Genomic DNA, 66,385 nt, shown 5'->3' with positions numbered 1-66,385 from the left:
ACTAGTTAGTTTAGTGTTTTGTGGACACTTTCAAAACCCAATTCCAAAACAAGAAAAGTAAGGACAGAACAACACTTATGAGAAGAGTAGTAGGGTAAGTAGAATCCGAGGTGAGATCTCAAATCATTGCTCACTCCAAAAGAATAATCTTTGAGTTGTTTATGTGAAGTTGCAGAATTTTAGGTCTACAGCTTGAAACAACACCAAAATACTGTTAGCCAGTGAATCCGACTGGAGATTATGCTTTAAAAGTTGTATGAACCAATGAGTAAGCTAAAGGACGCATTTGAGGTAAATTTTCAAGAGTTTGCAAAAACTCAGATTATTTACTTTTTCTTGACATTTTAGACCAAATTAAGTTTTGACTTGACTCAGAGGCTCAAAACATGTCATAAAAAGATTGAACTCTAAAAAAAGTGCAAAAAATATTCATTTTAGGTCAAAAGTAAAAATATCGTATTTTTGCATTTGGCTCAAAATGGATCAAGGTTGATACCACAGACTCTATGCATGATTACAAACATCTTTTGTAAAGGTTCATAGAGTTAGAAACACAAAACAAACCAAAAACTTGGCAAAAACTGAAATCCGTACTCATCGTCATGAAATTGTGTCTGACTTTATGAATCTTGTTTAAATTAAGTTTTCACTTTGACTCAAAGGCTTAAAACATGTCATAAAAAGACTATCCAGTGAAAAAATTACAAAAAGTGTTCATTTTAGGTCAAAAGTAAATAATCACATTTTTTGCATTTGGCTCAAAATGGATCAAGGTTGATACCAAAGACTCTATGCATGATTACAAACATCTTTTGTGAAGGGTCATAGAGTTTCGATCATAAAACAGACCAAAATCTTAAAAAAAACTGAAATTTGTACTGATTGTTGAGAAATTGATTTTGACGTGGTAAATCTTGTCCAAATTCAGTGAAACTTGACTCAGAGGCTTAGATTGAAGGTTAAACAAGTGTATATGCTCAGATGACCAAAAATATGCAAAAAATTACCAAAAGTAAATAATCGTGATTATTTACTTTTGTCCTATTTTTCAACTTTTTTGACCAACTAAGCATACCACAAGTTTTATCATGCTATATTGAGCACACATATCAAATTTGGTAAGATTTGGATCTCTTAAGTGAAAATTATGGCCAAATTTGTAAAGTCAGTGTGCAAACAAAAAAACTATTGACAAAATTGAGTAGTAATTATTTAAACTTGGTGAAACTTGGCTAGGGAGCTTAAGTTTAGTTGCTTAACCAGTTGGTATCAACATTCTAGCAAAAAGTCAAGATAAACAAAAACTCCGTAGTCAATAATCGCGATTATTTACATTTGCTCTAGAATTGAGAAATTTTGCACAACTGAGTATACCACAGGGTCAAGCATATCAAGTAGATTCCACAAATCAAATTTGGTGAAATTTGGATTAAAAAATTGAGACTTAAACCAGATTCTGTGGACACTAAACAGTTGATAACTTGGACAAATCTTATTGAAACTCAACCAAACTTGTCCAGAGACCACAACAAGGTGATTACTTGGAAAAACAAAAAGTATAGAAACTGAGAAAAGTAAATAATCACGATTATTTACTATTGGGGCCCAGAGACAAAATTTTGGACTTTTGACCTTGTACAGTGTTAGAAAACATAATACAAGGCCATCGGTCAAGTTTGGGTTCTATCGGGTCCAAATTGGTACCTGTTTACTCAGTTTCTAGATTGCACATTAGGTTATTCAAAGCCCAAATTTTCATTAATTTTGACACTTTTGAGCTAGAGTCTAAGAGTAATCAACGGCCAAAAGTACTTTGGCAAAAGCAGTCTTATCAAACCAAGCAGAATTTTTTTTGCTAATCAATACCAAAATCTGCTAGAAGATAGTTTTTAGAGAACCAGTCGACATAGACTCATCTCAACCTGAGAGTTCAAGTACAGCAAAGCAAGCTAGTAGTAGTGGTAACACAAGTACAAGTGCAACATACCAGATTTTACAACTATATGGCTACGATGGAGATAAAGTCTTATATGCAGATTCATAAGGCCATAGATATTTAATGAGCAGCAAAAGTAGCACAGGAGCCAAGATCCTATTGATCAGAGTAAAGGCAGATTTACAGAACTCCCAGATATTCACAGACTTCAGTGGAGCCGAGTATTACAAGCCCAAAGATGAAGTGCAGATAGAATTTCAAAAAGTCAATCCAAGTGTTTACCCAGAAACCTGAACAAGCCAACAAAACATACAGTTGGTGTATATGCAATCAGGATCATTGTACATGGACTACAGTGGTCAAATCTATAGTCGAGAGCTAGAATTGCAAGATCCAATAGATCAACCAATAGAAGCAAGTCTAATTGGAGAACCGAGCCAAAGACGGTACAAAGGTCAAGACGGAGCAATCTATAACTTGATGCTCAGTGTTCTGAAAGAAGATGCCGACAACTTGGCAAGCACAGAAACAGGAGCTCCTCTTCAAGATCTTGACATGATAGAGCCAGTTGAAATACGACCAGTCATGGTGTACTGCTTAGACTGTGGACGAAAAGATGAACATTTTTCAGAATATTGTCCAAGAAATCCAGACAACAAGGACACGTCAACTGTCAAGCAAGGTACATAAAAAGTTGGAAATGAGAATCTTGATGTAAGTGCATTTAACTCGTCACTTTTAATGCAATCAGATGATTTTGCATTACCGTTAGAAGCACCAGTAAAAGCATTGCAAGTTCAAAATCAGCATAAAGATGCACAGGTACCTGAAAAGCTTAAAATTGATTCTTTGAACAACAAATTCCTGCATGACTTTGGTCAAGATGTCCAGATATCATCGAATGTTGAAAAGACTGTCAGGTTTGCAAATGATTCTACATCCACTGCCACAAGTGTGCAATCATTCACGAGTCTAAGGGACGCATCAAACAGAATGTTGTTAGCTTTGTATGGCACCCATAATTCATATGCACACTATGTAGACCAAAAAAGGGCAATTGTACAAAAAGAATCAACCATTGTTTGAACAACCCACATACTAGCTCATAGAAGTGCGTCCAGTGATAGATCAGAAAGGATGGTTCATTTCAGAGGAAAGAATCTATTATAGCCCATCCTCTCTAGATGCTGAAGTATATTACTCGAGTAAACCCAAAAATCTGTTCAGAGCCAAACTCTCCTCCATCAGAAATCAGACTTTGATGTTGTGACCAAACGAGCGTATACTTTGACCAAAACAGTCGTAGATATAGACGAGAGTCTAGCATCTATGATGCCTTGGGTCCTGAAACCATAGAAGCTCATATCATAGGAGACCCATGGGATAGACAATATCATGGCAAGGATAATGCTATCTATAGCTTGACTCGGGGAATAATTTGTCATGTTTCACGGAGATACATAGGAAACTATACAGAAGGTTTACAAATGCCAAACATCAACAATGCTACCCAAAGTGTGCCTGCACAATCCCAAAAGGTGAGACTCAACTAGAGCCAAACAATTTTGAGCTCTCACAATGAAGCAGGCTATAGTGACCACCCTAGGAAGGGGGGAGCTGCAAATTCATCAAGATGAGCTCTAGTACTAGGAAATGCTACACCAGATAGAAGCCCAAGAACTTCTAGCTAGTAGACCCCTTCAAAGCAAAAACCATTGGAAGATCATATGGTTGTTGGAACTTTTCCACTGACCCAAAAACCATCAAAATCTGCAAAAAAAATCTTCTATGAAGATCATAAAGGGACAAAAGTTTCAGTTGATCTCCACGAGTCAAAGTCAAAAGCCAACAAATCCCATAGTGTTCAAATAGTTGCATGAGACCAAGCTCGCATATGCATATCTCGAGATGCAAATGGCAATGATTCTCAGTAGGTTCATGACCTTGTACAAGCCCTAGGGATGCTAAACTTGAAGTCAAGGACTATCTGAAGATGATGCAAAGCCTCAAGCTGCCAAAACAAGTGGCAAAAAAGTCAAAGTCAATGAAAGCTAAAGTCTAGAAGGCTACATAATGTTCACCACCAAAATCTCCTTCAAAGAGACAGATTCTACCAGAAAGTACAGTGGATCTTCTAAGATCAAAAGTTACTCAAATGCTGGCACACAATGCTCAACAATTGCAAGCAAGAAAAAGGTGCAGTAGTACAACAAAATGAGCCAACACCAACGGAAGCAGGTGATCAAGACAAAGCCAATGTAGAAAAAGTTCAACCCACGGACACTGCCACCACAAAATTACTCAATACAAAAAGAAATCTTGAGAAGATCAACTGCAACATTGTTTGTGTGAAATCAAAGAAAATCTGCTGGGAGAAGTAAAGCTAGATTTTCAACTAGACAAAAATCTCAAGTCCTTTCGCACTTGGAAAAGATGTGGCCAACCACAACTAGAAGATGCTCCTGAATTTGTGAGCATATCTAGAGACAAACGAAGAGTAGAATGCTGGGGAATCATCTCCACCACCATTGAAGTAAGTTCACAGATCATCATAGCTCAATTCCACATGATCACAACAAAAGATATGCCAGAAGACATCCTAATGGGAATGCCAATGGCTCAGAAGATGTTAAAGATACACAATTCAAACATGACGGAGTCATCACAGACAAAAAATAATGGAGACCAAGACTGGTCACCCACGGACGACAGCACAAAGTCCTCAAGCACAATTCAAATGGAAGATCTTATGGAAGATGATTCATCTCCATCGCACAAAACTTCAAAAGAGCTAGAAGCAGATCAGGCAACAACAAGTGCATATCAAACAAAGCAAAGAATGCCACCAAAGTCAGAGGTTAAGAAGACTAGGGTTGCAGTCAACCAGGAAACAATAAGCGATCAAAAGATCTAAACATTTCTAGCTGAATCAACTCATGTCTCATGTCAGTCAGATTGGAAAACAAAGTCTCAAGCCACCCTCCATAGAGACATAATTAGATCAAGATGAGACCATGGCAAGAGCAAGACAAAGATCTTCAATGGACCTCCAATGAGAAAGGCTGTAGTTGTCAGCAGTACAAAAGGAGCAAGTGCCAGATGCAATGCACTACTGGATAAAAGAAGCAAAGTACAATATGGGTTGCAGACAATATCCAGAGCATTCTAGAGATTACTCAAGGCAAGCCAGGTAACAGGGAAATCATGTGTAAGGTTACAAGTCAAGAAGAAATGGTTGCTATCCTTAGCATCCAAAATCATGAAGAGCAAGTAAAGTTTCAGGTGAAGCCTTTAATGGAAATGCTTGCAGATGTAATCCTTGGACATCAGTGGTCAGATCAACACACAAGGCCTACAAAGAAGATACAATGCTAATACTTTCTTTTCCAAGAGGAAGCAAGCAACAGTTACAGACACCATTAATGATAAATTTAGAGTTGCATAAGTCACAAGTATCAAAAATTAAGTTATAGACAAGAACAAATCTTAAATAAAATAAAGTGTGGACCCTCCACCAATTAGTACAAAAGAAGGCGTAACGTAACTTCATATGCCTCTACATCAAAGAATCCTCATGGATCAGCTTCTTCAAGCAAGTCAGGCTTTCACAATTTCAAGTCAATTGCTGACCCAACTGAGACACCCAGAAAAGAAAAAAGATATATCAGCCAAAGTACTCAAGAAATCAAAGGAAAGTCAAGAAAGTGTTTGTTTCGAGCAGTTTAGTCAAAGTCAATGATCCGGTTTGGATTAAGGAAGGGAAATCAACACAAAAAGACAAACACATGGGATGAATAGCATCACAATGGAGCTTAAAACAATAGGAGTACTATAGCGGTAACAGACGGCCAAAACCGCAAGTTAGAGCATATGAAGTAATGTCAAGTCCCTCCCAAGAAAGAAGGCCCATTAGGTATCAACCTTGACAATATCCTAGGATACCTAAGAAGCAGGTATACAACAAAAACAACATTGAAAGATGCTAAAGTCAACCACAACTCTCAAGAGGATACAGAAAAAAGATAGATCTCAAAGAATCTTACTCTTGGACAAGGATTCTACAAAGGATATACAAAGATTTGGCTACCAGTCAATCGCAAACCAACTGCAACTACACCAGACCTACATGAAGATCTTAAAAACTCAACAAGACCTAGAGCTCAACAAAGTCAACAATGGAGATACAAAGGTCATCAAGAGATTTGGATTCCTAAATCTTCCAATGCTCCTAGTAAAAAGCCAGATGCGGATAGTGAACAGAGACCTACAACAACATCAAAGACTCCTATCAACAGGCCTAATTGGAGAATCAAACAAATAATGGAGTCTTCACAGTCAAAGAAGGACAACCCAACTAATGCGAATGCAGATTCAAAGATGATAAAACAGGTATGGCAAAAGAAACCTTCAATGCTGATGGGGGCTTTTCACAAGCCAAGCTTCCATACCCCTCTTCTCTCGTCTCCACCCCATGGAAACCTCCTCTTAGGGAGGGAGTGATAAAAGGCATTAGAAAAGTAAGAAAAAAAAAGTATGATTATGTAAATATATGAGAAAGGTAAAATAGGCCACCTCATGCCTGCGGGGCAGCCCATCCCCACCTTGCCTCCTTTTTCTTCACTGATGCCCCGCCGTGTGTCCCTTTTCCTCTCCTCCACTCAAAAGGTCAACCCCCTCTCTCTTCCCCTTGTCCTTTCTCCTTTCTCTCTCCCCTCAAGCTACCCCACCTCTCACCAATAATGCATTCTAACTCACGAATAATGCACCCTAACTCACATGCAACTTATCCTATCTTCCAAAATAGTATACCCCACCCCCCCTTTCTCTCTCCTATCATATCCCATGACCCAAATACCCCCCTCTCTCTCTAAAGGGCGCCATGTCTCTTGTCTTGTAGCTAAATAACCTCCCCCACACTCACACACACTCACTTTCACTGAAAAAGGTGCCCAAAGACCCATCCCCACCCGGTGGTTACCTGATTTTTCTTGTGTTCACACACATCTGCACACAGATTCACCTCTGAACACACTCCCTCTCTCCCTTTTGTAATTACTTTATTCTCCATGTCACCTCTCACTTTTTTTCATCAACCCATCTCTCTCTCTTAGTCTCTCTCTCATGAGACTGCTGTTCTGGCACATATACACACAGCCAGACAAGTGGGGCCCACAGTCACATGGCCTATGTAGATAATGATTTCTTCATTTCTAAATTCTAGAATTTCTCCCCCCTCCTCCCCTATATAAAGAGGGGTCACCATCACACTAAACACACACACAACATCACCAAAGAATACACTATGCACTGTGTGTGCCTAGTGAACACACACACACACACACACCTACACCATCGCCATCGCCGCAATCACCATGCTCGTCTTGAGCATGACCTCTACACCCTTGGGCTATGGAAGATGAAGGGCAGCTAAATGAAGGATGATGGCCATAACCATCGTGCGAGTCTTCGCCATCAACTCCCACCTATCCGCCATGTGCTCTACCACTCTCTCCCTTCTCATTCCCCTACCTTATGCTCCCCATTTCATCACCTTATTCTCTAAATAAAGCTTGAGGTTTTGTGAGTATGTTTTCTTGCAATGTTTTGCCCATGTGAGGTGTGCGGAATCGCCACCTAGTCTTGTGTTTGGAGTGAGCTTGTGTATGTGTGAAGGGTGTGCGGATTCGCCATCCTTCTGTGGTGCCTAAGTACTAAGCCGCTATACCCCCTCCCTCACTCTCTCTCTCTCTCTCTCTCTCTCTCTCTCTCTCTCTCTCTCTCTCTCTCTCTCTCTCACTTGATCTGATTTCCCTTCCTCTTCATCATTACTCCCAAGCATCCATCTCTCTTGGATGAAAACTTTGTTATGGTGGTGTGTTTTTTGCGTCCTAGCCGCTGAAGCTAGGTGGTGCCCCCTGTTTGCTTTACCATGACAGGCTCGAGGCGTGCCATTCGGTCCCCGGTGTTTTAGAGGCCATCGGGGGTTCGGGGTTCCCTTTGCGCCCGTCATTTGGTGCCGCCACGGAGGATATTTTCATGAAACCCTTCAGTTTACAAGACTGAAACCTTAAACTATTGTGAATGGATGAATGGCTAGCAGGATTTGCTAATTGGACGACAAAAGAAGAAGAGCTCCAAGCACAACTAGACGAACTCCGCATCTCCATCGAAGCTCGAGTGCTAGGCGTAACGGTAATCGATTTGCAGTGGGAGAGTCAACCAACACGCCAAACCCAGTGGATATACATAGGCCAAGTGCCAAGAAGAAGAAGGAGAAGGTCGAAACCATGTCCGCAACCTACAACCAACCCACAACAACAAAATGGAAGGAGCTCTACACAATAGAGAATCAACACTATTCTACTTTGAGAATCGGGTAACTCAAGTCACCGAGGTAATTATCACAGTCAGTTTTCAAGTTGCACCTGATGCTGCAGCATAGATAACGGAAGCATTGGCTCACACTCTCACTAGAGAAACTAGGGATCTACTGAGTTTGTTTCAGGAAAGAACACCACCCTCTCCCACAAGCTTGGACAGTGACTAAGCACCGCTAAGCTTCACATGAATCAGTACAACCTACCTCAAGACAGATCACACATACCAACACGTGTACGCTCAATCAAGGTAATACTGGATTTGAAGGCTCACTACGAGCACGTCATTAACACCATGCCGGGTGGGGAGCGGTTTGTGGAGGTTCTGGCATCAGATCAACCATTTGTCTTACCTTTGGTACAAGGCAATGTACCGTTTGATGTTTTAATCTATGTCCTAGTATAAGAGGGTATACATGCCTCCTTGTAAAGAAGAAAAAAACTTTTTCAAGTTAAGCAGTGTGTCTTTCTAGCTCTCTCTCACTAATCATGGGCAAGTGTAGCATTTCCAACATTTAAAGGAAAGGAGGGGGAGGATTTGGTAACAAACTTCCTAGATGACTTTGAAGTAGCATTTGTAGTGAGCAACAAAGATACGGATGAATCCCGGGTTAGAATCTTTAGGCATCTCATGAAGCTAGAAGCTAGATCATGGTACAATGCACTTCCACAAGCAACCAAGGATGACTGGGAACCCTTAAAAACCGCTTTTAAGAGGCGCTTTGGGGGAGGTACCACTTCAGAAAAGTTGTGGGACAAGTTGAGAGACTTGAAGCAAGAGGGTCTTTTAGAATATGCCACCTATGAGTCCAAATTTGTGGATTTGTGGGAACGGTGGGTTGAGTCACTGGCTAGGGGGGAAGCTGCACCCGATTTCCTAAAAAAGAAAAACGGTTCACGCATGGCTTATGGCCGCTTCTCAAGGAGAAGGTGAAAGGTAGATTCCCGGCTACGTACGAGTTAGCCGTTGAGATTGCTCGCCTTAAAGACAAGAAGCTGCGAATGAAAGCCAAAGAAACCGAGTGAACAGAATCAGAAACATCGCGTCGACCAGCAACTACGACAACCACCATTCCACCACCACCACCGGATCTTGGGGTAAGAGATGACCAACAAGATATGTTGGCCCATATTACTGACCAACTGCAGAATTTGTCTGTCCACTTAATACAGCAAGGGAGGAGTCAAGAAAGAGATCAAGACCCTGGAAGAGCACGATGACAAAACAGGGAGTATCACTGCTAAAACTACGGAGAAGATGGTCAAGGTATGTACTACTGTTCCAAACCACAACAAAACTATAATAGAGAAGGTAGGAGGAACCAATTGTCACCCCCTAGAGAAAGAACACCCCCACCCCGAGCACCAGCCCCACCAACACAAATTCTACGTCCGCCACAATCACCACTTACAATCATCCTACGCCCACCACCAATTGGTAACCGCACACCAAGTATCATTGGTCTTGCAGAAGAGGTCAAAATGAGTGTAACAGAAGAAGGATCAAGTAAGAAGACTATTCAAAGAACTCAAGCAGTGGAACAAGAGGTTAAAGAATCAAAAGATGCTACCCAGGTGGGGGAGGTAAGTCAAGAAAATTGTGTTACAAATGTGAGTACATCTTTAACCTTGAATGAAATAGGCACCAAAGCGATCAATCAACAGCATTGGGCAGTAAGGATAAGAAGGTGTAAAGTGTTGATTAGGCCTCGTCAGAGTAAGAGGAATGCAAAGGTCATGAAAGATACAAGAGAAGAGGAAAACCAGCTTGTTAGCAAGGCTTTGCAGAAGATGGACAACATATCAAGCAAAAAGGAGGGCTTTGAAAACGGAAGCCTATGCACCAGCATGGACCCAGGACAGTGTAGCAAGCTAAAGAAATCTTGCATCAAGGCAATTTCACTTGAGGACCATAACGAAGAGGTAAGTATGACTGAAGGTATGGAGTTGGCTATTGCTCCAGAGGCTTGGCAGCTGAGCAAGACTTTATTGTGTAGTGTTATAGATTTGGAGATGGGTAATGCCTCTAGTCTACTGAAGGGTGTTATAAACTTGGATATGGATAATGCCTCCAGTTTATGTGAGGGTGTTCAGAGTAATTTTGATGATCAATATGTTGCCAACCTTTTAAGGATGTTCCAAACTCCTCCACAACACAGCATTGTGTTTGCATGGGATGCATCAGACCTATGGCTATGGCTAGCTGCTCTAACATATAGAGAGAAGATCAGCATGGAGATAAGAGCAAAGGAGCCATGGATAGACAAAAGCCTGATAGAATGCAAGAATAAAGACCTCATTCGCAATTTGGTACAATTTTTTACAAATAGTGCATCCTCTCTTTGGAGAAAGGTAAGTGGATTACGCTTGTATTTAAGCCGCAAGGTAGGTGGCTTGCTATTAGCATCAGTAAAGGAAGCTGACATGTTTGAGCACACCCAAAAGAAGCATGATATGCTTGCAGTTTTTTCTAATGGCAGTAAGCAAGACTTTGAAGACAACTTGAGCTCACCACACCAACAAGGCGGCCATATATGGTGGATTCTTGGTACACTCTTGGGAATCATAATTTTCAGTTCTGTCTTTGCAGGAGCCAAGATGCTCATTTTCCCTCTCGCTACTGGTGGTTACAAATTTGATCCAATTTGGCATGCAAATTTTATTGTTCGGACACTACAAACAATGATCTTATTTTTCACTTGGGATCCAGGAGGACATTGGCACAAAGTTCTGGAAGCCTGGGCTTCCCATTTAATCAACCGACACTATTCCAAGGAACAAGTTATCACTCAAACCTGTTACAGATTCATGAATATCCCAGAAATCTCACCAATGGCCAAATGGAATGGCTAGTTCCGAAGGCAACTCGATATCGGATCCTACAGCTAAGCGGAAGAAGAAACAGAGCTAGAGACATGAATGCCTCTAGCCAAAAGGGGAGGGTTAATGATGGGGGCTTTTCACAATCCAAGCTCCCATACCCCTCTTCTCTCGTCCCCACCCCATGTAAACCTCCTCTTAGGGAGGGAGTGATAAAAGGCATTATAAAAGTAAGAAAAAAAAAGTATGATTATGTAAATATATGAGAAAGGTAAAATAGGCCACCTCATGCCTGCGGGGCAGCCCATCCCCAACTTGCCTCCTTTTTCTTCACTGATGCCCCACCGTGTGTCCCTTTTCCTCTCCTCCACTCAAAAGGTCAACCCCCTCTCTCTTCCCCTTGTCCTTTCTCCTTTCTCTCTCCCCTCAAGCTACCCCACCTCTCACCAATAATGCATTCTAACTCACCAATAATGCACCCTAACTCACATGCAACTTATCCTATCTTCCAAAATTGTATAACCCACCCCCCCTTTCTCTCTCCTATCATATCCCATGACCCAAATACCCCCCTCTCTCTCTAAAGGGCGCCATGTCTCTTGTCTTGTAGCTAAATAACCTCCCCCACACTCACACACACTCACTTTCACTGAAAAAGGTACCCACAGACCCATCCCCACCCGGTGGTTACCTGATTTTCTTGTGTTCACACACATCTGCACACAGATTCACCTCTGAACACACTCCCCTCTCTCCCCTCTTGTAATTACTTTATTCTCCATGTCACCTCTCACTTTTTTTCATCAACCCATCTCTCTCTCTCTCTTAGTCTCTCTCTCATGAGACTGCTGTTCTGGCACATATACACACAGCCAGACAAGTGGGGCCCACAGTCACATGGCCTATGTAGATAATGATTTCTTCATTTCTAAATTCTAGAATTTCTCCCCCCTCCTCCCCTATATAAAGAGGGGTCACCATCACACTAAACACACACACAACATCACCAAAGAATACACTATGCACTGTGTGTGCCTAGTGCACACACACACACCCACACCCACACCATCACCATCGCCGCAATCACCATGCTCGCCTTGAGCATGACCTCTACACCCTTGGGCTATGGAAGATGAAGGGCAGATAAATGAAGGATGATGGCCATAACCCTCGTGCGAGTCTTCGCCATCAACTCCCACCTATCCGCCATGTGCTCTACCACTCTCTCCCTTCTCATTCCCCTACCTTATGCTCCCCATTTCATCACTTTATTCTCTAAATAAAGCTTGAGGTTTTGTGAGTATGTTTTCTTGCAATGTTTTGCCCATGTGAGGTGTGCGGAATCGCCACCTATTCTTGTGTTTGGAGTGAGCTTGTGTATGTGTGAAGGGTGTGCGGATTCGCCATCCTTCTGTGGTGCCTAAGTACTAGGCCGCTATACCCCCTCCCTCACTCTCTCTCTCTCTCTCTCTCGATCTCATTTCCCTTCCTCTTCATCATTACTCCCAAGCATCCATCTCTCTTGGATGAAAACTTTGTTATGGTGGTGTGTTGTTTGCGTCCTAGCCGCTGAAGCTAGGTGGTGCCCCGTGTTTGCTTTACCATGACAGGCTCGAGGCATGCCATTCGGTCCCCGGTATTTTAGAGGCCGTCGGGGGTTCGGGGTTCCCTTTGCTCCCGTCAATGCCAACTTGGTCCTTCACTAATCCTCTTTTTGAGGATTCAACCTTACTTTTACCTGAAGAAATGTTTGTAGTAAGCACAAGAATGTAAAAAGTCGTCACCAAGGTGCAAAAAACACTCTTTGGCATAGTCAGAGTCGCAGGCTTCTCAGCCATAAAATGAGCAAAGCATTAGTCCCAAAGCTTCAAGTCGTAATAAACTTCGTGCTAAGAGTCGTAGTTATTAGGCTTACGCTCAAGATGGAAGAGTTGAGCATATCCAAAATCATGTCGCTCATGCTGCATGAGATGAGCGTAAGAGTCAAAGTCTGTTAACTTAGAATTGGTGGAGTGTCGTAGAGTCCAACACTCAACACACAGTGCACAGTAAGATGAGAGCACTTATCCTCATCAATGAAAACCATCTATAAAGGGGTGCGAGCTTGCAAATCCATGTCATATGCTTTTATAGCTACACCATCTTTCTGAAGAACCCCTCAAAATATTTCTTGCACAACATATTGTTTTCCATGCATTTGTGTGTATGCATATATATGATGTCCCACCATTGGACATATGCATTAGATACTCTTTTCTTGCTTCCACCTATGCACCTTGAGTGGACTGCATCAGGCAAACCAATGTTCTATCATGCTACCCTCTCATATTTGCTACCTTTTTAATTCCATATCTATCAACAAATAATCCCTTGAGTACTTTATTAATATTTCCCATGCTAATAAGTACTCCAATCATGCGCATATGCCAAAGGTACTTTTTTTCCACTGGGTTTTTTTCCTTTGTTCATCCAGGTATTAGACCCTATTTTAGAACCTCATCATTCTACTTCCCTTGTACATACTTTTCTTAAATAAAAAGAAGCCTCATCATTATGCTATTACAATGGACAAATGCAACATCATTTCTGACATTAGACTATTCAGACCAATGAAGATGCTGCAGCAAATTGAACCTCACCAAAAAATTCAACGACAAATGCAACATCATTTCTCACATTAGACTATTCAGACTAATGAAGATGCTGCAGCAAATTGAACCTCACCAAAAAATTCAACGACAAATGAAGACGATCAGCCCATCAACAACCAATCAAAAACCTTCCATAGCCTCCATGGACACACTGTTCAACTGTGCCCGAGGACGGGCACTAAAATCGGAAGGGGGAATGTTAATTGAGTCAACGTCAGTTAATAGAAGCTTCTAAAGACCAAAAACATACGAACGCACATCGAGGATAAATACAAAGAAGCAGTGAAGATTGGAGTTACACACTTTTCACATTTTCCAAAATGAAAATGTATTGTAATCTCCCAATTTATTTAGCCATTGTGATAATTGTAACATGTTACGGGTTCAATAAGAGTTCCAAGATGTAAAGCATAGCACAGTTAGTGTACCTAGGTTGCAGATACAATAAGTGTGGAGCCTTAAAGGTCTTGGGCACCGGACATTACACATTTTAGACCTTGGCTAAGGTATAAAAGCCAACTTTGTAAAGTTTTAATTAAGTTTTGGATAATGTAATACACAGTGTGAGCTAACGGCGCTCACTTCTCTCCTTCTCACGCTTCCTACTCCCTCTCCGATTGTCACATTGCAGTCGTGTCTGTTGCATTGCAATTGTAGGTAAGAGCTCTACGCATTGACGTAAGCATTTCACAGTATTTCGTAGCTTTTGGGGCCATCAACCCGCGGCCTAATTTCATCATAAGTAGGAATTTACACTTCAAAATAAAAAACTAAGTATAGGCGGGGTATTGGGGCATCATTGCTAACCATTTAGATGCACTCTGGGTTGAAAACGACTAGGTCAAAAATCCACTGCTCTTAATAATCGCGATTTTTTGCCCTTGACCTAAAGTGGGATTTGAGACCTTAAGCATGTGTGCTTAGGTCTTATAAACTTGTCCTAGAAGTTTCATTACGTTTGGATGCCATTTGATGCTGTAACGGATGTGTTTTGTTTGTCGATGAGCGATTGCTTTTAGTGATTTCAGTCACTTGAGTGTAGCTTGAGTTTGATGCGAGTTTTTTGTTGTTTTCTGAGAGATTGACAACCTCTTGTAGACTCTATGCACTAGTCGAGTCAGCTTTGTCCCATGGATTGACAATTTAATCGTGGTCCTCGCTAAATCTGCAAACAGATAGGAATGAGGTTAGACACCCGTCCCACACAGAGGGTCGATCCAGAAATTGTCTTAGGTGAACAGGAAGCAGAAGGGAGACCACCTCAGTTGTTGAAAGGCTCTTTAAAGAGAGATGTGGACTTTGCTCATGCCAAAGATATATTTCTTGGAGATGATGTTATGGGGACAGAGGAACCCCTCAATGACTCAGAAGCATCAGAACAGGAAGTTCCTGTAAGCCAGAAGCTTCAAGTGATTAGCACCAAAAAGAAAAACATTGATTTTTCTTCTGCCTATGAGCCGACCACAAAATGTAGGGAGGGGGTGGATGGGGTTAAAAATCCTTCATGTGTGGATGAAAGACTCTCTGATTTTGCAGTATCTGAAGGAGATGCTGAAATGTTCGACAAGGTCTCTTCTATCTTCAATGCCCCATTCATTTTGGATGACCTTATAGCTCAGCATAACGATTTCCTCAAGTCTGAAAGAGACAAGCTTGAGGTCCACAGAGGCAGGGTGGTTCTTGCTAACATGGTGGTGGTGCACTTAAAAGATTGTTCCACAAGATGGTCGTACAAGAAGTACCATCAGCTTCCTATCATCTATAGACCCTCATGGTGTCCTATGCACAAACGACATTGCAAGCTAATCAAAGAATCCTTTGGGTTCCTTCTATTCTTACATTCTGTATTTGCTAGTCTATTGAAAGATCCTTCAGAGGTAATGGATGAGGAGGATCTACCACACGATGAACAAGATGATGAGGACATGGAGTCCAATGAGGTTCCAGAGATTGAGGAGGATTTTAAACTTGAGGTAGAGGCTAAAGAGGTGCAACGAAGAAAAATACTTACAATTAAAACATCTGACATCAAACTACCTTTAGATGTGTCTGACTTTAATGAGAAGCAAGCCACATTGATGCTTCCTGGACTGTCAGGGAGGACTTTGCACTTGCCACTATCTCCAAATTTCAAGAGGGCAGGAGTGGATTTGTATCTAATGATAGCCGTCAATGAGGCGATGGAAACCTCCAGTAACCCAATAAGGTGCTTCAAACTTTGCTTTGAAAAGGTAGAAAAGTATAGAGACACAATCCCAGATGAGGCTACCTTCCAAGCTATCATAAACAACCTCAGGCCATCAACCAGTACTCAGGAAGTAGAGAACTCGTTTACACGTCCCGCATAAGGGTCCAAAAGGTGAGTGTACCTATGGAAGCAAGACGAGAGCTACATGGTAGCCCCCCCCCCCCCCTTAACCCAAAAATTCTAGCCGTCACTTTCTTTATCTAACTCATCCTTTTGTGTACAGTCATGGATTATTGAAAAGGATGACTTCCTTTGCCGTCAGATAAGAGAGTTCATGGAAGGGATGAAGCACTTGGACAATACCTTGTCAGACTCTGTGAGGAACCCATACTAGTCTTTCGCAATGGAATGTCCCAAGAGGGAAGTACTGCAACATTCACCCTCAAGATGCTCTCACGCTTCCTAGGTGGACCAATGATACCACAAAATGCAGAGAAAGTTATCCTCGTCGAAAAAGTTTTTCTATAGAATGTTTTGGATACTATCCAAGGTACACTGGTGGTTGTGCAGTTTATTATTACACATAAACAGCAATGGCACTCACTTTGGGAAACAAAACCCAAATGAACTCTTAGATTATGACAAACATTTAATGATCCGATACAAGGGTAATGTGCCAAAAGATATCCACTATCTGTCATCAAGTTGAGAGACTTGTGACTTGTAATGTATCTATTATATCATTAGGCATCTCTTGTACATGTTGTGACCTAGAATCAAAATCTCTTGATCCACCTATGGTTAACATATTGCATTGTATCTCTCCATTTTCTCTGGTCTTCACGAGCAATGGAGTTGTTGAATGCTTGTACTCGTTTCATTTTCCTTTGTTGCAGATGCCTAATTGCTTGTGTTGTTGCTGAACAATCCAATACATGTTTTTTTTGCAGCTGGTAAAGGATTCTGCAATAAAACCACTTCAACAACTCTTTCAAATTGTTTGCCTTGTCTCGAGAGCCACCATGTTGTGTGTGTCTAAAATATGCATTCCTGGCCATGTAATGAGACTTTTCCAAGTCTTGGGTGTTGCATGTGACTATGTTTCCATACTTTTGAATGAAGTATGGTAAGTGATTGAAAATGATGTGCTACAAATAAAACAATTTGTCAAGAATTTCAAACAACCTTTTAGCCCTTATCATTTAAAAGGGTGTTTTAACATGAAATGAGTAATCTGAGTTTCAGTCCGTGATATCCTAAATGCTTTCTTTAGTAGCTACAGGTTCTTCTTAAATTCTTTTATATCATTTTGTGTCCACTCATCTTTGTCATACATCTGAAATAGCACATCGATTGAACGCCACACTTCACCCTTGGCATTGTGAGTTGTGGGTTCATGGCCCTTCACTGCCATATGGAGATTTTTCCTTTGCTGAAACTCAATTTTGCTGACATAAGTGGATTGATGTATCCTTCTATAGCAGGCTACAATGTCACTTTCACAGGACACACAATTAGTACAGTTGGTCTGGTCTGGTCCACACTGGACAGACTCTCTAGGCTGGGCACTGACAAGTGGCAGGGATATGGATGTTGGTCTAGTGGACATCGTGGCCAAGTCACCACCACCACTCAGTTTGGGGATAGACTTAGATGACTGACATTTATGAGTCGTTGGTGGCTCTTTGTGGTGGTACATGTGAGTAGTAGCGGTTGGGTCATCAGGATTATCATCTTGTTCATATACGGTCCAACGTTGTCGTCTAGAGTAGCGAGTCTATACACACAGCACATCTACACTATCCCTACACATCTGAGCCTCAACACCCCCATTGTACCTGTGAGTTCTGGGCTAGAGCTGAGTGTGCTGCCATGTTAGAGTCTGTATCGGTTCTTTCAGATAGTCGATTCCATATGTTTTGGTCTATTGCTGTGTCTCTGTGTTGATCAGTTGTTATCTATTGTTTCCTTTGTTTTAATTCTGTTTTGAGTGAGATGTCACGCACATTGCATTGAGGAGAACCCATTGTAGAGAGCACGACACACTATCTATGCTACACCTTCCACGCTTGGTTAGCTTCTTATCTTTCACGCATGTTGGTTTTGATAAAAAAAAGATGTGTCTTGACTCCACCAATAGATGGTTTTCAAGGTACATCTTTATCATCGGTTGACCTTTTCTTGTCCCGCTGGAATTTCACGTTGCCCCCATGGAGACCCATCTCTGACAAAACCAGTTCAAGCGCCTCTGCCGCAACCTTCTGTTCTTTTGAGTTCTTAATTTTTCAAGAAAACTGAATGTACAGATACACCAACTTCTCCACAATTCTGCAAAGATCATGAATTGTATAAATGTGAACATTGACAAGTGGAATATCTAGAACTAGGTGGAAATTAGGATCCTCATTTTGGCGAGTAGGAGCCTTTCTCCACCATTTTGGGTCCATCGTCTTTGCAGGCTCCATGCAATACAAGTATGGAGCCTTTACCATAGCACCCATTCCACAATTATACATACACTTTAGTGTTTTAAGGTCACCTGCAAGATGCCATTAGACTTGAAAGTCTCCCCTCCCATTGACAACCATCACCTTTCCTTGATTCATTCTTTTATCAATGATATCAAGGATAGGGGTTTGATGGAGCACCCAATATAAAATGTCGTGGTCTTCTTTCTTTACTTTTAAGATTAAATCCGCATGAGACGTGAAACTAAATCTAAAAATAAATCTCAAGAGGGCTCACCAAAGCTGAAGAGGATGGAAATGGAATACCTGAAAAGAACCAAGCTACCATATGTTTGTCTTTTATTGGACATTGAAGTATGAAGGATCATCAGTGGCCCATGGGGCATTTTGAAAGATCCCTATTCATCAATGTTATTGTCACTTGTTCTAAATTCTTGTCTTTGAGAATCTCACACTCATCTAGCTTCAAAACAAAATGCAGAATGCCATCTATCTCTTCAAACGTTACATTGTAGAAATCAACCATTCTAGTTTGCAACAAAGTGAAATCCATGAAGATATTGTTGTACTCTTCGTCATAGTTGTTCCTTGAGATCTATAAATACCATCAATATAAAATGGACATCCAATGAAATCTGTCTGTGCATGGTTGAGTTGAACTCTCTCTTTCCAAACACTTATTGCTATTGGTAGAAGTTTAGACTTTATTCCATTCTTCACAAAAATGGAGGAGATAGACTGCTGAATAGGTGAGTACCCTCTCTTACTCATGCCAAGGGAGTCAAGTGTGCCTTGTATCTCACTGGCAGGCACTGTACTCTTTGTAATAAAACGGTCAACAACATCCCGTTGCAAAACTTTATACTTTTTGTCATGCATTATATCCTTGCGAGACCACTTGTTATCAAAGGCTTCAACTGCTTTCCTACATTTGCCTTTGGATCTATGTTTTCTTTGTCTGGATATATAGCGTGTCTACATAGAAAATAAAACAGACATAAGAAAAAACAATGTATAGGTGAAATAAACTAAAAGGCTCACAATCCTAACCTCAATTAATTGGATTCTTTTCTTGAGACCTCCAGAGCCATCAAGATTCCGTAGTCTCTTCTTTTTCACACGAGCACCTAACCTTGTATCTTTCCTTTGTAAGTTCTGCACTTTTTCTTGCAATACCTGTATTTCTTGTGTGCACTGCAAAAGGGTTTTTTGGTCCTCACAATGCAAATTAGAAAGTCTTATAATCTCATTTGCTTGATGGTGAACCATGCTTTTTTGAATTTTTGATTTCCCAGTTAGAGCTTTGCAGTAGCCAAGTAAACCATTCTGTCTGTCACCTGCAAAGGTCAATAAAGTAGTGGGATTTGCAAATACAGGGGAGGCATTGGTCATAGGATTCAAAGGATAGAGTGAGCCATTTGCCCATAAATCTATGTATTTTGCTCCCTCTACTCTGAGTCTTTCTTTCTCCATGGGTGTTACTATTGTATTTGTTTTACTTCGCTTGCATAAAGGCTCATATTCAGGATTAAAATCAACGTGTAAATGATATTTATGTTGTTTACTGAGAAGGTTTGAGGGGGTGGATGAAGAAGCCATGAATACACCGTCAAGAAAATCAAGAAACAAAAGAGTATAGCACCATTACTCCCTACTGCATACATCGTATGGAAAAGAAATTCCCTCCTATATGACGATGTGCATTCAATATAACTGAAAAGGGACATTCCATCAATCATTACGGCTATTATGACTTTGTCGAAAGAATCCACTTCAAAGTACACTTTTTGAACGGTTGATGAGGACACCTTTTCTTTTACCACACCAATTTTCTAGAGAGAGAAGGAAAAAAATTGTATTTTCTTAGAAGGCTCTCCAAATGACCTCCCAAATTCCCTAATGATCAACCTTAACACACAAACAACATAAGAGTCAAAACTCAAGATGTAATTTTTCAATGTTTCAAGTTTTCTACAAAGATAAGAGTATAATATTCACCATTATGGATCCTTCACCAACCACTACATCTTGTGGATACTTCTCTTTCCATGCCACATCCTTAAAAGTACTTGCTAAGAAAACTTCTTTATATGTACGTTATCATTGTCACTCTCTTTTTAAAGTATTGTACACAGTAGAACTCATGCATGTATACCAAAGGCACCTCTTTTCACTGGGTTTTTTTTCCTTTATATTTTTGTTAATAATTGGATACTCTTTCATTGTTTTAAAATGTGTTGTTTGTGAGTTTTTGATGTGCATGCATATACATAATACACAACATAGGCTCATTTAAGGCAACTAACTGCACTCATGGATTCATCTTGTTAATTTGACTCATAATGACTACTTATAATGTTCCTTTGATACATGATGACACTCTAATCTATTAAAAATGACACTTACTCATCATTTTGGGTGATAAAATGATTGCTAATAATATTCCTTTAATACATGATGACATTCTAGTCTATTAAAAAATGATAGCCTTTGGAAGAACACACTTGAATTGATGTCCTCACTCATATAAGGCATTTTAAGATCACATGCAAACCTTGGAGTTTTGGTTTTAAGTAAGCTATAAATGAATCGGTCTATAGTGTCCATTCTAAGAACTTTAGCTCACATTAAAAGCACACTTATTTCAATAGTTAACACGTAATTCTCAATCTTGGTCAAACTAACCACATGAAAAATCACCACATATTGCAGGCACAAGACCAATAGGGTGCATGTTTTTTCCTATTCAATGATAGAAGGTCTCTTGCCCTTCGTCCCCTAGCAACAACTATTGACACACTTTTTTGAAGTTTTGTATAACCTCTTTATTAGAATCTTGCTCATGCAACTAAAACTTTGGATCCAAAACAAATGTTGCACCATGCAAAGATGTATGCATCTACTCCCAATATTTTTGAGTTGCATCCACTAGCAATGGGCCTTCTCTCTTGCCCTATTATGATTAAAATTTTTAGTTTACTTTATCGCCTCTAACATGAGCTACAACCCGTAGCTCATGACAACAACCCGTAGAAGATTCCTTTAGGGCTTTCTAATCATGACATCTTTGTCCATACCACATCACAGAGCTAGAGACTGCACCTATGATACATATTTTTGAGTAGATCCTTGATAGCTTGAATATTTGGTGATACATGCCTCCCATTGTTGGTATGCAATTGCCAATATCAAAGCCATGTGCATCATGTGAAAATTAGGCACAACATAATAGGTTTGTAGTAAATTGTGCTGCACAAAATATTTGGGGAACTTGGACCAAAACATGCCTTATGAAAACTAGTGCTCTCTTATACACTTTACTATGTGATTGGCATCTAAGAGCACATGCTTAATAAATGACATTTTCTAATGTTCAACAATAGGAAGTTTAATGTGTATGATGCACAAAGTACCCATGTAATATCATGGCACTTCTTTTGGATAGATAAGCCTTCACCCTTGTAATTGGAGACGTTATCTATCACAATTGTTGTCACATTTTTGTCCCAACCAAGGCGGTTGATGGCATGCTCATACACCTTTGTGAAGTAGTTGGAATTATGTTATTTGAGAGAGGTGTCAATGGACTTCAACTTGAACCTTTGGGACAAATTACAATGGTGTTGATCAAGTGATTTTTCTTGTAGCTTGTGCACCCATTGACCACTATGGTACAAACTTTGTTCACATATTTAGTCCATATTTTATTGTAATCGAGCAAGATGGACCCTTTTAAGGCATATTTGAAAATGGGATTCCTTATGACATTTGAAGGAATGCCACAATCCGTGAAGTCTTGTATTCTCTATAGATGTACATTTAACATATCCTACTTGTCAAATGATGCAGGCAAACTGTGTGGGGTAGAGGCCCAGCTAAACAGACAAGGGCTCCCTTCCACTTCTCCACAATAACTATTTGCAAAATAATAAAAACCATGCAAAGGTTGGGGAGATGCTATTTTCTTCATTATGTGTCTATGCATGATGTTCATAAGGTATCTCATAACAACCAATAGACTTTATGTCAATGTCTTATATGTCTACATGGCAGTAAGAACCTTGTATGAACAACTGCTCATAGCAGTTAAGATGCCCTATGCGTACATTGCATTATGATTCTAAGCCTACTTAGAAGTAAGAGCATATGCTCAAAAAACCAAATAGAACTACATTATAAATGTTTTATTATCTTTTTTCTAAGGCCTACCATTTAAATGTCAACATGTATGCACTACCTATGTATCTAAGTACATTGTAATAGGCTATACACTTTGTTTCAAAACACTACACAAAAAATAGAGATAGACAATGGTTTCACCACAATATATCACTATTTTTTAATATATATTAAAAGTAGAACGCGCTCAAGCTCTTTTTTATTTTTAATATGTGTATTCTAGAGCCAAACAATAGACTAAGATTCTTGGTACCTTCAAAGCATCAAGATGAAGATATATTTCTCAAAAAATAAAAAAATGATTTTATGAGATTTTTGCTCTACCTTTGCACTGCTCGAGGGTATCCTTGCCGTTTGTGTGTAGGTGAGTTGTACTCTTGAGGTAAAAGCTACCACTTCTTATAGTATGACATTATCAATTGATTCCATTTATGCATCAATTGATACACTATTGATTAATAAATTTATCGATTGATATATAAGCACATATGCAAGGATTTTGAAACAGGTGTTGTATCTATGAATAATACAACCGAATAAAAGAACCACATCTATAAAACAACCATTATTCACGTATAAAACATATATTGAATAAGGTTTAATGCAAGTTGCAAAAGAAAAAGAGGAGATAATCGTGGATGATGCCTTACTAATAAATAGCCTCTCTAGTTATGCATATATATAGAAAACAATTGCAAAATACATTTGAAAACTTAAAATTGAAAAAGATTAAACTCGTCATTTTTGTCTTTTCTTACTTATATGCATATGTGCAAGAGAAATGCTGCAAGTACCAAAACATGCATGATATAAAGAACGCTATGTGGTTCTAGTGTGGATGGTGTACAATCTTTGTCGTCGTATCAAATAACATCAAAGTCTTCTATTAATCTTGGGCCATTCAAGCTATAAAAAGATCGCCTTTTTCCAAAGTTTAGATAAATGCATAGGTTTATATTTTTTGTATAACTGTTCAAATGATTCTACAGGTGTACAGAGTGAAGATGTATGAGTGTTGGACGTTGATGAGGCATCAAGTTATGAGATGAATTTGAAACTTCTCAATGTTTTAACAGATAGGGAGAAGGTTCCATTGGATAGAAAATATGGAAAGGTATTTCTAAAAGGATAGAATGTTCCTACCATTTTAGTGGGTCATTATATTACTTGGAACTATTCCATTCATGCATTTAGAAGGTGTGTGTTCAAAATAATGAGAGCAACAATTTTTATCCCATATCATCTACCCAATTGTCTAAGCCCTTTATTGCTTGGTTTTCCTTTTGTATTTTTGTGGCTTGACTAGCCCTGTAACCGTGCTTTGCTATTTTGGCTTTCAAAGTAGAAGAGCAATCAATATAAACAAAACATTAAGCGCACACAAAGAACAATTGGTATTTATAATAAAATGAGTCCAACCCCTTAACTTTGGAGGATATGCAGTTAGGTATATTCTATAGTGTCCACTGAAGGACACTAGGTTACCACAACCACACTTATTTTGATATGGCTCGCATATCTTCCATGAAAGATTTGACAAATAACTGAGGTTACTATCCCCACTTATACTCAGGAGGTTCTTATTGAGAAGTATGCTTTTGTTTTGTTTTTATTTGGCATACAATCTAAACAAGGGGGGTGTAGAGGCTTGACGATGCGATTGAGATAGTGCTAGTGACACTGTGTGACTCCAACTCACACAATGATAAGTAAGATATTGAAAACTATGATATCTCCCACATGATATATATTTTCTCCACGTAGTAAGCCACTAACGTAGACCCATATATGTGTGGAGGGTGATAGACTAGGTAGGTGCTAGGCCATCTCAATGACCTGGTTATCAGTCATTCCTCCCCACCAAGGTGCTTCTCCATGAAACTAGCTCAACATAGACAATCGCCTATGCTAGTGCTAACTTTGGATGCCACCACCAAGGAGGGCTCTACCACTGCCACCATACTGCCGAAGGTTCCCTGCTCACCGACCATATCACCGACGAGCTCTATTGCGGCAACACTTCACATCACCATAAAGCCACCGAGATGCAGATGAACGAGCTATGGGGGAGCCAAGCAACTTCAGAAGGAAGCCCTTGAAGTCGTCGATGAAACTATCCTTGCCACTGACAACCCTGCCTTCGAGAACCGTCGAAACGAACCTGACCACCATTGTACCTCTAGATAGAGGAGAGGGAAGCGGCGACCCTCTCTGCCAAAAATGAAGGCGGAAGACAAGGCAATGCAAAGCTACCGTAGTCGGAGCTGTTAGGTCCTCTACCCCGAGGAACACCCAACTCCACAAGCAAGCTCACCACAAGACTCCACAAAGCCAACACCCCAAGCCACAACACCGCATTGCCACAGGCCATCCCCGTCCCATGCGCCTCGTAGGCTATAGAACATGCGACTATGGCGCTCCATCCCGAACCCTAATCTATAAGATCTACAATCTTACATTTACTTCACTTTAAACAAAGAGAATTATTTACATGGTACTTAATGCTTGGTATGCAAATGGAAACTAAGGGCAAGGCAAACTACTTTGATAGAAAAATGGTGGTTTTTTGTTTAGCAAATCATACTTTCCCGTGCGAGGCAATACAAACGTCCATGAGAGCTATCAGAGTCACATTAGAACCCGTGACCCGGGTCACGGAGGTCAAATGCTCAACCAACCAAGCTAGCTCCTTTGGACAAAAATGGTTGTTTACTTAAATTCCTTTAGTTGTCTTAAGCACTATATCAAGGTTGTTATGTGCATTTTGGTGGGCAAGTTTTCAAACATGGTTTTTGTTTTTTCTTCCCCTTATTGTAATGTATTGTGCAATCAATATCTTGTAATGATTTGGTAGCATTGGAAGGTCCATTTTATTCAACATAAATCATAGAAAGCCATAAACTTAGGTAAGCAAAAAGCACATGGTCATCAGGTTTTCATTGTGGGCACTTCATGATCTATCAAAAAGGCTTTTGATGGTCATGATGAGTTGTGCTTGGGAAATTCCCTATTTATGTATGTCTTAGAAACAAAGATTATCAAAGCATATTCTTGCAAAAATAAATCCCTAACCTAACACATACCATTCATAAAATAGTAGGAAGAAAAAGTAGACCTAAAGTATGTTAAGTCTCCTTTATTTTCATGTTTCCATTGTTCGATGTAGCTTTGTGCCCAAATGTCAGATAACTACAGAACATGTCCATACAAAAGTGAATATGCAAGGGTGAATATGCCAGAGTGCAGATTGCCTTCACTCTTTGACTAAGATACTTGGTTCAATGCCTCCTTGGACCATTTGGTAGTGCAAAAGACGTTATATTTTCACAGCTTGCCTCCACCTATTTCTATGCTTTTCCTCACTTTATGGATATCAAAGAATGTTCGGGCCTGAAGAATGCTAGCTTGAAACCTTTTACCACTGTTTCTACTATTCTAAGCAAGGATGATTCACAATGCTTTCTTTCTACTATTGTCGATGTAACATGGTCTTCTCCATATGTTGCTTTGAAGTTCTCCACTTCACAATGAGTTTTTGAATTTCCTAGTGTTTCTGTGTTGAGTTGTGTGCACATGTGTTATGAGTGTAAGTCGAAGCATACACAATTATGGTTTGACACAAGATCTTGAAGAAACTTCTATTGTGGCGTTTCATAAACTAGTGAAACCATTTTAAAAATTTTGAAACTGGTTTTGTATCTTGCTTCACATGCAATGTTTCAAAACTTCTTGGCTACTATTGAGAGAGGTTTTGGGGGGGGGGGGGAGGGAGATCACATCAAAAGGAAATGCCATAAATGCAATGGCTTATATAAAGTGCTGCATTTGAATATGGACATCACATTTATTTTCATGCAATCTCACAGGTACAAATTCAGATTTTTGTTGATTGGATAAGCTCCAATGGTGTCCATTCACTCATGAAAACCTACACCACTTCACATGTCTTTAAGCTATGGCAGGTATTTTCCTTCACATTCATACTTAGCCATTGCGTGACATCCTTTTATCTGAAGCTCAGCAAAAATGTCCTTATCTCCATTGGAGCCAATTCGACAATGAGGTCCTTTTGATCAATGGGGCCTCCTCTTTGAGCTGCCTGTTGCATTTCACCAGTTCCTTCCACTTTCCACTTTAATGGGGCTTTCATTTCTGACTTCTTCTGATTTGCTGAAAGACTCGTCTCTTCAATGCTTTGCACCTGAAAAAAAATCATTTTCGAAAGATGAGTTGTGGCATCATTACCCTGGGTGGTCACTTTTCAAAGTGTATTATAGCAAGAGATTTAACTGGCGAGGATTACTAATACTCCAAAATGTATACATTAGAGAAGGATGGGGGTTTTCTAAATAGGCACACGACTTAAATACAACTTACATATAGGGGTATTATTAATAATCTCTTGAATGCACGCGATATAGGGAGCTTTTGACGAGTGACCGCCTCGGGCAAATTTTTACCATCTCTCCATCTACGACGTGAAAACTGTTCTTCTTCTTCTTCTACTTGATCAATGCATATAGTTGATGAAAATAGAGGATTACAACATACCATGATTGTGGTGGCCTACATTCTTGTTCAATGATGCATAATACAAAACCACCTTGCAATATTACCTGTCTGTTAGGAAAAACTTTCTTCAAATCAACGTACGCTTTTGATGACAGCTCCTCATCTTCATTCAGCTGAGATAGAAAAAATCGGTCAGATTGATAGAATTAATGCTCGCATAAAACATAAAAATGCCAATTGTTCACATTGCTTTTCTGACCATGGCTACTTTTATTTGACTATGTTTTGTTTAGGGTCCTAACAAAATGACAACATTGATCTGACACAATAATGAAGCCATATTATTGAATGATTGTTGCATATACAAGAAAAGGCATAGCTCAAAGTACAGACTTTGCCAAACAAGAAGTTGCTTACAATACAGTTCTACAGCTTTGCCAAAGACAGGGCAAAAGGAGGGGTCACTTTCCTGGCTGTTGTGAATCATTTGAGCACCACACATCAAACTAATTACAACAAGAATGAGACTGTAAATACGCATGCATGTACATGTTTTGCTGAAATGATGGTGAATGCTGCGTTTGAGGATAAGCATAAGATACATTTTGTTCCTTCTCTATGAATATATTGAGAAACAGATTAGGAATGCACCTCGTAAAGGTGCGCAAGACGAAGGAGGGTGTGACCATCATCGAGCTCCTGCTTTTAGTGACATGCAATTAGCTTTGCTCGAGCATACTTAGCAAATCAAAGAACTTCAGACCAAATATACCTGCAGGGTGATAAGTGCCACATTCTCAGGCAAGTTGTAATTATTGCTCATTCCTGAGAAAGAAGGAAAGCCTGTTTTGAGCCAGCTTTCATTATGTCCCTGCAATTAAAAAAAAACAGAAAGTAGTCACTAGATTATTGATTACCCCGATTTTCTGTTAGAATGTCAGCAGCTAAATTCTATTACCAGAGTTGTGAAAGCAAGCTGTAAAGGAGAATAGACTTGTTGCCCCACAGAGCGGCGCCACCTTGAACCTTTGCCCGAAGGGTTGACATGTAGGAACAACTTCCCTTGAACCTTCATTTGATAAAGAATTTCAGAAAGAAAGATGAAGGTGAAGGTGAATTTGAGAAATGCTCTTGAAACCAAAGTCCAAGTAATAATCAAGTCAAGAATCCCAATGGTACTGTTAGATTGTAAAGGTGTGGAAAGTCATGAATTCAAAACTATAATGGCAAAAGCAATGCCAAAATCATTTGTGCATCCAGCTATTTGACAGCGTATAGTGATGAAGAATATGAAGGACAAGAATCAGCTACTGGATGGTTTTTCCAAGTGGGGATAGTGTATTGTGCTCCTCAGTGCAATGTGTGTGAGATCTCACTCCAACAGAATGAAAACACAGAAGACAATGAATAACAGAGCAGCAATCGCCATGACTCAACAGTGGGAACCTAAACAGCATGAACATCGTCTAACTCAAAGAAGCCAGTACAGACTTTGGCATGGCAGCACACTCAGCTCCAGCCCAGAGCTTATGGGTACAATGGGGTGCTCAACTGTACAGGGATGGTGCAGACATGCATGTGCATGAACTCAAGATGCTAGAATTAAGACGAATGACCATACAAAGTAGATGACGATAATGATAATGTATACTAGGACCGGCACCAGCCACAAATATGTATCTCCTAAAGAGCCACCAACGGCTAGCCGATATCCCAATCCAGCTAAGCCTATCTCCAAACTAAGGTGGTAGTGATCTGGCCACGGTGTCCACTGGACCACCATCCGTAACACTTGCCACGTGTCACAGCCCAGACGAGAGTCCATCCAGTGTGAACTCCTGACCAACTATAACTAACTGTCGTCCTATGCTAGTGACGCTGTAGCCCTGCTACAGGTTGCCCACCACAAAACCACTCACTGTCTCGGTGAGAGAAGACACTGAAAACTGCTGGGAACCTTCTTTTCATGGACAAACTTGAAGATACGTCGATGAAAAACTACAGTCTGATACATGCCACTGAAGAAGGTGAGAGGATCAACTAGGTTCAGCTGCTCAGACTCGCGATGTCAGATGTTCTGCTACAACTTCCCTTATACAAAATTTCAACAAGGATCCAGCACAAGGAAACCATTGCTCAGGCATGTCATACGTAAGCCTGAAACTTGGAGAACTAGGAGAGGAACCACAGCGAGACTTGCAAGAAGAGGTGTAGGGGCTCAAGCAAGCCGAGCAGGGGGTGGGTAGGGGCTAGGAGGGTGAGAGGGGGTAGGTAGGAGCAAGGGAGAGAGGGGGTGGGTAGGTTGGGTAGGGGCGAGGGTAGGGTAGGTAGGGGCGAGGGCTCGGGGGTGTAGGAGGTGGGTAGGGGCGAGAGAAGATAGGGGTGTGTAGGGTCGAGGGGGTGGGGTGGTTAGGGATGAGAGAGAGAGGGGTGGGTAGGGGGTGAAGAGGGGCGAAGGAAGGCCACAAAGAAATATACTGTCAGAAAGCAGAAACAGCAAAAACTGAAGAAGGTCCAAATATAATCTTGTGCTTGGAACCTGCTTTGCGGAATCTCGTTGAAGGGTAGTTCATCAGACATTGTGACCTCCACACTTGCTACAAGCTCAGGTGGCTCGTTGGGTTCAGGTATTGTAGAAAATTTGGAAGAGGGTGTATCCTTAGGCAAAGATTGAATGTCGACCCCATAACAAGGCATAGGCTTGGTAGCTTCCAACCAATTCAACAAATCTTCTTTTGACTCGTAAGGTGGAGTAGGCTGATTTAGTTCAGGATTGGATTCCATTGACAAAGAAGTATGCTCCACCACTGTATCCACACCTCCTTAAAGTTGAATGGGTTTCATTGGGGAGCCAGGAGTATGTATCCACATTGAGTCATTTCCCCAATCATGTAGTGCTTTAGCCGCAACCATGGTCTACCGATGAGCAGGGGAAATCCTCCCTCAACTTGTGGAAGACGAGCCACAACAAAATCCAAACTATAGGTGAAATCTTGTACCTGCAAAGGCACCTTGTCCACTATGCCCATAGGGTAGACTGTCCTCTGGTCGGCCAATGTTACTGTGAAGGGAGCAGGACGAGTAGGTTGCAAGCCTAAAGCCAACATTGTGAACTTAGGCATCATGTTGATGCCAGATCCACCATCCACAATTACTCCTGAGAATTGCTGCCCCAAGATGGATGCAGTGAGACGAGGACTTTGATAATCAGTGAGGGGAGCAACGGGATAGGATACCATATAGGACGCTAATGGTTGCACTCGGAGGTGCTAGCCACTAGGACCTGCTCTGGGGTAAAGCGACTGAATAACTGCAAGGGTGTCACTTCGAAAACTCGCACCTAGCCGCAACATGTCAGAGTGACAGTTGTTGGTTCAAGATTGTCTCTGCTGTAAGCTTTTCTTTTTCTACAAGTGGTTTCTCACGCACCTTAATCTGCTGTAGGTTGGCTACTGCTTCTAAGAAAGCTTCATCAATATCTGAGAACAGCGATGAGGATCCTTGCTTGGCACGAGGGGATGGCTTGTGGACAGCTGGAAGAAGGGTATCCATTGGTGGGATCGTGGGTGGAAGAGGGGAATTGGTTGGAAGGCTGAGACCCAAGGATGCCCTATGGGCCCGAGTGAGAATGCCAGTGGGCTCGTGTACTTGCTTGAACTTGTCATTAGGGGCCACCACATGAGTAGAAGGTGATGGTTGAGAGATGGTGCTAACTGCTATCAAATTGATTTTGGGAAAGGTGAATTCAAGTTGGCTCGAAGATGTGGATGCCCTTTGCTTGGAACAATCCTTATTGTAGTGGTCCTTAGTCTCCGCCGGGAAATGACGGCAAGGAGGAGACCCTTCAGGTAAAGGAAATTTGCTTTGGTAATGCCCATATTCTCCGTATCTATAGCATAGAATGGGCCGATTGGATAGACAAAACGGGGGACGAGGCTCCTGCTGCATGGAGTTGGAGGTTGAAGTGTAGAAGCTCTCAGGGGCTGAGGGACAGTGCCATGAAAAAAATTTAAGATGGAAAAGTGCTTGGCATACCTTGTAGAGGAGGGGTATTCAACAAAGGCGGCATGTAGTTTGAATGGCCATAGGGGGAAACCATGTTGGATATAATGCTACCCCAATGTGCAATACGAATTTCCCACCAACTAAGCCATGAATCCATGTATGGAATGTTATGGTCTATGCAATGACCGTTACGCCACCATTGGTATATCAGACGAGCCTCTGCTACTGCAGCCTCTTTTGTTGGTGTTTGCCTCCATTTCTCACACATTTCTTTGTGTATGTGTTGAGAAGCTTGCGCCACATACTTTGTTGTGTGTTGATTCAAGCTTTGTTTCCAATGGAAAAGACAAGAACGCTCTCGACCGCTCGTTGTATTAGTCTTGTCGCCACCATTGAAAACAATTTGAATTGCATTCACTTGAGGTCCTACCACAAGTGCCAAAAATGAGAGCACTTGTAGCGGGGATAATGTGTCGTGCTCTCTATAGTGGGTGCTCCTCAGTGCAATGTGTGTGAGATCTCACTCCAACACAATGAAAAAATAGAAGACAATGAATAACAAAGCAGTAATCACCACAACTCAACAGTGGAACCTGAACAACATGAACATTGACTAACTCAAAGAAACCAGTGCAGACTTTGGCATGGTAGCACACTCAGCTCCAGCCCAGAACTTACGGGTACAATGGGGTGTCGAGGCTCAACTGTGCAGGGATGGTGCAGACATGCATGTGCATGAACTCAAGATGCTAGAATCAAGACGAATGACCATACAAAGTAGATGACGATAATGATAATGTATACTAGGACCGGAACCAACCACAAATATGTATCTCCTAAAGAGCCACCAACGGCTAGCCGATATCCCAATCCAGCTAAGCCTATCTCCAAACTAAGGTGGTGGTGATCTGGCCACGGTGTCCACTAGACCACCATTCGTAACACTTGCCACGTGTCCCAGCCCAGAGGAGAGTCCGTTTAGTGTGAACTCCTGACCAACTGTAACTAATTGTCGTCCTATGCTAGTGACACTGTAGCCCTACTACAAGCTTGGCAATCAACTAGTGAGGGTAATTGATGGGCCTACTTGTCCTGTTTCCAAAACGAAGAGATTGAAAGCAATGGACATCACTGTGCTAAAATGTCTTCGAGATGATGGATTGGTCTTGAATGAGCCACTAGATGGATTTTCCAAATTGGGCTTGGCAAGGCCTACTCATCGTGTTTCCAATGGACATTATTGTGCTAAAATCTCCTATAGAGGATGGGTTTATCTTGAATTAGTTGCTAGATGGCATTTCCAGCTTGCCCTTGGCAATAAATTAGAGAGGCTAATAGATGGGGGCCTACTCACCCTGTTTTCAAAAGGAAGAGATATATCGAAAGCATTGAACATCACTGTGCTAAAATCTCTTTTAGAAGATACTAGCAAAGGCAAGTACTTACGTGGCTTGCACGCACCTCTCACTGACAATTTGTTTGATGCGATCATTTTTAGACATATTTTGCAAAATCTTAAAAATCTACAAAAAACCAAGCCCCCTTCGCAAAATCGCACATCACAAATTGTACATTATGAAACTGCAACACTCATCTCCCTTTGTAGGACCATGCAACTTCCTAAAGTGGAGATTCATACTTTTCTTGGCATAAAGAAGATTACAAGGGTCTCAGGACCGAGACCGGTTGGGATTGCAGTGGATCATGCTCTCTTGACCTTATCAATCTCCTTCCAATGCAATGCCTCTCAAGTACAAAGGAAGAAGACACACACAAGATATACTTTCACGCCAGAGACTGATTCAGTCTATGTGGAAAAGATCTATAATAGGATGTGGACAGCCGAGCCAGTATATACTGTAGAGGAGATTACTTCTCAGCTAACAAAGATACTACATGGAGCAGCACAAGAGGCATACCCACATACTCAGCCTGATCAGAAGAGAGGATCTGGGAACATACCTCAAAACAGTTGGTACGACGAGGAATGCAGAGAGACGAGAACCCAGGTCCAGAAAGAGCTTACACTTGGGATCATCACATATAAGCAGTCTCGGATTGCTCTTCGGCGTATAGTACGTCGCAAGAAAAGGGCATTTTTAGCCAAAATGGAGAAGGATTTATATCAGCTCTTCTTGAGTCAAGACTCACATGAGGCCTAGCGTTTATTTCACGAGCACTCATCGCCTCCGACAATTACCTCTCCTGAGATTTGGGGTCAATATGTAACATCATTATATACGGTATCTGGACAGCCTCCATTACCAGATCCGCCAGAGCCATGCCCTACTACTAGTACTTTCTTTACTACGGAAATGGGCCATTGATAAGATGAAGACAAGAAGAGCATATGATCATGAGGGTTTAGTAGCAGAACATCTGATCCATGCAAGGGATCTACTTTCAGAAGTCCTTGCTCGTCTGTTTAATCGGGTCATGTGTGAAGGATTACCTGAATCTGGGAAATTATCTACTATCGTACCTATTTTCAAGTCAGGGGATCCTATGATACCCGGGAATTATGGTGGGTCACACATTGACTCGACTGTACGCATCCATTCTGGAACAAAAATTGAGTAGATGGGCAGAGAATGAGGGCATAAGGGCAACAGGACAAGCTGGATTCAGGAGGGGTTATTCCACTTTAGATCATATTCTAACGCTCAGAGCCATTACTGAGGAAGGAAGAGCAAGTGGGAGAAGGATGTATTGTTGCTTTGTGGATTTTCGGAAAGCTTTTGATACAGTACCAAGGGCCAGATTGATGCGCAGAATGCAAGAGTTAGGGGTCCCCAAAGAGATTATCTGGGGGATCATGGCCTTATATGGGTCAGTAACTGGTTATGTACATACTCCAGAAGGGGATTCCGACATTGTTCATTCCACCGTTGGAGTAAAGCAGGGATGCCCATTGTCCCCTACTTTATTTGGTATGTATATAGATGAGGTATCAGATTACATTGATAGAGAGGGTGACAAAGGTGCTCAACTTGCAGGGTCATGGATCCCTTTGTTGTTATATGCAGATGATATTGTATTCATAGCAGAATCACCAGATGGAATGCAAAGGCAGTTAGATGCATTACATAAATTCGCGGAGGACAGCGGACTGTCGGTAAATTTGGGTAAAACCAAAGTTATGGTGTTTAACACCACACCGCAGTGGGTTAGGAGATCGGCACCTACATTTGCATATGGCTAGGATACAGTAGAGTACACAGATGCATACACATACCTTGGTGTGGTATTTACAGGACCGATGTTTACTCTTAAGAAAGCAGCGGATGCTAGATTGTCCAGAGCCTCTGCGGCCTTGGGAGGGTTGGAGAGGATGTGTTCACAAGTGCAGTTTCAGGAACCACGAACAAAACTCTGGCTCTTTGATACTGTGGTGGCTTCGGCTATGCTTTATGGGGTCCAGATTTGGGGACCATCTGTGGATCAGGATAATTGGAAGTCAATGGAGAGACCTTTGGTATCTATGATTTCCCGAATGATTAGAGCCAAGGCCTCCGTACCACACGCGATTACCCGAGCGGAACTAGCTGCCCCTCCGATAGAAATTGAAGCTCTTACCAGATCAGTTTCCTTTATACATGGTTTATGGGATACAAATAATTGCCGATATACTAGATTGGCCCTCGAATCCTCTCGACAATTAGCAATGAAAGGAGATACATCATGCTGGTATGCGCAACTGTCCTCGTGGTTTCAGAGACACGGGTTCAGTATGGAAAGATTACCCCCCTTCCAATACTCTCTTGAGGCTCCATCACTGGCAATCACACGAACGGAGATTAATAAAATCATCCGCCAAGATCTTATACAATTAGACACTAAGAGGACATGGGTAGACCCTACACAAGAATTGGGCACAAAGATGGCCGACTACAAAGAAAACTTCCTACAGCTATCTGAAGATGGTTTTGTGATTCACCCGAGCTACATGGATACCCACCTGTCTCATGGTTTGAGATGTGCTATTGGTCAGATTCGTACATCCTCACACCAGCTAGAAATTGAATTTGGCAGATTTAGGGGAATCCCACGTGAGAGCAGAATTTGCAAGTTATGCGGAATGGAGCCGGAGACAGAATTACACTACATATGCCATTGCACCGTATACTATGAGATACGTGGGCGTTTCCATTTCCTATTCAAAGAAGGCTTTGGACCTCTAAATAGAGTCATGCAATACCAAGATCAAAGGTGCTTAGGCCTGTATCTACTGGAACTACATCGGCACAGGGATAATCTAATGAGAAGACAAAGAGCACTACAGCCTCAGAGGCAGATCACAGATTTCTTCGGATCGAGAGAAGCAGGAATGGAAGGAGAAGCAAGAGGCCAGCAGCGAGCACAAAGGAGTACCAACATTCATACCAAAGGCACCCTCATTGACAAGGCAATTGAGCTTAGGAAATCGAGACGACAACATCCGAGATGCAGAAGCACACTTCACCGGAGGAGACTACAACAAAGGATTAGAAGCATTCTAGCCAGACACCCAGAATGCTCCTAAGAAGTCTATCTAATACTTTGTATTTGGTTTTTCACATTTATTTTCACACTTTCACACTTTTCAGACATTGTAACAGATTCACCACTTTTGTATCAGTTTGGGCTCATAGGTCACTCTGGCCTTTTTGAAGACGTTAATATAACATTTCATTTCATTTTCATTTCTGCCCAGGGTAAAGGAGATGTCTCTGAGGTAAGCTAATTATGAATGCCAGGTGGACAGCACATCAGCAGCCCTTCAAGAAACATCAAGCATGCATGCTCCATGCATGAGAAGGATCCCAGAAATGAAACGTTATATTAAGGTCTTTGAAAGGCCAAAATGACCTACAAGACCAAAAGTCACAACCGTATCAGATGTGATACAATCATCTGAGATAAAGCTTAAAAGGAAACATCCTAGATACAATATGTGATGTAATGAAGCTGGTAGGCAAGTAGGATACAATCTCCATGTTACAAAATGGGGGCATGGCAATGAGAAGGACACACTAATAGGAGGGGCAAAAATGATGAGTCATTCCATGAACTCTTCAAAAATATGGGTGTGTGTGTGTATAAAAATGATGAGTTGGAGAAATCTGCTCTTGAAATCCCCAAGCCAACAGAATGAGTGATAGAATTTACAACATGGAATTCAAAATTCTTACAGAACTATGCCATTCAATATGTGGGGCTAAACAATACAGACAAAAAAAATTGTGTTGCAAGGCTAGTTGCTTACAGTCAAGCCCTCACAAGAGGATCCTACGCAAACCATCTCATTCAAAGGTTCACCAACTCCTCTGTTGTCATCATAAACTAATCGTCTGCTTTACAGAGAGGAAGGAAAAATTTGTTACTTTCACACTGTAATTAGCCGGCGGAAATAATTGATGCTTCCAACTACTAGTGCAGAAAATGTGACATTACCTGTGAAGCATAAGTTCAAGTTCTCCATTTTTGAGACTTGCCCCACCAACTGCTCGATCCACGAGCAATGAAAACTCATTCTTAGAGTCCGTCAAATACATTCCAAGGTTCACCTGCACAAAGGCAAAAACCCACAAAAACCAGCTTGAGAAACTTGGAATATTTTTAATCTTTCATGAACACTACATGATGCTTACAGGATAGTAGTTTCCAGCCACTGGTTCGTTGACTTCCAACTTCCAGTCTGTTCTGTAGTCTCTAATCTAAACATAAAACCAAAATGTAAATAATTTTTCTTGAAACTTAAAACATGTTCTTCCAGGTTTTATGGTGTCACTCACTCTTTTAATAAAATCTCGACCATTGGAATCTGTATAAAATGAAGTGTCGCTACCAACACTAGATGTAAAGCGAATTATTACATCCTTTCCGACATCATCCTCAATAGGAATGGCACCTATCTGTAGGGAAACATCAATCCAATAGGAAGTTTAATACTTTCTATAGTCCTGCAGCTTATGTAAGAAAAAGGTCTAAGAAGCAAGAAGTCCCTACCACATACTCAAGTTCAGCATAATCTTTTCCCTTATAGAGCCTGTTCACCTGAATAACAAGATAGAATAAGTTCACTAGGGAAGGGGAAGAAGATCAGACCCAGAATTTTGGCTTTCATGTCAAACATAAAATTTAGACAATAAGACCCACTGTTTATGATTCTTAATTTCCCAGCATACACACACACACACACACTCTCTCAGCTTACCCAATTAAGGAAATTATCCCCTTTGGAGAAACTGGGTAGTGTGCAGGTGGCTTTTGCTGTGTGCTTCTTTTATTTTGAAACAATGGCACTTACCCAAACAATCCTTTCTTGTTTTGAGAGTTCTGGAGAATCTTCCAGTTTTGGCAATTCAATCTAAATGGGTTGGATGCAAGTGTTCAACCAAGTTAGCATATCTACAAGATCATGTATCTGGAATAGTTAAGAAGGCCAATTTACTTCAAAATTTCTTAGACTTGTTTCCCTTCGTCAAGGGTAAGAGGCCTCATATGTGAATCACGATTCTAATGTTTGCAAGCAGCTAAAACTTTTTGAAGTTACAAACGAAATTCTTCAACTTGCACAAACCAGGAGCTCTCGGATGAAGCCCATACATCAACCAATATATCCAGTGGAAGTGTTTGGACACTCTTATAGATATACATACTATAGGTAAGTACTTTTCCCAATTAGTTTGCAATTTACTCACATATGCTCTTGGTATGTCTTCTCCAATTGGTTAACCCTTTCTGTCTGACTATTTCTTTGTGGATGCTCCGTGACTTTTTCTAGTGTCAAGTCTGATAACACACCCCTCTAGAATGGGCAGTTATATTTTTTCCTTCGACCTGACAGAAGTGTCTACTACTGGGCCATAAACTCGGTTTAGGTTCAACAAACAACCTACCCTAAGGTAGGCATCTTAACACCAAACTTGGTAAAAAGAAACCTGGTTAACCTATCCACAACCACCCAGGTTTGTCTCTGTATCTTCTAAGAAATCCAAGATAATGTCTATTGACATACTCTCCTATTTCCTTCCAAAATCTCATATGGGTGGACAGGATTACTATAATAAATCTTTACCTTTACTGATGTAGCACGTATTGCATATAGTTTAGGATGTTTTTGTATATTCAGACCAGGTAGAATTGCGTTTTACCAAAAACATGTCTTGTTAGCTCTTGAGCATCCCCTCTAGACCAATTATGACACTTATAAAGTGTCGTTGATCTCATGGGATACACTACAGAGTAGAGTGTCCTCATTTATAGTGACATTTTCCAGTTGAATCACTCTTTCATCACCCGTTTATGTTTCTTTTCCATCTGAAACCTCTTATCTTGGATCCCCTTTGTTATGGTTCCCCTAGCTTGGAATATGCATTATCAACCTGACAAATTTTCCTTAATGGATTCAAGTAATCACAGGTGAGTTGAGTGGAGCTCAACTCCTTATCACAGGAATCCAACAGTAGCTACCTATCACCACAGATCAAAAGATGCACAGAAAGCAGGAGACAGGAATACACCAGGATTGCCGACTATTAAACTTGCAGACCAGATAATCTAGCCCCTGAAAAATAGAGTCAGAGATCCATTGGCAACGTCACCTGTGAGTGGTTGCTTGCATCTTGAATGCACAGAGATGGGGGCATAGGTAGGGACTACAATCCAAGGGACAATGCTCATGTCAGAGATGCCGCCCATGAATAAATATAGAACCAGTAAAGTCTCTCTAAGTTACAGCCCTATTGGCATTGGAAGCCCTGAAAACCTGCTAGCGTCTCCACCAAAGGTCTGGTCATACCATACAGCAGAGCAGTGGCACATAGTTTTTCCGACACCCTATGAGCAATGGAAGTCGCTTTGGAGGTATCCGGTTCCAAGTTGTCAAAATATCCACCAACAGTCCACGGACCCGTGAACGACAAGGCATGTACAAGATCTCTCTAGCAAGCAGCACACGCTCACGCCTCAACAGGTGCATATGCAAAAATACTACCAATCAACCTGTCCAGCAACTGCACAGAATCAAGGTTAGCATTACCAACTAACACCCATGCAAATGTGCAGTAGAGTTGCCTAGGTCCTCGTGTCCAAATGTAGTTGTGATACAAGATCCCCACAAAATGAGCTCATTAGTCCTATTTATAGGACTAATTAAATATGTGGGAAGTTTACATGAATCCAGCCAGTGCTGAAAATGCTCATTAACGATGTATAGGGACATTACACAAGGTTCCTCTAGGCCTAGGCTATCTATGCTAAACACACTCAAATCGAACGGCCATTACAATGACAAATGTAACATTGATCTCCCAAGCAATGTGTTCATCCATGACTAGAAAAAGCAAGCACCCTAAACTGTTACTATATGTGTTTTGGGAGCGAATGCAGAGATAGTAACAGGACTGGTAGTCTTTCCGAAGGTCCACAATGCACAAGGAGACCCCAAACAGCAAGAGGGTCTGAAGCAGACTAAGAATTGTGTCACTGGAGCTGCGTATCAGCTGGAGCACGTCAAACAGTGCTAGGGTTTCCTGAAATTGCCACCATCTGTACGAAAGCGTAGCTGTAGACCATGGGCTAACTTTTGACTATTCTACAGCCTTTACCCTACAAGCCTTATCCTTGCAAAAATAACTTGATGTCCTTAACATGAAACAAGTACAGGCTTCCGTGTGTGCTCTTTTGTGGTGTGATAAAGTTGAAGTCCGTGGCAAGGTCAAGCATAAGGACCATCACTATTAAGCCTGTTCATATGGATGATGTCAGTACCTGGTAGATCCAAGGGGCGAACTCTTGCCAGACCTCATGCACTAATGGACCAGTTACAATGGTGACATTTGCCTGCATAGTTGTTGTTTTTTTGGTAAGATCCCAAACAGGAAGATTTATTCAAGATAAAATAAGATCAACTTTAGGATCTTAATTCAGCAAAATGCTTACAAAGGTATTGAAGAAACTTGCAGAATTGGCAGTTGGCCTAAATAGGTAAGCACCATCTACTCCCTTCAACAAAAAACCAGATAAATGTTGAGAATACAGCAATTGAAATTATAATATAGAAATGTTCACAGGTGAACTAACATACTTGCCCATCAGACCCTGTGTGTCCTTCATAGTAGAAATATGATGCTTGCATACTAACATTAGTCTACAAGAAAACAACAAGTGTTACAACATAGAAATGAAGGCACAAGATTTTTGGTCACAAATTAAGCAGAAACTCTTCAAGTTGTATAGCAGTCGTGGGCTCTCTGGTGCAGTGGGTCTCTCTATGTGATATGCAGAAGCCTCGCTAAATCGAAGACAATGTGAACAGGAACAGTAATAGCAATGAACTGGAATATCACTAAACTGCAAGACGATACAAGGTAGCACACAAGAGTTTAATTTACATGGGAGCAGTAAACGAATCGCAATCCCCAGAATCTGGTACAACAATGAACTCACTATCAGCACAACCTGCTCCAGACAAAGGGCTAGTGAGTCCAAAACAAAAGGGATGTCGACCCTCAGCTAACACTGTTCATCAAGATGGTGCGTTGCAAACTGTGTTGACGAGGACTTTGCTAGACTGACATGAGGTCATAACATATGCTATGAGATATCTCAACCCATGCCATACACCACTACTAAATGGGAAAATAACAAATGCAAGTGGCACGGAGGGACAAGGACTGCCAAAACCAATCTGATGAAAGTAAATAGCAACCCAACTGATGAAGAGACTCTGAAGCAAACAAAACTGATGAAGGGAGACATTATCATGCTACAGGGCCACAGGCTGACTGCCAATAATCTACTCACCGTCTTGATGAGAAAGGGATTGAGGAAAAGTGAAGCAAATCTAAAAGATTGTAGTACACGACTCAAACTTCAGCCAGAGTAACATGTTTTTTTTTTGTTTTCGGAGTCGGGTAGGGCACGCCCGGCCGCTCCCCTCGTACACCAAAAAAGTATACAAGAAGAACGACCAGGACTATGCACCCAGAAACCGAAGGCCTTACAGACATAGTTACAAGGGACGGGGGGGACGGGCCCTAGGGCCGGGGAACGGCCGTAACCGGGCCGGGAACGGCTGGGAACGCCGAGGGACGGACGGAAAACGGGCCGGACGGGCGGGTCGCAGGGGGGACGGACCGGGGATGGCCGGGGCCGGACCGGGGTCGGACGGACCGGACGGGGACGGCAGGGGTCGGATTCAAAAAAGTGACCGTTTGCAACGGCTCTGTGCAGCCCCAGCTGCCATATTTTTTAAGCCTTGGCCCTTGGGAGGCTATAAAAGGCTCCCTTGGGCCTCTTAATACTCATAGTCTCAATGCTCAATGCTCATTCCATTTCCCTCAAGCTCAAGGCTCAAGTTTGAACTTTGAAGCTCTCCTCTCCCTCTTCTACCCACTTTGAAGCTCTCCTTTACTCTCTCTCCACACAAGCTCTCCTCTAACCCTTCTAACTTCTAAGCTCTACTCTCTCGAGTCTCTCCACCATCATGTCATCTCAAGCCAACTCCACTTCTCAAGACGCTTCTTCTCGAAGGAGGCCCGCCGTGTAAGCGTGGTCGTGGTGGGATGAAGTCGACTTTAGCTCGCGTGGCAAAGGTGGCGGTGCAAGACCATGGACGTGCAAGCTATGTCCATACAAGAGATCGGGTGGTTCAAACAAAGTGCGAGCCCATCTTCTTCATGAACCCGGTCACGAGGTGAAGTTTTGCCCTCATGTAGCTCCCGAGAAGAGGTTGGATCTTCTTGAGAAACTCACGGTGTATGAGGTTGCGGAAGCGGCCAAGAGGGGCCGTTTTGTTGCCGTTGATCCCTCCGCCACGGCGACACCGCGAGAGCAAAGGGAAGCCAACCTTGACGACATCTCTCGAACCTTCAAGAGCCATGGATCTACACCGTCCTCTTCCCTTCCGCATCGCCAAACCACTCTCAACGAAAATTGGAATCCTAAATTGAAGGAAGAGGTAGATAGGTCGGTTGCCCGATTCTTCTTCCACGACCACATTGCCTTCCATGCTTCGCGGTGAGTTTCCCTTGGCATATGCACATTGCAATCTTCCATTTTGTATTCATAATGGGTTATAATTTCTCGACTCTCCATACTAACGCAACATGCTCTATTTTGTGTGGATAGGTCTCCATACTTTCGAACCATGGTTACGAAAATAGGGGAATATGGCTCCTCTTATGTGCCACCTTCATCGGAGAGGCTTCGCACCACCCTTCTTGACAAAGAGAAGCTTGTCGTGGAGCAAGCGGCCCAAGCAACAAAGGATTTGTGGGAGACCAATGGCATCTCTCTTCTTGTAGATGGATGGAGCAACACCCGCAAGCGGTCCATCCACGGAGTGGTGGCCTACTCTCGGGGGGAGATGTACTTTGTGGAGTCACATGATGCATCCGATAGTGGCAAGGCCGCCGAGATGCTTGCTGCGGAGTGGACAAGCACATAGAGATCACCGGCCCGGAGAATGTCCTTTGTATGGTTGCAGATGGAGAGGCGTCAAATAGGGCAGCCGGAGCTATCATTGAGGGCATGTATCCCAGCATCCATGTCACATTTTGCATGGCGCATTGCCTCAATAACCTCCTCAAGGACATAGGGAACTTGTCATGGATTTCACCCACCATTGGTGACGCCTCTCGAATTGTCTCCTTTGTGCTCAACCATCAAAAAGTGCGCCATGAATTCTCAAAGAGGAGCCAGTTGTCTTTGCTCAAATATTCAGAGACAAGATTTGCATTCAATTGGCTTATGCTAGGCCGCTTGTCTACATGTGGCGGAGCCTTAAGGGGCCTCTTTCTCAGTGATGAGTTCCAGGCCATGCCGGAGTCTACATCAGCAGTAGGATTGAAATGCCGAGAATGGGCCGACGACGCCGCTTGGTGGGAGGAGGTGAAGACTCTTGACGCCATGGTCAAGCCTATTCTACACCTACTTCGAGTGGTGGATGGCTTGCAACCATGCATTGGCAAAGTCTACGAAGCCATGGATCGGATGATAGAGGCACTTGAGAAGCTTGTGCCTGACCCTGTTCAGTATGCGGAGATTCATGGCTTGTGTGAGTCGAGGTGGAATGGATACTACTCTCCACTTCATGCGGCAGCTTATGTGCTTGACCCTGAGTTTCAAGGAAGGCGTCAAGAGACCGACAAGGAGGTGAGCAAAGGATGGCGGCTTGCATTGGAGCGCCTTGAGCCTAGCAGTGACATTAGGCGCAAGATTAGAGACGAGCTACTCAACTACAGGCAAAAGAAGGGCTCCTATGGATGTGTAGATGCACAGCTTGATCGCAACAAGATTGGCTCGGTTTTGTGGTGGGAGGACTATGGAGGAGATGGCCCACATTTGCAGCGCTTGGCTGTTCGTGTCCTTAGCCAAGCATGTACCACTAGTTGCTTGGAGCAACTATGGAGTGTGTACAGCCACATTGCCTCTAAGAAGAGGAATCGCCTTGGCGTTCAGAGGGCCAATGATTTGGTGTTTGTGAGCGCTAACTTGCGCATGCTTGCCAAGAGCATCACACACAAGGCAGATCCTTTCACTGAGTGGGAGATGGCACAAGAGAATCCATCTATGGCCGATACTCTTTTGGAGGAGCTAGAGGAGGATTTCGAGCCTCAATGCGAGCCTGCCGAGCCGGAGCCCTCATACGTTGCTGACGACCTCGACTACGACGACGATGTGGAGATTCAGCAGGCGAGCACTTCTTGAGTTTGATGATCATTGATCACTCGACTCTCGAGTCTAGACTCTTGAGTCTACGACTCTACCTACTACATAGCCCTTTGTACTTTTTTTTATCCTTGAGGCCTCAGGCTTGTCCTAAGTCCTTTAGGCTTTTTGACTCTTGAGCCCTTGTGGCATGCACTTCTCATTTTGTATCCATCGATCATCGATATCGATCATCGATGTTTTATTAGCACATTTCAGCCTATATGACTCGTGTTCTTTGGTCTATTTAGTGTAAATTTATGGTCAAAGTGATGCTCTATGTGTGTGGCATGTGTGTAGGTCAAAAAATGCCAAAAAAACTCTCTTTTTTTTTTTGCCGTTTCGACCCCCGTCCCCGTTTCCTGACTTTTGCCGTCCCGACCCCGTTCCCGACCCCGACCCGCCGTCCCATGTAACTATGCTTACGGACGCTTTTGTCACTAGTTTCCTCTGGACTATGAGAGGTCAGAATTATCTACACTCTTCGGGCCATGACTAATCCCTTGAGAGACCCATTTCGCCAACTTGATTTGGGCGTTGACAGCGACCAAGTACCTCAGTTCAGAGGCCTAGGTACTGCGGGACTTGCTTCGGTCCTCCCTTTGGAGTTGCCTCCTCCGGGTAACTTATCGCTCATCTCACTAAACTTCCTTTGAAACTCGACGATTTTCCCCTAGGAAATGCCATACCCGCTTGGAAGGGCGTCGGCTCACAGGTGGTGTCCACTGAGGTTGGTGGTGTCTCCCTTTTGCACCTCCCAACCCCTATTAGGTGAAGTTGACCCCACCGGGGGGGAATGGCACTTGGGCGCTCTTGTAGCTCATCTGGCTTTGCTTGGGGAGAGTCCTGAACAGCTGGGACAGGGAATAGGGCTTAGGGGAATAGTTTCCACAAGAGGGGTTGCAAACAAGGGGACATAGCTGGGGCAAGGGGAATGGAAGGACAGTGAGGACAGGAAGCCCATAAATTGGCGTTCCATGTTACACATCGCCCCTAGTGGAAAGAATCTCCTGTGACACTATATGACAACAAAACCCTCTTATAGAGAACACTACAGGCCGTGTAACAAATCAGAAGCTATGCAACCACATGATGAAACCTTATGCCACATGATGATAACACTATATGCTATAATCTCAAGTCATCCATATCGTGAACTATATTGGTAAACATTTTCCCTCCCTTGCAAATATGCACCAAAATACATGAAGGAATCGTAGCAGGGCTACAATGTCACTCGCACTAGACAGGCAGTTAACAGTTGGTCTTGGGTTCACACTGGGTGGACTCTCGCCAGGGCAGTGAAACATGGCAGACACAATGAGTGGTGGTCTAGTGGACACAGTGGCTATTTCATCACCACACGGTTCGGAGATAGGCATAGCTGGACTGCCACAGATATTTGTGTTGGCCATTGGCTGCTCTTTATGATGGTATATATGCTCAGTTGGTTTTAGTCGTGGGAGGCATCTTAGACGTCTTATGAGTCTAGAGTCTGGAGCCTTGTGTTCAATCTAGCACCGCACATCTGCACTCTCCGTGCATAGTTGGAGCCTCGACACCCCCATTGTACATGTGAGTCTTGGGCTTGGACCTGAGTGTGCTCCCAGCCAAAGTCTATACCGGTTCCATGAGCTAGTCAAGTTCCATTGAGTTTTGAGTCTGTTGTTGCGTCTTTTGAGTTTGCTTGTTCCATTGCTCTATAGCCTTTTCATTCTGTTGGAGTGAGGTTTCATGCATATTACAATGAGGAGCACCCATAGTAGAGAGCACGACACACTTTTCTTCCTACAAGAGCTCTCATTTTTGGCATGCTGAATGGGACCTCAACAAAAGTCTCACTCCACTGAATATACATGGTTGAGGAGCTAGCTGGTTCAACCCCTCCCCTGGTCTAGTCTGCTGGTCTGGTCCAGCTATTACAGTCTTGGACACTCCAGGCGAGAAATCAGTAGGTTCTACACATTTCAAAAATAAAAAGCAAACAAGAATGTAGAGGGATCCCCTCACTCGCTCTAAAAAAACCCATCAAATAAAGTGCAATCAAAATTAGAAGTCGCATGTGCAGGTCGTCTCTCCCTCTCTCTTTCTCTGAGAGGCACTCCATTGAGAGCTGCTCTTGTGAAAAAGTGGTGATTTGGAAGGAGGTGGGACGATCTAGAGTGCATGCACAATGCCTCAAACAACGTAAGGCAAGCAATTATAAACAGATGCCTCCGCCTCGAAGATCTCTGCATGGCGCAAGACTTTGCCCTAGGAAGGGAATTAACGGGGGTGGGATTATAGACACCAACAGCTCTCTCTCTCTCTCTCTCTCTCTCTCTCTCTCTCTCTCTCTCTCTCTCTCTCTCTCTCTCTCTCTAGCGTGACAGCGCGAGCAGGCTTGGATGGCGGGACTGATGACCAGTAGCAGCGCAAGCACGCTGATGCGACTCCACAAGGGAGGAGGCTCGCGAACAAGCTGGCAGGGGTCTCTCTCTCTCTCTCTCTCTCTCTCTAGCGTGCGAGCCTCGGGGCAGCAGACAGTAGGGTCGAGCCCTTGTCTTCACAGGTTGTTTGCTGGTATATCCCTTGGCTCCCAAATATCTTCTTTGGCCTGCGTGCGTTGGCAGCAGGACACTCCCACAGAGGGGGACGCGTTCAGGTTGCAGTCAACGCCTATCAGAACCGTAGGCCCACCAAGCTGGGGACTGCGTTACAGGTGCTAAATCGGGAGCAGACCCCTGCTGGGGCTGCATCTCAGGTCTTTAGCGTTGCATATGCCTTGCACCCTACGGGGTAGCTTTTTGGTGGCAAGCTTCCCCAATCCAGGGGGCTGCGGGTTGTACGCTGGACAGTTTTGTCCAGGTTCAGATTCAGGACAGCGGGCGCAAGGCCCTCCATCACTTCTTGTTCTATTGCTGATGCCCGCAGTGGGCTGAGGTTGTGTATTTACCCGCATCGGGTTGTGGGTGTTCCATTGCCGCTTGATCTCTCAGCTGTGTGTTTAGTGTGGCCGTCTTGTGATGGAGGTCATGAGCACAAACCCAACACTTCCCGAGAGCTCTAGCCCCTCCCCCTTGAGTCGTTGCATGCAATGGCATCACCAGCAATGAAGAGTTGCATGCAATGGCATCACCAGCAATGAAGAAATCAACTTTTATGACTACCAGCAAGAGGTTAGCAAACATGAAAAAGGAGATGAAGGCGTACAAGACAAAGATGGAAGAGTGGAAGATGGAGAAGGCGGTCTTTCTTCAGTGGAAAATCAGTGAGGCCGAGCTTCGAACTGTGGAGAAAATGGAGCATCGGACCGAAATTGAAGACCTCAAGAATCAGATTTCAGCCCTCAAGAGCGACCTAACCAAGGCAAGAGCCAATGGTGGACTAGAGGGGACCATCTGTTGACAGTGCTGGATGGAGTAATATGGAGAGGCCCTTGGTATCTATGATTTCTAGGCTGATTAGAGCCAAGACCTCAGTTCCACATGACATCATACGAGCGGAGCTGGCTGCCGCACCTATGGAGATTGAGGCACTTACCAGATCAGTATCATTTGTACACAGCTTATGGGACACCACCAGGGATAGAAATGCTAGGCTTGCTCTTGAGTCATCCAGACAGCTGGCATTACAGGGGGATACAATATTTTGGTATGCACAGATGAGCTCATGGTTTCAGAGGCATGGTTTCAGCATGGACAGGCTGCCCCCTTTCTGGTATTCTCTTGATGCACCATCTTTGGCTCTTACACGGATGGAGATTACTAGACTCATTCGGCAGGATCTTATCCAACTTGATACCAGGAGGACATGGATAGAACCATCACGGGAGTTGGGTACGAAGAGGGCTTTCTATAGAGAGCATCTTCTCCAACTCATGACAGACGGGTTTGTCACACAGCCGAGCTACATGGACACACACCTATCTCATGGGTTACGATGTGCCATAGGCGAGATACGCACATCTTCACACCAGCTTGGGATTGAGACAGGTAGATTCAGAGGCATACCAGTAGACAAGAGGATATGTCAGTTATGCCATGCAGAACCAGAGAGAGTTTCACTTCATATGTCACTGCACAGTCTACTATGAGATTCGGGGACGCTTTCAGTGTTTATTTAGAGATGGTTTTGACTCGTTAGATAGAGTCATGAGATATCAAGATCAGAGATGTCTCGGATTATTTCTACTTGAGATACAGAGACATAGAGACTCTCTATTGAGAGTGCATAGACAGAGACAGTCCCAGAGACGCATCTCGGATTCCTTCAGTCCGAGTACCACAGAGGCAGAAGGGACACCACCACCACCACAGAGCTCGGTTCCCACCCATACACACACGAATGGTACTCTCATTGACGGAGCTATAGAGTTGGAGAGATCGAGATGACCACGACTGAGGAGGGGAGCCACGCAACACCGACGGAGATTGCGGCAAAGGATCCACAGGATTCTAACACGACACCCAGAGTGTCGATCAGGATAGGCTTCATGCTACTGCTATATTGAATCATGGTGACACTTATCCCCACTTTGTACCTTTGTGGCATTATACCATTGCTCAGCTTACCAGCCACCCATAGGAATCGGTAGCACTCCTATCTCAGTTTCTAGTTTGTAGTTCTCTTTGTTTGTACCCAGACTTGGTACTAGACTCACCATTGTAATCACTTCGGTCTCATAGGTCATTTTGGCCTTTTGTAGACGTTAATATATCATTTCATTTCATTTCTCTCTCTCTCTCTCTCTCTCTCTCTCTCTCTCTCTCTCTCTCTCTCTCTCTCTCTCTCTATATATATATATATATATATATATATATATATATATATATATATATATATATATATATATGTATGTATATATATGCTAGAGATTTACTGTCAGAGGTTCTTGCGCGGTTGTTTAATCGTGTCATGTGTGAGGGACTACCCGAGTCCCGGAGATTATCTACTATAGTACCTCTTTTCAAGGCAGGGGACCCCACGGTACCAGGGAACTACCGTACTATTATGAGAGGGCACACATTGGCACGGTTGTATGCATCCATTCTTGAACAGCAACTGAGTAAATGGGCAGAAAATGAGGGCATATGAGCAGCAGGCCAGGCTGGATTCCGGAGGGGTTTCTCCACTTTGGACCATATTCTTACACTCAGAGCCATTATTGAGGAGGGTCGGGCACATGGGAGACGGATGCATTGTTGCTTTGTGGACTTCCGCAAGGCATCTGACACAGTGTCGAGGGCCAGATTGATGCACAGGCTACTGAAGTTGGGAGTACCCACAGAGATCATATGGGGGATCATGGCTTTATACGGCTCAGTGACTGGCCAGGTACGCACTCCTGAGGGGATTTCTGACATTGTTCATTCCACTATTGGAGTGAAACAGGGGTGTCCTTTGTCCCCTACACTTTTTGGTATGTATGTAGATGAGGTCTCTGACTACATTGACAGAGAGGGTGACAGAGGCGCTCAGCTGGCAGGGACATGGATCCCTTTATTATTATATGCTGATGATATTGTGTTAATGTCAGAGTCACCAGAGGGCATGCAAAGACATTTGGATGCATTGCACAACTTTGCAGAGGATAGTGGACTGTCTGTGAACCTTGGTAAAACCAAGGTTATGGTGTTTAACACCACACCACAGTGGGTCAAGAGATCGGCACCTACACTCGTATATGGCCAGGACACTGTGGAGTACACAGATGAATATACATATCTGGGGGTGGTATTCATGGGACCGAGGTTTACCCTAAGGAGAGCAGCAGAGACTAGAGTATCTAGAGCCTATGCGGCATTAGGAGGGCTAGAGAGGATGTGTTCGCAGGTTCAGTTTCAAGAACCACGAACAAAACTATGGCTCTTTGATACTTTGGTTGCTTCAGCTATGCTTTATGGGGTCCAAGTTTGGGGACCATCTGTGAATCATGACAGGTGGAGGAACATGGAGAGACCCTTGGTATTTATGATATCCCGGATGATTAGAGCCAAGGCCTCGGTACCACATGCGATTATTCGAGCGGAGGTAGCCGCCCCTCCTATAGAGATTGAGGCTCTTACCAGATCAGTGTCCTTTATGAACAGTCTATGGGATACACATATAGGCAGATATACTAGACTGGCTCTTGAGTCCTCTAGACAGTTAGCGATGCAAGGAGATGCATCATGTTGGTATGCACAGATGACCTCATGGTTTCAGAGGCATGGTCTTAGCATGGATATATTGCCTCCCTTTCAGTATTCCCTGGATGCACCCTCCTTGCCAGTCACACGGATGGAGATCACTAGACTCATTCGTCAGGATCTTATACAGTTGGACACCAGGAGGACATGGGTAGAGCCGATACAGGAGTTGGGCACGAAGATGGCTTTCTACAAAGAGCACCTTCTCCAACTTTCAGGGGATGGGTTTGTGACTCATCCGAACTACATGGACACTCATTTATCTCAAGGTCTGCGATGTGCTATTGGTCAGATTCGCACATCCTCACACTAGCTGGAGATTGAGACGGGTAGATTCAGAGGGATACCACCAGAGTTTAGGATATGTCAACTATGCGGTAGAGAGCCAGAGACAGCTACACTACATATGCCACTGCACTGTGTACTATGAGGTACGAGGGCGCTTCCATTGCTTATTCAGGGAGGGTTTTGGACCCCTAGATAGAGTCATGAGGTATCAGGACCAAAGATGCCTTGGCTTATATCTACTTGAGCTACACCGACATAGAGACAGTCTGTTGAGGAGACATGGAGTACGACAGTCGCAAAGACAGATCACAGATTTCTTTGGATCGAGGGAGCCAAGAGACCAACCACCAACACAGGGTTGTACCCGCATTCATACCAGAGGCACCCTCATTGACAGGGCGATTGAGCTCGAGAGATCGAGACGACCACGACCAAGACACAAAAGCACACTACATCGACGGAGACTCCAGCAGAGGATCAGAGGCATTCTAGCACGACACCCAGATTGTCATTGAGGGCCTATTCTACATTTTCACATCTCACATTTCACACTTCATTTCAGTTTTCATTTTTACTTTCAGTACTCGTACTTCAAACATTGTATTAGATTCACCACTTTGTATCTGATGGTCTCATAGGTCATTTTGGCCTTTTGAAGACGTTAATATATCATTTCATTTCATTCTCTCTCTCTCTCTCTCTCTCTCTCTCTCTCTCTCTCTCTCTCTCTCTCTCTCTCTCTCTCTCTCTCTCTCTCTCTCTCTATCTATGGATCCTCTCTCGTAGTTTGCGTCGATGTCGAGAGGGCCCCCTCATCTGTGGGCGACGGGACTGCCCCAAATCTATCCCCTGATCAAGCAGTATGCCTCTGGTGCCTCTGGTGTTGTTATGCTGTTGGGGCTGCTCAGACTCCTCTGTCTGTGACTGAAAGAAATCTGTAATCTTCCGTTGTTGCTGGATCTCTCTCATTGTGCCCCTCTTCAAGAGGTCCTCTTTGTGTTTGCAAATCTTCAGTAAGTATAATCCGAGGCATCTCTGATCCTAGTATCTCATGACTCTAGAAAGTGGCCCAAAACCCTCTCTAAATAGAGAGTGAAAGCGTCCTCGTATCTCATAGTATATTGGGCAGTGACATATGTAATGTAGCTCTGTCTCTGGCTCTATCTAGCACACCTGACAAATCCTGGACTCAACGGGTACTCCTCTAAATCTGCCTGTCTCGATCTCTAGATGATGTGAGGATGTGCGTATCTGACCAATAGCACATCGGATCCCGTGGGATAGATGAGTGTCCATGTATCCTCGTCTGATCACAAAACCATCCTCCGTGAGTTGGAGAAGATGCTCTCTATAGAAAGTCATCTTCGTACCTAGTTCATGTGTAGGTTGTATCCATGTCCTCTTCGTATCCAGATGAATCAAGTCCTATCTGATGAGCCTAGTAATCTCTGCCCTAGTGAGGGAGATGGTAGTGAGGGAGATGGAGGGTGCATCCAGAGAGTACTGAAATGGGGGTGGCCGATCCATACTAAAGCCATGTAACTGAAACCAAGATGTCATCTCTGCATACCAACATGATCTATCTCCCTGCAATGCCAGCTGTCGCGAAGATTCTAGTGCTAATCGAGCATATCTGTCTCTGGGGAGAGCCCAAGTGCTATGCATAAATGAAACTGATCGAGTGAGTGCCTCCACTACCAATGGAGGAGAAGCGAGCTCCGCCCTAACAATGTCATGTGGTACTGAGGCCTTGGCCCTAATCATCCGAGAAATCATAGACACCAAAGGCTTCTCCATACATCTCCATGCATCAGTACTGCCAGCTTTGCTATGGTGATCAACTGAGGGGCCCCATATCTCCACTCCATACAGCATGGCCGAAGATACCAAAGTGTCAAAGAGCCAAAAGCTTTGTCCGAGGTTCCTAGAACTAAACCTGCGAACTTATTCTCTCAAGTCTCCCCAATGCTGCATAGGCTCTGGTCAATTGCGTATCTGCTGCACGCCTCAGGGAAAATACTGGACCACTAAAAGCCGCCCCAAGATAAGTGTATGTATCTGCATACTCCACAGTCTCTCGACCATATGTAAAAGTGGAAGCAGAAGAGAGAGAGAGAGAGAGAGAGAGAGAGAGAGAGAGAGAGAGAGAGAGAGAGAGAGAGAGAGAGAGAGAGAGAGAGAGAGAGAGAGAGAGAGAGAGAGAGAGAGAGATGAAATGAAATGATATATTAACGTCTACAAAAGGCCAAAATGACCTATGAGACCAACTGATTACAATGATGAGTCTAGTACCAAGTCTGGGTACAAACAAAGAAAACTACAAACAAAGAACTGATCTAGGAGTGCTACCGACTCCTATGAAATGAAATGAAATGAAATGTTATATTAACGTCTTCAAAAGGCCAAAATGACCTATGAGACCAATCAGTTACAAAATAGTGAATCTAATACCATGTCTGGGTACAAAAGAACTAGAAAAGAACTAGAAGTGGAACAAAATACTACTACTACTACTACAATCTAAAACTACGTGGGTGTAGCAGCTGATACAATAGGTACCCGGTAAACTGGATGTAACAGTGTGTGAAACAAAGATGGAAGAAATGGTGAGGATCCATCCTCATCTGCACTCTGGATGTCGAGAGAGTATGGCTCGAATCTTCTGTTGTAGTCTCCGTCGATGCTGTGTAGCTCCTCTCCTCAGTCGCGGTCGTCTGTATCTCTGTAGCTCCAATGCTCGGTCGATAGAGTGCCAGTAGTGGTCGAATGAGTGTGGGACGAGCTCTGCAGTGGTGGCTGCTCCTCTGGCTGTCCCATATCTAGTGAAAAGAAATCTGTAATGTGTCTCTGGGACTGCCTCTCTCTAGCTCTCCCCAGTAAAGTGTCTCTATACCTGTGTAACTCAAGTAGATATAGTCCAAGACATCTCTGATCCTCATAACTCATGACCCTAGATAGAGGACCAAAACCCTCTCTGAATAAGCAGTGGAAACGCCCCCGTATCTCATAGAACACTGTGCAATGACATATGTAGTGCAACTCTGTCTCTGGCTCTCTCTGGCATAATCGGCATATCCTGCTGTCTGCTGGTATCCCTCTGAATCTACCGGTCTCAATCTCGAGCTGATGTGAGGATGTGCGTATCTGACCAATGGCACAACGCAAACCATGAGACATATGTGTGTCCATGTAGCTGGGTCGAATCACAAACCCATCTCCTGTGAGGTGGAGAAGATGCTCTCTATAGAAAGCCATCTTCGTGCTCAACTCCTGAGGCGGCTCTATCCATGTCCTCCTGGTGTCGAGCTGGATCAGGTCCTGACGAATGAGTCTAGTGATCTCCACCCGTGTAAGAGACATCGAGGGTGCCTGAAGAGAATACTGGAAAGGGGGCAACCTGTCCATGGTGAAGCCATGCGTCTGAAACCATGAAGTCATCTGTGCATACCAGCATGAAGTGTCCCCCTGTAGAGCTAACTGTCTGGAAGACTCAAGGGCCAATCTAGCATATCTGTCTCTAGTAGTATCCCATAGGCTGTGCACAAAGGACACTGATCTGGTAAGCGCCTCAATCTCCATGGGGGGGGCAGCTAGCTCTGCTCGAATGATCGCGTGAGGTACGGAGGCCTTGGCTCTAATCAATCGGGAGATCATAGATACCAAGGGCCTCTCCATACATCTCCAACCATCCTGGCCTACAGAAGGTCCCAATACCTGTACCCCATACATCATAGCTGAGGCTACTAAAGTATCAAAGAGCCATAACTTTGTCCGAGGTTCCTGGAACTGAACCTGCGAACACATCCTCTCCAAGCCTCCCAAGGCCGCATAAGCTCTGGTCAGTCTAGTCTTTGCTGCTCTCCCCAAAGAAAACCTCGGCCCAGTGAAGACTATCCCAAGGTAAGTGTATGCATCTGTATACTCCACAATCTCTTGACCATACGTGAAGGTCGGTGCCGATCTCCTGATCCACTGCGGTGTGGTGTTAAACACCATGACCTTGGTTTTACCAAGGTTTACAGACAATCCACTATCCTCTGCAAAACTGTGTAATGCATCCAACTGTCGCTGCATACCCTCTGGTGAGTCAGAGATCAAGACAATATCATCAGCATATAACAACAATGGGATCCACGTCCCTGCCAGCTGGGCACCTCTATCACCCTCTCTGTCAATGTAATCAGACACCTCATCAACATACATACCAAATAGAGTAGGAGACAATGGGCAACCCTGTTTCACCCCGATAGTACAGAATGGGGATACGTGTCACAATGGTACAGAATGGGGATAAGTGTCACCATGATATAATATGCAGTAGCATGAGGCCTATCCTCATCGACACTCTGGGTGTCGTGCTAGAATCCTATGGATCCTCTGTCGCAATCTCCGTCGGTGCTGCGTGGCTCCCCTCCTCAGTCGCGGTTGTCTCGATCTCCCCAACTCTATAGCTCGGTCAATGAGAGTACCGTTGGTGTGTGTATGGGTGGGAACCGAGCTCTGTGATGGTGGTGTCCCCTCTGGCTCTGTGGTACTCAGACTGAAGAAATCTGAGATGCGTCTCTGGGGCTGTCTCTGTCTTTGCCCTCTCAATAGAGCGTCTCTATGTCTCTGTATCTCAAGTAGAAATAATCTCAGTATCTCAAGTAGAAATAATCCGAGACATCTTTGATCCTGATATCTCATGACTCTATCTAACGAGTCAAAACCATCTCTGAATAAACAATGAAAGCGTCCCCGTATCTCATAGTAGACTGTGCAATGACATATGTAGTGAAACTCTGTCTCTGGCTCTGCATGGCATAACTGACATATCCTACTGTCTGTTGGTATGCCTCTGAATCTACCTGTCTCAATCCCAAGCTGGTGTGAACATGTGCGAATCTGGCCTATGGCACATCGTAACCCATGAGATAGATGTGTGTCCATGTAGCTGGGCCGTGTGACGAATCCGTCTGTTGTGAGTTGGAGAAGATGAGAGAGAGAGATGAAATGAAATGAAATGTTATATTAACGTCTTCAAAAGGCCAAAGTGACCTATGAGACCAGAAAGTTACAATGCGGTGTATTTGATACAAAGTCAAATTAACAAAATAAATTAAACTAGGATAACAAAATATAAATACTGCGGGATCCTAAACTAAGCAGTACAATGTGAAGACAATATGGGAGGGGAGTAGAGATCCATCTTCATCTGCACTCTGGACGACGAAAGAGTATGGCTTGAATCCTTTGCCATAGCGTCCTTCGAAATTGTGTAGCTCCTCTCTTCCCTCAGGGTCGTCTAGATCTCCCTAGCTCCAATGCTCGGTCTATGAGAATGCCAGTAGTGCGGGTAGACCTCTCCACCGTCACTGGTTGCTCCTCTGTCTGTTCTTCTGGGTGTACAGTATCTAGTGTAAAGAAATATGTGATCTGTCTCTGGGGATGTCTCTCTTCACCTCTCAGTAAGGTTTCTCTATGCTTGTGTAACTCAAGTAGATAAAGCCCAAGACATTTTTGATCCTCATAACTCATGACCCTAGATAGAGGCCCAAAACCTTCTCTGAATAGACAGTGAAAACGACCTCGTATCTCATAGTACACTGTGCAATGACATATGTAATGTACTTCTGTCTCTGGCTCTAGATGGAATAAGCGGCATATTCTGTTATTTGCTGGTGTCCCTCTGAATCTGCCAGTCTCAATCTCGAGCTGATGTGAGGACGTGCGCATCTGGCCAATGGCACAACACAAACAGAGAGAGAGAGAGAGAGAGAGAGAGAGAGAGAGAGAGAGAGAGAGAGAGAGAGAGAGAGAGAGAGAGAGAAATGAAATGAAATGATATATTAACGTCTTCAAAAGGCCAAAATGACCTATGAGACCATCAGATACAAAGTGGTGAATCTAATACAATGTCTGAAGTACAAGTACAAAAAGTATTGAATGTAAAAAATGAAAACTGAAAATGAAGTGTGAAATGTGAAATGTGAAATGTGAAAATGTAGAATAGGCCCTCAATGACACTCTGGGTGTCGTGCTAGAATGCCTCTGATCCTCTACTGGAGTCTCCATCGATGGAGTGTGCTTCTGTGTCTCGGTCGTGGTCGTCTCGATCTCCCAAGCTCAGTCGCCCTGTCAATGAGGGTGCCTCTGGTATGAATGTGAGTACAACCCTGTGCTGGTGGTTGGTCTCCTGGCTCCCTGGATCCAAAGAAGTCTGTGATCTGTCTCTGTGACTATCGTACTCCATGTCTCCTCAGCAGACTATCTCTATGTCGATGTAGCTCAAGTAGATATAAGCCAAGGCATCTCTGATCCTGATACCTCATGAATCTATCTAGGGGTCCAAAACCCTCCCTGAATAAGCAATGGAAGCGCCCTCGTATCTCATAATACACAGTGCAGTGGCATATGTAGTGTAGCTCTGTCTTTGGCTCTCTATCGCATAGTTGGCATATCCTAGACTCCGGTGGTATCCCTCTGAATCTACCAGTCTCAATCTCCAGCTGGTGTGAGGATGTGCGAATCTGACCAATAGCACATCGCAGACCATGAGACAAATGAGTGTCCATGTAGCTCGGACGAATCACAAACCCATCTCCCGAAAGTTGGAGAAGATGCTCTTTGTAGAAATCCATCTTGGTGCCCAACTCCTGCATCGGCTCTACCCATGTCCTCCTGGTGTCCAACTGTATAAGATCAAGTTTGACATGCAGACTCGTAGTTCTCTATTTTCCATTGAAATAAGAGAGAGAACCTGTGAAGATTCTCCTCTCTTTTTTTAACAAAATGGGTACTCCCTTCTGGCACACCGACCTTTAATTTATAGGCACTTGGTCTTTAAAAGAAGCTCAAAAATCATTTTATAAAAAATAAGGTGCTTAAAAGCAGTTAAATCATCTACTTTTAATAGCTGAGTCTCAAAAAGCTTCTCCGGCATAAAAGTCCAGCCACATCACTACATCCATATGCTGTCACGTTAACAAAGGCCATACCCTCTACGTTCTGCGGTGGATTTTCCGCCATGTTTTACATCTGGTCCAACTCTAACAAGAGTCCCTTGGTCGGCTGCTTGTTCCCAAGGTTCATCCACTGCTCTCCCAGCACTGCCATGTGATCATCTTGTCACGACGACTTTGCCAGCACTAGAAGAAGGTAAAATAAGAGAGAAGTGTTGCTTTGGGAGTGATAGTGAAGTCAGTGTGGAAACTAAGATCCCAGGTGGTCTTTCCTCTCTCTATCCATTCCAAGTGCATGATGAAGAGTCTCACAAAACAAAAGAAACTAAAAAATTGTCCAGACTCCACTCTCTCCCATTCTCCTATCAGAGAATATTCTATGGAAAGCAAATGACAAACATTTCTTGGAACCTCTCAGAAGATGAGATTTACTTTGATGGCACCTAGTCAAACCATAACAGATGGCAGATGACTTGGTGCTGTGAATGGGAGAAAAAAGCAATGGAAAGGATGCTCTGACAAGTACGAGAAGAATATAAGACCATACCAGCTGTCTATTATTGTAGCCTCATTAGAAATGAACTTGCTCCAAATAAAGAAGTGATCTTATACTGTCCTCAACGCTTTTTCCTACTTTCCTATGATGATTGATCAACACTCTGATATACCCAGTAGAATATCACCACCCATAATCCTGGAAAACCTCTGTATTCAGTCTGTCACTACGCATAAGGCCACCAAGACTGCCAATACCCTCTAGGGGACCTCAATTCCCCTCTTTAGAGTGGCTGTCAAGTGCAATCCAGCTGTACCTTCTCCTCCCTAAGGGTTGCAGTCCCTGCAATTCTCTCAAAGCTACTGTATCAAGCTAGGCTCCTCCCACATGGATCTTTACCTCCTGAGTCCTGCACTCGAGCGCTGAAGGCCTCTGTAAATCTGATTGGAGTCAAGCAAGCATCTTGCAACTACGTCTGCCACGTCCGCTGAATTTGACCAGTCCTCTTTCCGTAAGGACTCGATAGAATCTCTGGTCTCTTGCATGATATAGATCAACCTTATTCGTCGAGACCATAGGTTATCCGCCAGACATGCCTGAGAATGCCGTTATCCCTGAGCATGTTCAGATATAGGCAAAATCCATTGAGAAGTATGTGACCATTGAGAATCACAGCGGGAATGTTTGGTGTATGGTAAAAATATTTGCCTATCATAATGTATACTCACGTTAGGGCAGTTTAATCGTCACTGATTCTTGTGTATCTTTATTTATTTTGGGCTTTTGCATTTTTGAGAGATTCTTTGAAACAATTTTAATCTTGTTAGAACAAAAAGACCAGTATACAATGTAATTTGTTTTGGTTTTTGTTTTCTGGATTGTTATTTAAAAAACTGTGTGTATTTGTGTGTGTGTTCTCTTTTGGGGATGAAAGAAAAAGGTCATGGGATGTTTTTTTTTTTTTCGCAGGGGTGTTGATTTGGGGGGTGGGGGGGGTGTTTGATGGGCTTACTCCAGTGTCTGTGTCAATGATAGCACTTAGCAGACCATTCTCTGAAAAGTCCATTTTCAAACTGCTGGGACCAACAGTCACTGCAGTCTTCTGGGGCAAGACTTCACTAGTAGAGGCAGATGTATAACCTGATGATTGAAAAGATAAAAGTCATTATCTATCAGTACAGTGATGACGTATTGTGGCTTCATCTTAATCACATACCTTTCTTTTCAGAAGTAGACACAGTATAGGTCCTGTAACCTAGTGCAGGTATTGTGGCAGGGAAGGTAAGCCAATAAGCAGGTGCAGCTCCTGATGATATCCCAAGGTACCCCTGCACATACTTTCTTCGTAGTTCTTTGGTTATGCTGCTGACAGGAAGGAGTTGAGCAGGAACCGCAACCCCTGCTGAATCAGTTACTTGTACAAATTTGCTATTAACCTGATCAGCATTTCTCAAAACCTTTATTAAGAAAAAAACATAATTGGCAGCAATATATGAATAAATCCACTCTAAAATGCTACCGGAATGCGTATGTACTCCGTACGGCTCCAACCGAGAGCATTATAGGCGAGTACCACCTAAAGAATCCACAATTCGACACATAGTACCATTATCAAATTTGCATTGCGTTAAGATAAGAGAGTGACTAAACCTGAATGTAGAAATGAGCTTTTAAAATGTGTTTCCTTACCAAACTTCCATTGAAATTATTGATGGACTCTGATGCTGGACAGAAGCTCAAATTAAGTAGAGGGCACTGCAAAAAATAACCAGGGGAACATACTGTCACCTAATATATTTCTAACTAAAAACACTGAGAACAATCATAACAAATCACTGTAATGTCTAATTGAGAGAGGAATTTGTGAATCTGCTGGTTTTGTACCTAGACGTCAATTTTTGGATACTGCTACAAATGAGTACATTGGGATTGACTATGCCATATACACTAAGCAAGATGTTTGAATCATGCAAGTCGACATTTTTAAGCCCTTTGATATGGTCCATTGGGACATTTATTGTGGTTGCCATGACAAGGCTGGTATTTGGGCCCAAACTTCGTGATGTTATCTATTGGCTTTACAAGGGTGGAACATCACGATGCATACTTGATTTGGAGTTTTCAAAGTCACGGAATTTGGCATACTTGGTGTGTCAAGGTTGTCTGCTAAGTGCGTTGTTGTTGTTGTTATATATGGATAAACTCACTAAACAAGGTAGTTTACGAGGCCTTTCCATGCCAAATGGCTTATGCTTGTGGCTGAGGCTTATGAGGATGATTCGTTATTTTCTTTCACAAAATTCAACACATGATGTACAAAGAATCATGGATGCATCGTCACTGTGTGGTCTTATAGATATTAGTTCAGCGCCCAAGATGTAGTGCAACTCATCACTTCTTCCATGTCAAATTCCTGATTTATAAGATCCTTTACATGATCACTCTAACCTCCTATAATCAACTCATCCACATAGATGCAAATTATGAAGATCCTTACATACATACAATGAATGATATGCTTCAACCATACGAAGCCCTATAGTAACCTAGGTGCTTGCTTCAAGCCATATAGTACTTTCCTTAGCTTACACACATACTCAAGATGTCGCACATCCTCATATTGATGGGGCTACTCAATATGTACCTCTTCTTGCAAGTCACCATGCAAGAATGCATTCTTCACATCCATCGGATGCAAAACACAACCTTTTTTTTTCAAGAAAAAGATTCTTCCATTAGTTAAAAAACCTGCCCAATGGGCTACAAATTACCCTTACGAGAGAGGGCTACATTAAATGTGAGGATACTCTCCCAATGAAAAAACAAGATATGTACAATGATAGCTAAATCAAGATATGGGACAAGGAAATAACCACACTGGTGGGTGGTACTACCATCTAGGTGACCCATGAGCTATGGGTAAATCAAGATATGGGACAAGGAAGTAACCACACTGGTGGGCGGTACTTCCATCTAGGTGACCCATGAGCTATGGTGAAAAAGGGCATTGGTCGCCAAAGTCGCAAGAAGGCCTCGCAGCACTCCCACATGCCGTTGGAGCTGCCCTGAAGCCTATAAACCGGTTCTCTGAGTGTATTGATTCACTCCAGCCAGATGTCACACACAGTCTTCACCGGCGGGACGTGTTGCACTCGAAAATGCGAAAACATCAGATTCTCCACATGAGCCAAAGTGTCAAACTGCAGATGGGCTCCCAACAAACCTCTCTATCTCAAACTCCACCCCTGAGGTACAAGCTGTGTGGCAGCTGAAATCTAGGCCGGTCCTCTTGAATAACTCTTGAATAACAATCATCCTACTGACTGAAGCCATCTCAAAACTAAGTGCTAGGCCCAGGAGGGTGGACCAAGATGCATCATTCAAGGTGTATTGGCAAGCACTCAAAAGTGCAAACATCAGCCAAAGAATCCAAAGCCAAACAAACTGTGCCATGCGGCAGTCCCTCAAAGAGTGGCGCTCTATCTCAATTGTATGGCCACATGCGGTACATACTGCAGAATGACCACCGTGCACTAAACAACTCCCAACTGCAGTATCTCGATGGGCAACGAGCCACTAGAACATAGTGACTCTCCTAGGCTGTCTGTTGTCCCACAGGCATCCACATAAATCTAACAAGAACTCAGCCATGACACCCTCCTCCTGCCAATGGTCCGCTGCAGCAAGTCGAGCGTCTCTCCATGCTACGAGTATGTGACCTCGTAGCCATGCTATGTAGTGAAAAAAGGGAGTCCCGCGGTGATTGGCTGGAGTAAAAGGATCCCATAAGAACCACTCCCCCAAGTCCCACTTCACTTGCACCAGCCTATAGCCGCTAGTGTCCTAACTCGAGCTGACAGGTCTGGGTCTACCACACAGGTCCTCACACTGATGCCCACAACTTGGATCTGTTGAAAGCACCACTCGGTCACCTCAGGTACCTCAGTATTGACTCTATGAAGGCGAGCCTCCCTCTGAACCTCAGAACATGCAAAACCCTGTGTTTGAGCAAGCATGAACTGCAATGAGTCTCCAGTCGAGTGAAAACCTCCATCCAGCAGGGCGCGTCTGGCTGAAGAGAGATGTGCCACTCTGCTACTATAGCCTCCACAATATCCTCATACATTGCTATGCACCCCCCTCACGTTGTGCAGCAAAAGGCTTTGAACCTCCTCAGGAAGTGTTGTAAACTATAGCCAATCCCCAAAAATGCGGGTTGGACCCTCTGCCATGGGACCCAGAGAGAAACGAGGTCAGCTATTAACCATATGACCTCGCTGTGTACTGACCAGAGGATTCCATGTAAGTGGTTGTCTAAAGCGATCCTCAATGCAAGTGGGTTGGTGCAGTTCAAGGCCACTCCAAAACTAATCTGTTGTGAGAAAGTGTGTCATGCTCTCTCTACAGTGGGTGCTCCTCCGTGCAGTATGCAAAAAAACCTCACTCCAACAGAAAGAAAACATCACACTACAATGGAACGACGACTCAAAGCACAACAGACTCACAACTCAGTAAAACTCGACAAAATCAAAGAACCATAGAGACGCTGGCTTGACAACACATTCAGCTCCAAGCCCAGACTCAAGGGCACAATGGGGGTGTCAAGACTCCAATGTGTAGGGACGGTGCAGATGTGCTATGCATGAACTCAAGACTCGACAATCATGACGCTTGACTATACAAAGTAGATGATCCTCAAGACTAGCAACAACTACGGATATATACAACCATAAAGAGCCATTAACAGCTCACAAAATATCCAATCCAACTAAGTCTATCTCAAAACCGTGGTGGTGGTGATCTGGCCCTGTGTCGGCTAGACTACCACCCGTACCCCCACCACATGTGTCTACCCCGGCGAGAGTCCGTCCAGTGTGAACTCCAGCCCAACTGAAACTAATTGTCTGTCCTATGTCAGTGACACTATAGCCCTGCTACACGTTGCCCGCCACAAGACGACTCACCGTCTCGGTGAGAGGAACACTGAAACTGCAAAAAGACACCAATAGGATACTGAAATAACTGAAAAGAAGGCACTGCATATGTACAAGAGAAAGCTGAGCAGAGCAGCTCAGTACTGTCACCCAAGAGAAAGAGTTATCGCCACTGACACCGGAAGTGTCAACCTCCGGAGGGGGAGCCATTAAATCGATGGTAGGAGTTTGCTGCTGAACTAAAGGCTCCTGGACTCTGCTCTCAAAAAACTGACTCCCTGTGAAGGGAGCAACCACCTGCTGCTCAGTGGATGGAGCACCTGTTCTAAAGTGTACTCAGGCCGCCTACTGACACAGCCATGGCAGTGCGCACCAACAAAACCATCGCGAAGTCTCTATGTCAGCTGCAGCTATGGCATGGGGGCCGGCTGTTCAAACCCCTGAGGATAGTATGGAAATTGTTGAGGCTGAGCATATCCTACAGGAGTCTGTGTAAAGGGTCCCATGAGCTGTGGAGAAGTATTTGGTTGTGCATACCCAACAGGAGTTTGTACCTCTGTCCCTGGCCCCGTCCATCCACACCCTATATCCATTGGAGCCTGAACCCCCATATCTCCGTGTAGTCGCATCTCATGAAATCCTTGCACTTGAGCCCGGAGGTCGTCAATGATTTGAGACTTCTCTTTCAATGCGTGTCGCAAAGCATAATTAGTAGCATCTCTATCGGCGATCACACTCTCTGCGACACACAGAGACCCTTTCATAGCTACATATGTGGTTGAGTGGCGCTTGTGAGTAGCACCCAACCGCTCTGCTCTAAGCTCAATGGTAGCAATAGCATGTCTGGACTCATGCAGTAACTCCTCAAATAGCAGAAAGAGGGAGGTAGATTCCGCCACTGCTGAGAAGATTCCATAGCGATGTCTGGTGGGACAAGGCTTGCAAGTGGCACATCTGGTGAACTCGTAGGATACATAGTAGGTGTCATAGTTACAGGGAACGACAATTTGTAGGTCTCTGTTCCCCGCTCCCATTCCAACTTCCCATTCCGAATCCCCATTCTGTGTTTCAGACGTGAGTATCCGTAATGGGGAATGGCATTTCATGCATGTTTCCGTTCCCGTTCCCTGTTCCAGGTAACTATGGTAGGTGTAGCTGAGATAGGTGGAGTGGGGGTAGCTAAGATAGGTATAGGGGAAGAGATAATCGGGGTATGGGAGGATAGGCGTTCCTGAAGTGTCTGTCCAACCCATGCACAAGATGAGCGCGTGCAGTCTGTATAGCTACATTCTCTATCCACGAATACTCATGTACATATGCATAGTGGGGCGTATGTTGGGTGTCTACAAAGAAGTGTACCACGATGTGTCTACAACCTGCTATATAAGGTGGCATCATTGAGAACTTGGCTACTTGCCAAAGGGTCTGTATCAAGTCTATCACTCCCAAGTCCCTTGTGTGGTGAGAGAAATCAAGAGCCTGGACATGGAGCCACTCTGTGCATATCCACTCTGTGTGATCCTTGCCACACAGTGGAAAAGAGAACACAACCACTATATCCAAGGCATCCGCACCTCTTGCCGCTAGAAAAAGAGCACGTACTCTGAAGCAAGTTGCCTCAAGGTCAAAGATAGGTCACCAGGGAAGCGTGTGAAGTCATAATCGAAAATTTTCCATCGCTGGCAAATATCAAAACTGGTCAACCCTCAAGGGACTAACTCAAAAGGGGAAGCCTGCACCAACAGTGACGTCCTCAGGTAGGGCTGTCCCTCTTGAGCCAATCAACTCGTGGCAAAAGCACTGCCACGAGATCTTCGAGCAGCAGAGAAGTGTCCTTCCCCCTAAGCCGGTGGTGAGGTATGAGACAAGCCAAGAGACGAGGCTGTGGCTCTAGTGGGGGAGATGGGAGGGATGGGAGGAGAGGATGGAGGAGAAGGTAGTGGAGGCGGGGTGGTGGAGTCGGCATGCGGGGGAGGAGAGGGAGCTGGGGCTGAGGTGGAGGGGGTCTCCTCAGGGACATCTTGTTGTAGAGGATCAAATTGGTTTCCTGTAATAAGAACCGAATGTTGATGACCTATCCCATGTCAATTACCAAAGAGGCCCATGTGGGGAGCATGGCCCTGGCAGCGGCGGACATCCACTTGCTGCTAGCCATCAATTGACTGGGCACCTGGCTCTTAAGAGGTGCCAGTCGATGCACCCTAAGTCTCTGTTTGCTGTGCCTAGTCGGCCTTGGTAGGCTAAGTTTGTGGCACGTCTCCTGCGAGGACAAGCCGCCGCGAGATGGCCCATCTATTTGCATATGAGGTATTGGTTTTGGAGTCCCGAATACTTCACACTCTGGTGGAACCGTCTAACAAATACCTTAGGTGCAGTAGGACTACCTTGTGGGTGTCCGGAAACAAAACGCATATTGTAGGTATACCTGCTACCTTGGCAAGGACTGAAGCTACCATGCGTGGTGTCTCCAAGACGGTCCCAATCTCGAAACCAATCCAGGACAACAACGAGAGGTACTTACTACTCTCTCCTCAAGCCGAGGAAATAGACCAAAATGGGCAAGTTTGCTTCCTCGACAAGAACATCAGAAGCTAGGTTGAAACCATGGTGCCACTGTCGAAAATGGGCGCTAACTATTCGGATTGCCAACGGGTTCATCCAAATGACCTTGGTCACCATCTTGAGAGTCTCAAGCTTGATCTCGTAGTAGCCGCGCTCCAGGAACTGCACATCAATGATCTTTCCCACCCCCAAGAGAAGGTGGGCTTGGAGGAGATCCCGTACCTGGTCTTTGCTAGATCAGATGCCAATAATCTTGTAGATAACAGAGGTGGCCTGGAGGCGCTCCACCTCTCCTGCAGGGCTTGCTTGCTCCATCGATGAGAGAGCAAGTCAGACAACTTCGACCAGCAAGTAGAAGATGTCAAGGAAGGTTATGAGCCCAAGATGTGGGCACAACAAACCTTCCACATAACCCATTACGTAATGCAGCAAATCATGGTAGAAACTGTATCCCACGAATGGAGATCAAACTGACGTATAGTGGATGGCAGCAGAGACGAACTTCTGAGAGAAGTGCCCCAACTCGCCTGGACAGTGTGGAAGGTGTTGTTCCCTCACAAGGATCCGCCGCCCAATGCAATAGTGTAATCAAAGAAGGGACTGGCTCCCCGTCAGTTTGCTTAAAGCACCGTTGCCACTCACTAGGATCCTGGACCAACTCCATAGGGGACCCCATCCCAATCCATAATCTCCAAAGAGCTGCCTGAAAACCATCTTGGGTGGCTCAAGCTTGATCTCGTAGTAGCCGCGCTCGAGGAACTGCACATCAATGATCTTTCCCACCCCCAAGAGAAGGTGGGTTTGGAGGAGATCGCCCACCTGGTCTTTGCTAGATCAGATGCCAATAATCTTGTAGATAACAGAGGTGGCCTGGAGGCGCTCCACCTTCCTGCAAGGCTTGCTTGCTCCGTCAATGAGAGAGCAAGTCAGACAACTTTGACTAGCAAGTAGAAGATGTCAAGGAAGGTTGTGAGCCCAAGATGTGGGCACAACGAACCTTCCACATAACCATATGTAATGTAGCAAATCATGGTAGAAACTGTATCCCACGAATGGAGATCAAACTGATGTATAGTGGATGGCAGTAGAGATGCACTTCTGAGACAAGTGCCCCGACTCGCCTGGACAGTGCGGAAGGTGTTGTTCCCTCACAAAGATCGCC

At 43.5% G+C, this 66,385-nt stretch overlaps 1 protein-coding gene across 1 annotated transcript; it reads right to left on the bottom strand.

The window, feature by feature from the left end:
- Positions 1 to 26,399: 26,399 nt before the first annotated feature.
- LOC147416618 (alpha-mannosidase-like) lies at positions 26,400 to 63,767 on the bottom strand. Its single transcript, XM_086508217.1, has 20 exons — positions 63,100 to 63,767; positions 62,806 to 62,986; positions 62,692 to 62,763; positions 59,417 to 59,515; positions 59,247 to 59,303; positions 58,944 to 59,163; positions 58,740 to 58,867; positions 40,207 to 40,269; positions 40,062 to 40,124; positions 39,891 to 39,962; positions 37,125 to 37,172; positions 36,911 to 37,030; positions 36,767 to 36,832; positions 36,570 to 36,682; positions 36,382 to 36,466; positions 28,090 to 28,200; positions 27,904 to 28,002; positions 27,783 to 27,830; positions 27,236 to 27,304; positions 26,400 to 26,820 (listed from the first exon to the last, which is right to left on the bottom strand). Exons 1-20 carry the CDS (start codon positions 63,765 to 63,767, stop codon positions 26,626 to 26,628), a joined length of 2,577 nt encoding a protein of 858 aa, XP_086364343.1. The 3' UTR covers positions 26,400 to 26,625.
- Positions 63,768 to 66,385: the final 2,618 nt, after the last annotated feature.

This window comes from Adiantum capillus-veneris, unplaced genomic scaffold (genome assembly GCF_014529385.1).
Source record: "Adiantum capillus-veneris isolate H3 unplaced genomic scaffold, ASM1452938v2 Hic_scaffold_752, whole genome shotgun sequence".
Classification (NCBI taxonomy): Eukaryota; Viridiplantae; Streptophyta; class Polypodiopsida; order Polypodiales; family Pteridaceae; genus Adiantum; species Adiantum capillus-veneris.
Note: the sequence above shows the minus strand (reverse complement) of the source record. Positions and strands in the feature narration are given on the sequence as shown.

Bases quoted from the DNA above. Each gene is read 5' to 3' on its own strand.
- LOC147416618 (XM_086508217.1), bottom strand. From the start codon at position 63,767: ATGAAATGCCATTCCCCATTACGGATACTCACGTCTGAAACACAGAAT. The intron at 62,764-62,805 runs GTACTGAGCTGC...GTACATATGCAG, and splicing joins ACTCTTTCTCTTGGGTGACA to TGCCTTCTTTTCAGTTATTT. The intron at 39,963-40,061 runs GTAAGCATTTTG...ACAACTATGCAG, and splicing joins CAAGTTTCTTCAATACCTTT to GCAAATGTCACCATTGTAAC.